At 38.9% G+C, this 55,838-nt stretch overlaps 1 protein-coding gene across 1 annotated transcript; it reads left to right on the plus strand.

Annotated features, from left to right (window-relative positions):
- The first annotated feature begins 654 nt into the window (after nucleotides 1–654).
- LOC127648606 (GTP-binding protein REM 2-like) lies at nucleotides 655–41,606 on the plus strand. The gene is made up of 5 exons (XM_052133276.1): nucleotides 655–899; nucleotides 2,168–2,489; nucleotides 3,092–3,165; nucleotides 29,496–29,673; nucleotides 40,828–41,606. Exons 1-5 carry the CDS (start codon nucleotides 888–890, stop codon nucleotides 41,160–41,162), a joined length of 921 nt encoding a protein of 306 aa, XP_051989236.1. The 5' UTR covers nucleotides 655–887; the 3' UTR covers nucleotides 41,163–41,606.
- The last annotated feature ends 14,232 nt before the right edge of the window (nucleotides 41,607–55,838 follow it).

Consider the following 55,838-nt stretch of genomic DNA (forward strand, 5'->3'; position numbering starts at 1 on the left):
TACAAGTCGTAATCTGTTTTTTAATATTGGTTTTGTAAATGATTAATGAAATTCCATTGATACATATTTAATCCATGATCAATGGAAACATGCAAATTCTTCACACTGTAACTGTAATCAATGTTCAAACCAAATATACGCCCTTGAATATGGAAAGAACGAATGCTACACGGATAAAGATCAATTGGTCTATTCAGAAAATATTAAAAGAGCCCTCCAGAAAATGCTTTTCATTCTTCCTATGAAATAAAGGATAATTGATGTAGTTGCAATAAAACTAAACGACCACTTAATAATTGATGAAGCACTCGACAACTTCAGTTTTACTGGAGAGAGAGAAATACATTCTTCAAATATGCGCTTAATACGACCTGGAGAGAAAGAGATCTGCGAGTCCTTATGAGGTAAAACAAAGTACTTTTCAAGGACGAAGCAAATTAACACTTTTCCTCGATATGCGTGGGTGAGAGAGAGAGAGAAAGGACCAGACAGATTGAGAGCATTCAGGTAAAGGACTTGGGCGAATGGGCGTGGCTACAGCACAGGGGCGTGGCAACACGCTTTCCTATGAAAATCCACTCACTACAGAGACTTAAAGGGACGCACAGGTGTACTGTGGCACATGAGTCACGCAGCGCTGCCGTTCACAAAGAAGAGATTAAATGTTTACAGTTAAGTCAACGTGAGAAAAAAGGCCGGATTTCGCGCCATTACGGTCAAATACACATCGGTAGCGTGTCTTTTTTTGTCAGACTACTGCCATGTGATGGCATATGAGTCGAGTGTAATGTAACAGTCCCCACCGACGCTTGAGTGCCGCCTTTGACGCTCATTGACATGACATGGACGGCGGAGTGTCTCACTGATAACAGATGAACTGAGGAACGATGTCGGACCAGGTAAGAGCGGGATACATCTTCACCGCATGTGTGTGTGTGTGTGTGTGTGAGTCCTTTTCACTTCACAGGTTTGGGATGTACGCCGGTGTAGCACACGCCCTCTTCTCCTGCACCCTTTGTGTCACTTTCTTTCTTTAGGAGTGATTGTGTGTTCTGAAAACATTCCTGAACTGAAATGATAATTGATATCCAATGTTCAATGTAAACATTAAAAGATAGCAGTAGTGATCATTTGACTAATTATACATTATAATGAGGTATCAATTTATCATTTTGTAGTTGATTATTAAGCATTTTAATTAATGGTTATTAGTCATAATTATAATTATTGCATGCGTTATTTACGTTAAATAACGTTTTAACGCTAACGTTACACCCTTTGTGACACTTTAGGAGTGATTGTTTTTTTTTATAAAACGTTCCTGTACAGAAATCTCTAATAAAAATACCTTCAATTTAAATTTATTTTCCTCGTAATGCTAAACATAGAAAAAAGAAGTAGTGATTATTTATAATAATTGATACCAATTCATAATGTTTGCAATTTCTCATTTTTGGTGTGTTTGATAAATTAATGATTATTATTCATAATTATAGTAATTTCATACAGTAGTATTTTAATATGCATGAGTTAATTTTGACTATGTTATGACAAGTAACTGTTAAGAGCTGACCTTGGGTTACAACATCACCCTTGGCATAATAATGCACATCATATTGCCTTTCCCACAATAAAGTCTTTAAATATATTTTCAGTATAATTGGTCTTTATGTGTCTTGCATGTCTTGACACCAGATCAGGGGAACAAGATCTCCAGCACACATGCAGTGCTGCGCCGATATTAATTGCTGTATTAATATTGATGGTAGTTGCCCTTACGAGCAAACACAGTAAACACTTCAAGAGCCCTCTTGGTGATTTTGGTTAAAAAGAGATAGGTGGATGAAGCCTAACAGCCTTGAGACTGCGGCAAATCTGTCTGTTGGAATGTTTATGCACATTTTATATAGGGTGAATGCTTGTTTGTGTGAAAGGGTTCATATTGTGGGCAAGGATGCACAGTGTTTATTACTGTTTTGACCTACTTTGATTTAAAGTACAGTACACAACCCTTGAATTCCCAAATGATCAAAACTCTTCACCTTCCTATACATTATTAATCCAGACATACTACTGACTGTAATTGGTTTTGAGTGTCATTTTTATTGGGTAAACATTTTTGCCTCTGATCTGATCATATATTATTATTTGTCTTTGGATTTCACAGGGTTATGGCTTAACTCTCTCGGCAGCTCAGGGGCTTCGCAGGGGCAGCACCCCCCTACCAATAAAGCATCAGCTAAGGCGAGAAGAGGCAGTGTCTGAGGATTATGATTGGACGCCGGGGCTTGACGAGCCTGCAACTCCACAAATCAGCATCAGCAATGTCCAAGATTCACCCACCCCAAAACCTCCACAGCAAAAGTACCACGGACCCCTCCGGATAGTACTCCTGGGCCAAAACGGAGTGGGCAAATCCTCTCTGGCACTTTGTCTTGCCGGAATGTCTGATGGATCACTCTCTATAGACTCAGAAAATCAAGCAACCGGTAAAGATATTTGTATAGCTTCTTTATTGTGTGCTCAGAATGAAGCTTCGGTTGGATGCCAAGGACTGTACTATTTTTAGATTTGCTTGGGATGAAACACACTTATCACCTCGCATACACCCGAGATCACTAGTGTTAAGGCTCTCAGGTTTTGATTGGAAAAAGCAGAGTCGGTGCCGTGAAGGCATCCATCTTATTTCAGGTCTTTCATCATCGTGTGTCTTAATGAGGTGGGAGAGAACAAGCTCCTTCTCTCAGTACAGAGGCTGAGAGCATGTTTACACAAACAGAGCATGTCATTTACTAGGGGGTAAAGTGCCAATCCTGGAATTCTTTTTCTTTCTCTCTCCCCTTTTCCTTACCTGAGTTGTGTGCACTTGTGCATCGATTCTGCACATTCAACGAAATTATTGTTACATGGCATCTCAAATCCAATTTTGAACTTGCCTTTCAACACTTCTTTTGTAATATTTTCCACAGTCAGTTATTATACATTTGAACTCAGTGAAATTGCTAGTTGCTGCTTAACTGCAGAACTAAAATTAGAAGCTCAATGAACGCTGATGATCAATTTTTTTAATAATTATTTGTGTGTGTTTTAGATGAGGGTTACCAGCGACGAGTGACCGTGGATGATGAGGACAGCACAGTTTTAGTGTATGACAATTGGAAACAGGTGGGTGAAACACACTCATGCATAAAAGCAAATTTACATTTGTTTAACCTTAGGGAGAAAAACAAAACTTTTTTTAAAGGGGTAGTTCACCCAAAACAATGACAATTCTTTCATAATTTACACAGTCATGTCTTTGAAATACTATGTTCTGTGAAACACAATAGGAGATATACTATAAAACTATATATAGTTTTCCACCCAAAAAGAATTTTCACCCATCATTTACTTGCCCTCATGCCATCCCAGATGACTTCCTTCTGCTGAACACATATTCTTCTAAAAATCTTCATATCTCGGCTCTGTAGGTCCATATTTTAAAGGTCCAAAAGCATTTAAAGGTAGCATTAACATAATCCATAAGACTCCAGTGTCTTCAGAAGAGAAAGTTGTGGGTGAGAAACCGATTGATATTTAAGTCCTATGCTGAGTTTGGAACTGCATATTAACATACTGTTACTATTTAGTACATAGACAGATATGGCAGAAGTATTACAAGTTGTATGGGTAGTATGCAATTCCGAATTCAGCCGTACTATCAAGCTCCAATTTCACACTCTTCTTCTTTTGTTTTTGGCGATTCACTGTCTTCTTGCATATCGCCACCTAATGGGCAGGGAGGAGAATTTATAGTAAAAAAGGACTTCAATATTGAACTGTTTTTCACCCACACCTATCATATTGCTTCTGAAGATATAGATTTAACCACTGGAGTCCTTTATGCTGCCTTTATGTGCTTTTTAGAGCTATAAAATGTTGGTACCCATTCACTTCACATTGTGAGGACCTACAGCGTTTTAATATTCTTCTGCAAATCTTCGTTTGTGTTCAACAGAAGAAAGAATATTACCTTTAAGCAGAATGTTAGGGACTGACATCAACATTCTTCAAAATTGTTTCTCGTGTTCCATGGAAGAAAATACATCAAAACGGTTGGGTGAATTTTTAGTTTTGGGTAAAAGAAGTCATTTTTATTTGTATAGTGATTTTCACAGGAGCAACTTTACAGAAAATGATGCTGTATAATGATGTCTGATGTCTTACAGTCCTCCATTGACCAGTTTAAATGAAAAACGTGATTGAAAATCAAAGTGGGACTTAGCGGTCAATAATTATTTTTACATTATTCACACAACAGAGCCCCCTCAGTAAATAATTTACATATTCCAAATTATTTTCTTGTGACATTATGAAACTTCAGAGAAGTGTTTCTAAAATATGAATTTACAGGTATTTTACAGGTGTGTCAGTGAGATGTAGAAGTATTCTAAAACTTAAAAAGAGGGCTGCTCCTGAGATTAACTATCCAAATTTTAGCCACCTAGCTTGCTGAAAGTTAGAGCATATACTTGTATCCCTAATCATAACAGTGGTCAAATTCTGCAACCTTGAAAGCCCATGCAGCATTGCAACACTTTCCCATAAGCCTTAGACACCAATTTGAAATGGAATAGTAACCGAGGCTGTCATTTCTCCTAATATCTCCTATCGTGTTCTATAGAAGGAATAAATCATGACAGAATTTGTATTTTTGAGTGAAATATCCATTTAAAGGGGCGACAAAATAAGAAATGCATTATCATCAATGCTTTGATCTCTGAGGGTTAAACCAGGCTTTCATTATTTTGTCTGTGTTGTACTTTGTGGCTTTCAGAATTTATTAAAATGTCTTCTATTGCTTTACTACCAGCATACATTTTAGTTCATTAGTGTACAGTTCTGATAAATGGGGAGGCACAGTCACAAATCATAATGTGAGTGGTTGAGGCAGAGAGAAGGATAGAGGTTAACAGAGACATAAAAGAGGGGATGCAGAGAAAGATAAAAAGACTGTGTTTTGCTCTTGGCCCTCCAGCAGAGGTTTGTCTGTTGTTTGTCATTTCTGTTTCCTTTTACTTTAGGGGGAAATTGTTTCAGTTTCCTGTAATTTGTCCAATTTATGCTGAGTGCATCTTCTAGTATTTAGTAACCTTTCAAAAGCATTTTATGTGTATCCTCCAGTGTTTGGTGTTATGCGATAAGAGTAACGATGCAATATTTTTTATTTTAGACCATAATATATATTTTTCTAAATAATTGTATCCCCTTTTCTCCCAATTGGAATGCCCAATTCCCACTACTTAGTAGGTCCTTGTGGCGGGGTTACTCACTGCAATCCAGGTGATGGAGGACAAGTCTCAGTTGCCTCAGTTTCTGAGACCGTCAATCCGCGCATCTCTGTGCATGGCACCGCGGAGACTCAAAGCATGCGGAGACTCATGCTACTCTCCATGATCCTTGCAAAAATTACCATTACCATCAGGAGTAAAAGTGTGCAAAATTTGAGGATGGGCATTGTGGTTCTAGAGAGTATGAGACATTCTTACTAGCGATGGGCAGAGCACAACAAGTCTTCTTTTAGGTCCACCCAGAGATTTGTTTTAAAAATGGCAAAATATTGCTGGTAAAGGAATGTAAATCTGAACGCTTCAGTGGAATCCAGTTGTTCTCATCATTTGCTGTGGTGGAGTTGTTTTTGTGCACTTGAGCTTAAATGAGCAGACTGTAACTGGGAGGATGGTATGAGAAAAGCTGACTCTGGATCAGCAGCTGCAAGCAACATTCTACATCGATTGTGTACATGGAGAAAATGTCATTTATAAGAAACACGTCTACAATTTTAAGAAATTTAGTAAACAAGTTATTTGATTCATAGCATTAAAAACGATTCCATTCAAGTTGTCAATATGCACGTTTGTAGTTGTGTGCGATCAACCAGTGTCGTCTTTATATGCCGTGGATCAGCTCAAAACAAGTGTACAATGAGATGACTTAAGTGGAAAATATAAATGTATTCATCTGACTTATTCCTTGAACATGTTAGACTGGTATTCCCCACTGAATTGTATCCTGACTTCTGAAAAACAAATCAAGTTGACTTTGGCATTCTCGATGGGCACTACACATGATGACTTATATGATGCAGGTTCAAGTGTTGAGCTTTGTTGCATTTGGTAAGACAGTGGTGATTTTTCATTTCATTTTGGCTGTCAATGAAAGTCAGAAGTGCAGACAGTTGCCAGTAAAGTATGCCTTGTTGTATGGTTGAGTTGGCAGCAGTTCATCCTCTGTGAAGTTCATTGTAATAGATTGAAGTGATGCAGACAGTGATATTCGAAGTGCCACTCACTGTCTGGTTGGCATAGTAATGTGTTTTGTTAACTCTTCCTGACCTATAACAGCGAAGGTTGACTAAAGTTGCTAGTAGGGACACCTTAAAGCATTAAGTGATTTAAGTGACCTATTTTTCACCAAATATGGATCAAAACTAAGTATAACCGCTGCTCAGCCTCTGAAATATATCATAGCTACAAGTGTGGCAGGAGAATATTTACTATTTGAATCTCCCAGCATGCCAAAATCACAACATGGTCACTGCTGAAATCTTCGCTGTCCATTTTTTATCACATTTAGCAAACTTCTAAGTTATAAGTATTTGACTTGTAGGGATATGTGGAACAAAATGTACTTGTTTAGTGCAGATAATGGCAACATTCTTAAAAAATTTGATGCTTTTTTGCTGAAATGTAACCGTCGGTCTCAGTGGTCATTAATTATTTTTACATTATTCACACAACAGAGCCCCCTCAATAAATAATTTACCTATTCCAAATCATTTTCATGTGACATAAATAAACTTCAGAGAAGTGTTTCTAAAATATGAATTTACAGGTGTGTCAGTGAGATGTAGAAGTATTATAAAACTTAAAAAGAGGGCTGCTCTGAGATTAACATATTCAAATTTTAGCCACCTAGCTTGCTGAAAGTCAAAGGATATACTTGTATGCATGATCATAACAGTGGTGAAATTTTGCAACTTTGAAAGTCCTGGCAGCATTGCAAATTTGCAACACTTTTCCAAAATTCACCCAAAAAGAAATATGTATAAACCTCATAATTATAACCACAGCTTTAGAAACCATTTTCATGGCATCTTTTTTTTTTTTTCCTTTCATTGAAATGGAATGGTAACTGAGGCTGCCATTCCTCCTCATATCTCCTATCGTGTTCTATAGAAGGAATAAATCATGACAGAATTTGTATTTTTGAGTGATATATCCATTTAAAGGGGCGACAAAATAAGAAATGCATTATCATCAATGCTTTGATCTCTGAGGGTTAAACCAGGCTTTCATTATTTTGTCTGTGTTGTACTTTGTGGCTTTCAGAATTTAATAAAATGTCTTCTAATGGCTTTACTACCAGCATACATTTTAGTTCATTAGTGTACAGTTCTGATAAATGGGGAGGCACAGTCACAAATCATAATGTGAGTGGTTGAGGCAGAGAGAAGGATAGAGGTTAACAGAGACATAAAAGAGGGGATGCAGAGAAAGATAAAAAGACTGTGTTTTGCTCTTGGCCCTCCAGCAGAGGTTTGTCTGTTGTTTGTCATTTCTGTTTCCTTTTACTTTAGGGGGAAATTGTTTTCAGTTTCCAGTAACTTGTGAGTGCATTTGAGAGTGCATCTTCTTGTATTTAGTAACCTTTCAAAAGCATTTTATGCGTATCCTCCAGTGTTTGAGTTTACGCGATAAAAGTAACGTGTGTTACATAATCAGATTACTTTTTAGATTAACGAGTAAAGTAATGTAATATCTTTTTATTTTTATTTTTTAGAATTTTTTATTTTTGTCTTATCACATGGCTTGCTGTGCATGACACCAGGGAGACTCGCAGCATGTGGAGGCTTATCTTACTCCGCGAGCCACTCGCAACTTACCACGTGCCCCATTGAGAGCGAAAACCCCTAATCACGATCATAAGGCGGTAACCCCATGTGACTCTACCCTCCCTAGCAACCAGGCCAATTTGGTTTCTAAGGAGACCTGGCTGGAGTCACTCAGCACGCCCTGGAGTTATGTTTTAAAATAAGTAACGTGTTGCTTTTGTACACCTCTCCTTTCACCATATTGTGATAAATTGGGAGTAAAAGTGTGAAAACTGAGGCGGCACGTGATGGGTATTGTAGTTGTAGAGAGTATGAGCCATTCTTACTAGCGATGGGCAGAGCACAACAAGTCTTCTTTTAGCCCACCCTGAGATTTGTTTTAAAAATGGCAAAATATTGCTGGTAAAGGAATGCAAATCTGAACACTTTTCCAGTTGTTCTCATCATTTGCAGTGGTGGATAATTTTTTTTGTGCACTGGAGCTTAAATGAGCAGAATGTAACTGGGAGAATGGTATGAGAAAAGCTGACTCTGGATCAGCAGCTGCAAGCAACATTCTACATCGATTGTGTACATGGATAATATGTATTAATTTCATAAAATATTAGAAATTTTTGTTATACAGTAAACAAGTTATTTGATTCATATCATATTTTTTTTTTTTTATGTTTGCAGTTGTGTTCGATCAACCAGTGTCATCTTTATATGCCGTGGATCAGCTCAAAACAAGCGTACACTGAGATGACTTAAGTGGAAAATATGAATGTATTAATCTGACTTATTCCTTGAACATTTTAGACTGGTATTCCCCACTGAATTGTATCATGACTTCTGAAAAACATCTTAAATTGACTCTGGCATTGTCGATGGGCACCACATATGATAACATGTATGATGCAGGTTCAAGTGTTGAGCTTTGGTAAGACAGTGGTTATCATTATTCATTTTGGCTGCCATATAGATAGAAAAAGAAATCATGCGTATTCCAGTTATTGAGTCTTTCCTATAAATATGATGTAAAGACTTACTGATTGTAGACTTGTAAATATCTGTTTGTTGTTTTGACATGAGTATTGTACAGTAGCTAGCATGACCTGTAATATCTCTACATATACAATATCTCTTCTTGAAGGGGGGGCAGGGGGCAACCAATAATCCTCTCAGCAGACCGAACTGTCCTTTGTAGTCTTCTGATGTCTGATTTCGTAGCTGAACCAAACCAGACAGTTATTGAAGTGCAGAGGACAGACTCAATGACTGCTGAATAGAACTGTTTCAGCAGCACTGGTGGCAGGTTGAACTTCCTCAGCTGGCGAAGGAAGTACAACCTCTGCTGGGCCTTTTTCACAATGTAGTCGATGTGTATCTCCCACTGCAGGTCCTGTGAGATGGTAGTGCCCAGGAACCTGATTGACTCCACTGCTGCCACAGGGCTATTTAGAATGGTGAGGGGGGACAATGTTGGGGTGTTCCTCCTAAAGTCCACAATCATCTCCACTGTTTTGAGTGTGTTCAGCTCCAGGTTGTTTTGACTGCACCAGAAAGCCAGCCGTTCAACCTCCTTTCTATATGCAGACTCATCGTCATCTCGGATGAGACCGATGACAGTGGTGTCGTCTGCAAACTTCAGGAGCCTGACAGAGGGGTCCTTGGTGGTGCAGTCATTGGTGTACAGCAGTGGCGGCTGCTGGTCTTTCAAAGAGGGGAAGCTCATTTTCGGCCTACATTATAAACTTATTTAAAAGTAAATTCTGCCCTACGTTCCTTTTCGAGAAAATGCACTGTGACTCTGTCGTACCAACTAGGTGTCTTTTCCAGTGACTTGACCAGTGTCTTCTCAATGGCCAGCAGAGCTAGGCTGCTTAAACAACCTTGGCCCATTGTGTTACTTGGCCCTTGTTGGATGATTCACTACTCTCATCATGTCCCCTAAATGACAGCTCCTGTCGGCCAAGCAAGGATGTTACATCAATAAGGCGGTTTAGGAAGGCCCTGTTTTGTTTGACTGTTTCATTATGTTTAGTCACTTGAATGCGAGCACCTTCATTGATTGCATGCTCAACCCTGATCCTGCCCATGCAACTTAATCTTGCACATGCACTCACATGTTCATTGCTCTTTTCATGTCTTTTATATGCCCTGTCAAAGTTAGACAGATCTCCAAACCCCACTTTTGACCAAACAACACATCCGTGAGATGGTTTCATCAAGAGGCATGGCCAGCAGTACATTTTATTTGTCACAGCACTTCCAGTCAGCCAGCTAACTTTGTCATACCAGGAGAGCTGAAAAGACCTGTTATTTTTCCCTATTTTTTGCACTAAATCAATCTTAGGTGTTGATCTGCCCTGCTGTTTAATTCTAATTTTTTCCTCGTAAGGAAGACTTTCAAATGGCTTCGCCAAAATCAGGTCGACAATATTAGCACCGTCTGCCATCGTGCGCAGTTTCACCCATACGACGCTAGCCTAGCCTACTGTATGAATGAATGAATGAACGAACGAATGCTCTAAAACAAAATATATTAAACTTGGTAAAACTGAAACAAGGAATGTGGTGTATAATTGTGTAAAATGTATTATGCAAATTGACTAGCAATATCGCCAAACAAATATAAAGAAATAGGTTGCAGCAGTTTGTCTTTCGACTACACTTGAGAAATCCACGATGGGACTGAGCGCAAAATAGCTTCAGTGACTTCTTATAGTACAGATTCGCTGTCAATCAAAAGGAGATGCAGTCTTTCGACAGATCCTCCAATCATCACGTGAAGCCCGAGTCCGGGCCAGCCCACTCCTCATTCACCCCCAGAGACGCTGAGCGTCCGTGGGCGGGACATAATCGCAGCATTTATCCAATGACCGTCTATTTTCAGAGCACTGAAAAAAACTGTTCAGAGCAGCCCCATTGAAGTCAATGGATGCTCGGCTTCAACAGGGAAATGCACTGATGCTAAGGGAATGTATGAGAAGTAAATCGAGTCAGCCGACCTGCTATATGTAATGTAGCTGATTCTGAACGAACTTGTCTTCGAGATAAACGTGTTCTAACGCATTTTTAGTCAATAAATTGTTTACACAATAGTACATATTTGACCATTATTTTTTTGACATTATAGGGGAAGCTGAGCTTCCCTTGCAGTCTTAAAGAAATCCCCACTGGTGTACAGGGAGAAGAGAAGTGGGGAGAGTACACATCCCTGGGGGGCACCAGTGCTGATGGTACAGGTGGTGGAAGTGAATTTTCTCTGCCTCACAAGCTGCTGCCTGTCCGTCAGAAAGCTGGTAATCCACTGACTGGTAGAGGTGGGAACAGGGAGTTGGTTTAACTTAGTCCGGAGTATATCTGGTATGATTGTGTTGAAAGCCGAGCTGAAGTCCACAAAAAGGATCCTTACGTATGTCCCCGGTCTGTCCAGATGTTGCAGGATATGATGCAAACCCATGTTGACTGCATCATCCACAGACCTGTTTGCTCGATAAGCAAATTGAAGGCGGTCCAGAAAGGGTCCAGTGATGTCCTTCAGGTGGGCCAACACCAGTCTCTCAAATGACTTCATGACCACAGATGTCAGGGCAACAGGTCTGTAGTCATTAAGTCCTGTGATTTTAGGTTTCTTAGGGACGGGGATAATAACTGAGCGTTGGAAGCAGCATGGGACTTCACACTGCTCCAGTGATCTATTGAAGATCTGATTGAAGATTGGGGCCAGTTGGTTAGCACAGGAACGAAGGCAAGCTGGTGAGATGCCATCTGGTCCTGGAGCCTTCCTTGTCCTTTGCTTCCGAAAGACACGGCACACATCGTCCTCACAGATCTTGAGTGCAGGTAGTGTAGCAGGAGGGGGGAGGAGGGGGGTTGCAGGAGGTGTTAATGGTTGTGTGAAATGAAGGTCAGAGTGCATGTGGGGTGTGAAATCGGGCCTTTCAAATCTGGAGTAAAACACATTCAGGTCGTCAGCCAGTCGTTGGTCCGCCACAGGGTTGGGGGTAGGAGTCCTGTAATTAGTAAGTTGTTTCAGGCCACTCCACACTGATGCAGGGTCATTAGCTGAAAACTTGCTTTTCAGCTTCTCAGAGTAGCTTCTTTTAGCCACTCTGATTTCCTTATTCAGTGTGTTCCTGGCCTGATTATACAAGACTCTATCCCCACCCCTGTAAGCCTCCTCTTTGGCATGACGAAGCTGTCTGAGTTTCCCTGTGAACCATGGTTTATCATTGTTGAATGACAAAAATGGCAGTAGGGATGCACATATCCTCACAGAAACTGATGTATGATGTAACAGTATCTGTGAGCTCGTCCAGGTCTGTAGCTGCAGCTTCAAAAACACTCCAATCAGTGCAGTCAAAGCAGGCTTGTAGTTCCAGCTCTGCTTCAATAGTCCATCTCCTTATAGTCCTTACAACTGGCTTTGTTGATTTTAATTTCTGCCTGTAGGTCGGGAGACGATGAACCAGACAGTGATCAGAGAGACCCAAAGCTGCACGTGGGACAGAGCATTATGCATCCTTTAATGTTGTATAGCAGTGATCCAATATATTCCTGTCTCTGGTGGGGCATGTAATGTGCTGTCTGTATTTGGGCAGTTCGCGTGTGAGATTTGTTTTGTTAAAGTCCCCAAGAATAATAATGACTGAGTCCGGGTATTGTTGTTCTGTGTCTGAGATTTGATCAGCCAGCTGTTGCAGCGCTAAGTTCCCAGACGCGTTAGGAGGAATGTAAACACTCACCAGAATAAACGAAGAAAACTCCCGCGGTGAGTAGAATGGCTTACAGTTAATAAAGAGCGCTTCCAGATTAGGACAGCACATCCTCTTTAGTGTTGTTACATCTGTACACCAACTTTCGTTGATGTAAAAGCATGTTCCACCGCCTCTCATTTTCCCGTTAACTCAGCGATGCGATCCGCTCTGAACAGCTGGAAGCCCGGCAGATGTAATGCGCTGTCGGAATGGCTTCACTCAGCCAGGTTTCAGTGAAGCACAGTGCAGCAGAGTTTGAAAAGTCCTTATTAGTATGTGTGAGGAGATGTAGTTCGTCCGTTTTGTTGGGAAGAGAGCGGAGATTTGCGAGATGAATGCTCGGCAGCGCTGTGCGAACGCCAGCTGACGGAGTTTAACCAGCGCGCCAGCTCGTCTCCCTTGCCTGCGTCTCGTAGCGCATCTAAACAACACAGCAGCGCCTCCAACTAAAATGTCCAGCAAAACGTCCCAATATTGAAAAACCGGGAAAAGATGATCTGGTATGTGCTGCCGAATGTTCAGCAGTTCGTCCTTGGTAAAACTGATTGGTAAAAGATTGCTAAACACAGGACAAACTAACAAAAACAACAAAAGAATTGAAGAGCTACACACCGAGGTGGCCATCTGCGGCGCCATGTTGTATTATGTACATGAGGTCGGCAAGTTGTGTAGCATTGGGTAGTCCAGGTAGGGAGATCAAACGGCACATCTTGGAGAACCTGTCGATAACCACCAGGATCTCAGTCCGACCGTCAGAAGGAGGCAAGTCGGTTATGAAGTCCATGGCGATATGGGACCACGGCCGATCGGGTATGGGCAACGGCTGGAGGAGTCCAGCGGGAAGGTTGCGAGGAGTCTTGGACTGGGCACAGATGGGACAGGAAAGGACATAGTCATGGATGTCGTCCTTAAGAGAGGGCCACCAAAACTTCTTCGAGAGCAGCTCTGTAGAACGGGTGATGCCAGGATGGCCGGAACAAAGGGAAGTATGTACCCATTGCATAAGCTGAGGGCGAATCACTGCAGGCACATACATCTTGTTGGGGGGAGTTTGAGGAGGTGCGGCGGGTTCATTACCTTGAGCTTGTAGGATGGCCTCCGTCAATTCCCAACTCACGGGGGCTACTAGGCACGAAGCAGGGAGAATGGTATCTGGCTCCGAAGGTTTAGTCCCATAACTGAAGAGTCTGGAGAGTGCATCAGCCTTGGTGTTCTTAGAGCCTGGGCGAAAGGTTACTGAAAAGTCAAAACGAGTGAAGAACATGGCCCATCTGGCTTGTCTGGGGTTTAACCGTTTGGCTGAACGAATGTACTCTAGGTTCTTATGGTCGGTAAAGACAACGAAAGGGAACTTCGAACCCTCCAACCAGTGACGCCATTCTTCCAAGGCTAGTTTAATAGCTAGCAACTCCCTGTTCCCGACGTCATAGTTTTGCTCTGGGGAGGACAGTTTATGGGAGTAGAAGGCACAAGGGTATAGTCTAGCGGGAGCCCCGTGCCGCTGCGAGAGTACTGCTCCCACACCTATCTCAGAGGCATCCACCTCCACAACGAAAGGGAGAGTAGGATCGGGTTGTTTGAGAACTGGGGAACTGGTAAACGAGTCTTTCAAAGCTTGGAAGGCTTGTTGGGAAGGAGTGGTCCATGTAAAGGACTTGGGTTTGCCTCGTGTGAGAGCAGTAAGAGGTGCAGCAATCTTCCCGAAGTTCCGAATGAAGCGCCTGTAGTAATTGGCGAAACCTAGGAAACGCTGGAGCTCTTTCAACATCTTAGGCTCTGGCCAGGACTGGACTGCAGCCACCTTGTTGGTTTCCATCCTCATCGCTCCTGCGGACAAGACATACCCCAAAAAGGAGACAGAGGAACGATGAAAGGCACACTTCTCCACTTTAGCGAACAAATCGTGTTCTTTGAGTCTCTGTAACACCCTGGAAACATGGTCTGTGTGTTCAGATAGTGTAGAAGAGTAAATCAGCAAATCATCAATGTAAATGATGAGGAATTGGTTTAACATGTCTCGAAAGATTTCGTTCATGAAGGACTGGAATATCGAAGGAGAGTTAGCGAGGCCGTAAGGCATAACCAAGTATTCGTAGTGCCCCCTAGTGGTGATGAAGGCAGTTTTCCACTCGTCTCCCTTTCTAATGCGCACAAGGTTGTATGCACTCCTTAGGTCAAGCTTGGTAAATATTTGGGCTTTGCTGACTTGTTCAAGGGCTGGCTGGATAAGAGGCAAGGGATAGGTGAACTTTACAGTTACATTATTCAAGGCACGGTAATCGATACAAGGGCGAAGTCCACCATCTTTCTTGTCCACGAAGAAGAAGCCCGATGCTACTGGGGAGACAGATGGTCGGATTATGCCAAGGTTGAGCGCCTCGTCGATGTAGTCTTCCATGGCCTTAGTTTCAGGCAGCGTTAAGGGGTATACTCTGCTCTTAGGGAGCGGGGACCCCGGAAGTAGATCGATGGCGCAATCCACACTACGGTGTGGAGGGAGGCTAACCTGGGTCTTTTCGAACACATCAGCATAAGCAATATACTCAGAGGGAATGGAGTCCGGAGACTTCATTTCGGGGCTCTCTACAGAGGTTGAGAAAACAGGTAGGTGAATACAATGAGACAGACAGTGGTTATTCCAGCACAACAGCTCCCCCGTGCGCCAGGAAATATGGGGGTCATGAAGAGATAGCCAGGGGTGGCCCAAAACTACTGGGTCTCTTGGTGAACGAACTACGAAAAACTGAATGATCTCCTTGTGGAACAAGCCTACTTGAAGGGATAACGGCACAGTTCTGTGGGTAATAAATCCAGAGCCGAGAGGGGCTCCATCCAAAGAATTGACCTTGAGGGGTGGTTCAACCAGACTAAGAGGGATACCAAGCCTTTGGGCCAAGCTATCGTCCAAAAAATTCCCTGCTGCCCCAGAATCTACTAGGGCTGGGGCAGAAAAGGAGACATTGTCACGTGTCAAAACTACAGGGAGGCAGACTTGTTTCTGGGTAATGCTAAGAATGACGGATGTTCTAACCTGGCTTCTGGAGGGAGAAGGCTGAGGACAGACTAGGCATGAAGCGATGCGATGCCCCGGCTTTCCACAGTACAGACAGAGGCGCTGCGTCAGGCGTCTAGCTCGCTCTCCAGGCGTTAACGGAGTGCGACCAAGCTGCATGGGTTCAGGACTGGCAGAGCTTTCCAGAGGTGGGGGGTTAGAAGAGTCTGAAACCACAGCGTTCCTGGTGAACGGAAGAACTTCTAAAAGCGCGATCTCGTAGGAGATTATCCACTGTAATGGAGAGTTGGATATAATTCTCCAAAGACAATGATTCTCCCTGGCAGGCCAGCTCCATTTGCAATTGAGGACTCAAACCCAGGCGATAGACAGTCAGAAGAGCGGGGTCGCTCCACCCGCTACCCGCGGCAAGGGTGCGGAATTCCAGGGCATAATCGGCTGCAGTGCGTGACACCTGCTTAAGGAATACGAGGCGGCTGCCCACATCTCTTCCAGCTGCAGGATGATCAAATACAACGGCTATCTGGTGACAAAATTGATCATAGGAAGCTAGAAGGGAGCTATTTGCTGTCCACAATGCGGTGGCCCATTGTCGTGCTCTACCGGTAAGTAGCGAAATCAAAAAATGAACCCTCTCACTGTCGGAGTGCAAATGGGGGTGATATTTCAAGTAAAAACTGCACTGCATCAAAAAGCCCTGGCAATTGTCCGAAGACCCATCAAACCTCTCAGGAGGTTGAAAACTTGCGGCGCTCGGCAATACGTTGGGAGTATCAGCGGGTTCAGGGACCGGTACAGGTGGGACAGGATTCAATAGATCAGAAAGAACACGTACCGTTTGTAGGATTTCTTGGATCTGCTGTCCCTGGGTGGTTAACGCTTGTTCATGTCTCCCAACAGTAGATCCTTGAGAAGAAATTGCCGCACAAATCCGCTCTAGTGAGCCTTGAAGGTTTTCCGCTGAATCCATGATGAATTAGGGTTGGTTATTCTGTGACGAACACTGGACAAGATGGATTCAATTGCAGAAAACAGCTTTATTAGCAGACAGGCAAAAGTACAAAGGGGCAAATCCAGAGAAGCGTAGTTAAGAGGAGAGCGTGAAGTCGAAGCCAGGAGATCAGTTAAACAAAACAAAAAAAAACATGAGAATCAACAAACTGGGAAAGACTTGCGAAACACCAGAGTTGGCAAAGCAGAGAGAGTGACAAAACAATAACCAACAAACGTGAGGAGAAAGGGCAGGGTATAAGTAGAGAAAATAAACAGTGCAGGTGAAACTAATATTCGGGTGATTGGGAACGAGTGTGAGAGCTGGAAGGGGCGGAGTGGACTTGGGAACTGGAGTTCGTTACACATATCTCTTGTATTTTTATTGAATGCATAGAAGTGTGGCAGTGAGAAAAAAGTTAAGCAAAAGTAACTTAACACTTAACTTTCCATAAAAGAGTAATTTTTTTTTAAAATTTAGATACTTTTTTACTGAGTAAAATTACAATATTGTAAAGTTATTTTTAAAAGTAATGTTACTCAACACTTGTATCCTCTATAAAATAAGCCTGGTCCAATTCTTTCTTGTTATTTCCCAGTGAGTTATGGCTTCTGTTTTTAGACTGTGCAGGACTTTAGAGTACTGATAATCTAAGACCATATGGATCAATACAATGTGGCATCATTATGCAATTTAATTATGGTTACACTTGTATATTGTGGGATTTGAGTAATGTATAATGTCAGCAAGATGACCAATCTAGATATGTTATTAAGTTGAGAGAAGTTTTCTATTTGTCATGCCTTTTTACTCCCAAGCATTGTTTCTCAGGGTCTTTGTTTATTTTGTTGTTGTTTTTTAAGTCAATTTAGTCACATCTGTACTGGCATATACCTGAAAGTCTTGGCTTCTGAAAAAGCTATTGATCATTTCCAATGTAATTGCCCAGGGAAAAAAAAGACACAATTCACTGAACACGAGTTGACCTTTTTGGTTGAGTAACTTGTCACACTTTGGACTTTTTAAATGGCCCATTATAGGCTATTTAATAGATTTTCAGATCAATTTAAACAGCGAAACAATTAATAAAGAGCAAAACAATTAATAAAGCACAAAACATTGCATGACACAACAAAAATGTAAAGTGACGTATACAAATATTAAAACATTGTTTTGACCAACAGATATTGTTATTAATTAACCTTTAAAATGCATTTGACCTCCCTGAAAATGTAACAACTTGCCCCAACTTGACATTTATGACAGATACCCTTATCCTGAGAACACGGTTCAAACTTTCTGTTAAAATCTACCTTCATTTTATAGTTGTTCTTTGCCTTTTTGCCAGTGTGTTTTTATTGCATTCACTTGTTTAGCCAAGAGCAATTACAAAAATATGGTCTTATATGCTATTCAAAGTGTAGTTTGGAGTTCAGTATATGTTTCTAATATACAACAGCACTACAAATATTTGAATCCAACATACCAAATGTAGAGAAAACAAACATTTGTGCAATTGATCTATGAATCAAAACCTTATACTTTATTGAGATTTAGCCCTTGTGACAACAAAGAAAATATGCTGTGTTCTAATTTGGAGAAAAGAGACTCTTGTGAGCAGTGTCATCTCTTCCCAAGCATCTGTGCAATTCAATTATTTGCATCCATCTTCATCTGGGATGGGAAATCACATTTGATGCTTTTCTGCTAGTTCTGACCTCACTTATTCATATATTGACCACATTTTCATCATTCACTTTTGACTTTCAAGGGAAGAAATCCTTATTAGATAACCCCTTAACATCGTTTTATGTTATATACAATACATTTATATCCTTCACACCCTTGCCTGACAGACCAAAGCATATAGTGTGGGTGTATCATTCACTCAATGTTCTCTTAATACTCTTAAAATGTGATGATAAATCTTGCCTGGAACATACTGATGTATATCACAGTGATCACATGGACACATTTTTGAGTTTTTGTATGAATCATACATGCACAGAATGTGTCTTTTTTTTTTTTTTTTTTTTTTTTGTCACAGTTCACTAGATATCTTACAAACACATGTGCCTGTGATTTTTTTTGCATTTAGATATTTAACATACCACATGTGTGTTATGTTGTTTCTTGTGAATATTACAATTTATGTGACTGATCTGTTGTTGTTGTAAAATCCTGTTCTTCATCATTATCTTCGTCACTTAAATGTAATTTTTAGATATTTTCAAAGTAACACATTTCAATATGGTTGTATGTTATAAGTAGTTTTCATATTAGTTAACAGCAAACTTATTGTGAACAAAATCCACCACTGCAATATACATTTATATTTATTTCTTATGTCACCTACATAAAACGCATCAATCACAATGCAATTTTGCATCTCTGTTACATTAATACTTGGTTTTAAACCAGACAAAGACACTGATAAGAATACGATTTTGCAGTGCATTGTTGGATGTTTTGCACTGCAAATTATGTTTGTCTCATTAGATTTTTCCAAAATCAGATGCTGCTTGATTCACTCCCCTCTCTTTCTCTTTGTGTGGGCAAGCATGAATGTCAATAGCGATACTGCTATCATAGAATGATTGAGTTTTGGACTAATTCCAGGGCAGAGAGAGCAATGACTGGAAGTACTCCAGACTCACCCTATTCCATCACCAACATCTCTCTCTCTCTTGCCATTTTGCCATTTTTCTCTCTCATACCATTTCTGTTCCTTCCTGTACAACCATCCGGCCCTCTCCATTGGTGGCACACCATATCACGTGACCTCTGACCTCAGCAACTGCGTTACATTCCCTACCCGCTTTGCCCATTCCAGGTTGCCATGGTTACCAGTGGTTACTGCAAACAAAAGGATCCCAGATAAACTGTGCAATGATTATTTTTAATTTTACAGATACAGAGCTGCTCTTCTAGCAGCATGGATCACTGATTTTAATGTGTGGACTGATGTGTATATAGAAAGCGGTTTGTCTCGGATGTAGTTACTGTACTTTATAATTAATTTTAAAGGTTTTATTTTAGCAGTGGTTAGGGCTGCACACTTGGTTGAATCAATCCTTATGGTGCAATTATCAAACTACAAAAGGCTGTGATTTAATTAAATGAAAATGTAGTTGCATTTGTGTACTTCAAAGTGAATTAGTGGTTCTCTGTTTAGTCTATTGTCAGCTATACAGTATGAAAATGTGGCTCATGATAAGCTGTTTTTGCACTTAATTTGTTAAAAGGGTCTGAGTTTGGCTTGTATGTGAACACTCCCAAAAAAAGGGGTTTGCAAAGCAGTACACAGTTTCCCACAATTACACTTGCAATTAATCTACGCACAAACATGACATTTCAAACAGAATTCTCAGTTATTGCAGTGGTTACCTGTAAAAACTGAGGTTCAAATGTGTGTGTGCTTTGTGTCACTGCATGTTGATATACATGTAGAAGACTTCACAGAGCTTCCTCAGAATGCCTGATAAGTATTTTTTTTTAATTTGTTTAATTGTATTTTTTTTTATTCAGATTTACCTATTGGATAGTTATTTCCTTTTTAAAACCACTGTTATCCGGCAAAGTTACATAGTTTTAGTGCATCAGTTGATTGACAGATGAGTAGGTGGTGCTTCGCTGCTGTTCAAACAGATGAGTGTTTACACTACAAGACCAATGTGGTTGAAGTGGACATCTCAACATTTTGGACCCTGTTTACACCAGTATTTAGCATGGTCCTGTCTCGGATTGATCACCTACATGCATCTTAATACAATGTGCAAACCAGGCTTAGAGGAGTTTAGAGGAAGCTAGCAAAATGGATAAAAGCTCAGTTTGATGGATGGGAATGCATACAATTTTTTTCGAGGATGATGAAAAAATCATGTCACTTTGAAATCAAGCGATTTGCCTACACCTGTGTTGCCTATGATGGTATTACTTTCAATGTTGTCCTCTCAATGGATTCGCAGTTTCTCTGACATAGCATAAATTCTGGTGTGTAGGCACCCTACCACATGACTCAAATGCTTGAGGCTTTACTCCAAATTGAGTTCTTGCTTGACTGTTTGTAGTTTTCACACACCCTACTGAACATAAGAGTTGCTGATCTGATGTAATTTTATGCCTTTTTGTGGTTTGAACTTTGATATCCAAGCAGCAGAAATATTAGATTTTGAAAATGTATCATATTGCAGTTAAAATTGAAGTCCCAATTTGTGTCAAAATAATTGCAATTAGGAATGCCATGATGTACGTTTTTGATGCCTGATCTCAATAATATACTCTAAAAAGTATAAGGATGGGCAAGGAGGAACTTATAACAACATAAAAAAAAGGACACGGGCATCCATGCAACATGGCCACGTGCGTCTCTCTCTCCCGAACCGGCATCTCCGGCTGCCCTTTATCTCGCTCTCCCACTGATCAGCTGATTCAGTGCCAGCCATGCACCATCACGGCCCAGCCACGCCCTCCTCCTCATCACATATACTTGGCTATTTGTTCGTTAATATTTGTAACATATATAAAAAATTTAGGTCAAGCACCACACAAAATATTTAAATCTATTTTATTTTTGCCACGTGTAAACAAGACATTTCACGGTTTTTAACTGTATATTCTGAATTCTTATGGTTAAATTAACTGACATTTTTAAATACGGTTAATAGTGAAACTGTTTAATCACGACATCCCTAATTGAATTATGATGATCATTTTTGGACCGCACTGTGCACACTTAGTAGTGGTGATGGAGTCCTCTAAGCATGTTATCTTTGTGTATCTGTAGGACAATTTTATCATAACCAATTAATGGTAAAAGGCTTAGGTTTCGGTGAATGTCAGCACTTTCGGGAAACTAGGTAAGCATAATCTGCTCCGAGGGATGCAGTAAATTTACTGTGACTGCAGTCAGTACTGCAGACCTTGCTATCAACTTATTGCATTCACAATGGGGGGGGAGGGGGGGACTTAGTGAGAGAGAGTGTGTGTGTGTGTGTGTGTGTGTGTGTGTGTGTGTGTGTGTGTGTGTGTGTGTGTGTGTGTGTGTGTGTGTGTGTGTGTGTGTGTGTGTGTGAGCGTGTATTTATCACTTTGTGGGGACCAAATGTCCCCATAAGGATAGTAAAACCCAAAATCTTTGACCTTGTGGGGACATTTTGTCAGTCCCCATGAGGAAAACAGCTTATAAATCATACTAAATTATGTTTTTTGAAAATGTAAAAATGCAGAAAGTTTTCTGTGAGGGTTAGGTTTAGGGGTAGGGTTAGGTTTAGGGGATAGAATATAAAGTTTGTACAGTATAAAAACCATTATGTCTATGGAAAGTCCCCATAAAACATGGAAACACAACGTGTGTGTGTGTGTGTGTGTGTGTGTGTGTGTGTGTGTATATTATATAACTTTCGAATGGGACCATCTGTTTTTTTTATTATTATTATTATCAGCAGACTGGGTGGATTCTGAATTATTATTATTATTATTATTATTATTATTATTATTTTTTTTTAAACCAATTGTGGTGCAGAAATTAGAATGCATAAAATGCTAAAGAGGTATCCAGTTATCTATTACTTTCATAAACTTTAACATAATCTTAACCTTTCCAGTGCAGACTTAAAACTCTAGACTGTATGAAATAATTTTAACACAATGCTGTATCCGTAGTAGCCACAAAGTATGCCAGTTTATTTTAGATTTGTAGCTGCTAAGCTGACCTTCTACTCTCACTGAGACCATTGGATATGATACTTATTCACCCAAACTAACACAACAACCCAGTCAGGGCATTCATTCACATGCAAACGGATACATGCTCGCAAATGAATAAACATGCAATCCAGCCCAAGACTAGGCTGCCTTGGTTAGCTGGGTGACTTAAAGTTATTTTGACGGGGGGGAATTGTTTGTTTTTTTTGTTTAATTCATTCTCTTTCCAAAAACTGCTGACACATGGTCAACTACGTCCTTATGCATGCTTGGGACGTATTCTGTCTCCTGTCCTGTCATTAGTCAGCTCTTAGAATTACATCATGCCTTGCTACTCTCCTTTCCATGCTTGAGCGTGAGTGAGTTACAAGCATAAAGTATGTCAGTCAATGCAATGATGCCATGGTCCGGTTCGACAGATTAACTGGAAATGTTATCTTAATTTGAAGGTGTAACTTTTTAGTAAGCTATTTGTACATTTATTTCCCTATAACAGCAAACCTACTGTAAATGTGCACAATGATTCACAGGTAGAGATTTTTCTTATTTATTTGTTTTTTGATTGGTTGAAAAAGTGTGGACCGCTGAGCCTAGGGCTGTCACAGAGATTGGTGTGATATGTCATAAGACATATTTCAGTGATATATGTCAGGTTGTTGGGACATTTTACATGTGGTATTCCAAAAAATAAATAAATATATTTAAAAAAGATTTGCACACAAAATTGAATCAAAATTGCAACAGAAGCATATTTATTTCATATATTAAGAGTTCAGTGGATCAGATTACCATTTTAAATGTTTATAGTTGCATATTGCAAAGTCGCATTCTATTTAAAAAATACAAGGCAGTGTAAAGCATACAGTGTGCAGTATACTGTATGCTAGTATTCCATTCCAAACATCCACACTAATATGCTGTTGTTTGAAAACTCTTATTTACAGTTTCCTAAACTCATAATTTTCTAAAGAATGCAGTTATGAAGAGCGTTTTTGAAAGTCTCCCATATCAGATGCGAAATAGCAAAAATAAAAATAGCAGATGTAAATAGCAAAAATCTAAGTTTTTCCAAACTAAAACATATTAGTGTGGACGTGGACATAGCCTGGATCTCCTAGCTAGCCATTAACACTGTGGAACTTTCTCCCAGTTACTGTCTGATGCTCTTGAACCAATAGATTGGGCTACTTTGCTTGGCTATAATTGATGATGCTAAGTGGCTAATGTTTTCCAGGATTCCGGCATGCTGTGGAGATGAGGCGTGGAAGGGGCAATTGTGTGCGAAATCGGACGAGGTGGTTTGGATTGTTTTTTTGTAGATGTGTTAAGAATACGTCTATATATCTCAGTCTGACAGAGTTTGTAGAGTACTGCTGGGAGCCATATGGTTAAGTGTGGAATGATTCTAAAGTCATTATTGTAAAGTACCATAGGGACATTTTTGTTTGTTGTTGGTGTGCTTGGCAGAGAAAGCAGGCTTTTATTTTTGTGGAGGTATGTGATTTGATTATAGTAGTTTAATTGGCTGTGTAATTGCTAAGAAAGCACTTTTGGATTGGATGGATTGTGGTGCTGTCCACGAAAATGGTACGAAGCAAACTTTTTTTTCCATTTTCAACAAATGGACTGACTGGCTATCAACCTCGGGATGTCAAACTAAATAGTTTATGCTATTTCCAATTAATTTCATAGTAGTTTTGCAACTCTCTTACCAACATTCAAAACCATTTAAAACCTGTTATTTTTGTAATTTTCTAGAAAAACGTTGATTTATGTATGAAATTTAATTAAATGGAAGAAATACAAATAAATAAACGACTAAAAAAATTGCCTAAAAGCTATCGTTAGGGTATGACTAGTTTGGGACAAAATATTGATTGATAAACACATTCTTCCTTTATAAATTCAAATATATATTTTTTTAATTGTCAAGGGACACCAAAGTGTACTGTATTCATGGAAAGTGCCATGCGTTTGTGTGTGGGTTTTCTGGCAGAGTGCGTATATTTGTGTGTATTTGTGGTTTTGAGAGGAGGCAATGTGGACAAATGGTCTTTGGTGACTGTCTGCAGGGGTGTGGCACATCACTCGGTGCAAAGAAACAAACTCGAAACACTGTTAAGTCCCAGCATCCAATTATCAGACTCAACCTCTCCCCGCTACAGAGCAACAAATTAAAGTCTTGTATCCGCAATGCAAGCGCCTCTTCCCCCTTGACTCCCTCTCATGTTCATCCATTATTTTTTCATTTTTCTTTCTCCTGTATTGACTCATGGTCAGGCCCTGGCCTACTGTAATTTCGATGCAATCTGTCTTCCTATGCCAGGCTGGTTGTTATAGCGGGAAGGAAGTGGGTTTGTATAAAATGACCCAATGGAGAGAGAGAGAGGAACAGTGTCTGGAGAATGAGCTCCGGGTGAAAGATTAGTTAGGGGATATTTATTTTAATGGCATGTTGTGCCCAGATTGTAATCTGCTTTATGACCTCCCATAAACTCATTTTATTCTGAACCAAAACCTTAAATGCAGCAACAAGAACCACAGTGAGGAACAAATTCAAGGGTTTAAAGATGCATTGTGTAGTTTCTGCACCACTAGTTGCACCAAACAGAATTGCAAATATAAATCTTTGTTTCAAACGCTTTCTATCTTAAATTGATTGGACAAACAAATTCTCGCAATTGATTGAGCCAGTGCTGATATGTCAGGACACTCAAAAGGTTTGTCTTTTCAGGGGAAACAACCTACGAATGACCTACATGTCTCTGCACATTAAGCTGGGATATATGAAAGTATTTTAACATTGGAAAAATGCCACACAACAGCTTTAAAAAATTTTAAGTGCAAGGGTAATTTAATATTTCACTTGGGCTGTTGTGATATTCTGGTGAAAGAATGGTCAAAATAGATTTTTCAAATTACATTTTGTTAATTTGAATTAGTCTTTAAAACAATTATGTCAATACAACATTAATCTCTTTCACAAACACAAGCATTTCATAACATTAAATGTGCCTGCTTGTAAAAAGCACCATGCTGTGTGGAAGAACATTTTAGTTGGATTAGCTTGCATAGTTATCTTTTTTTCATTTTAGAAACCCACTTTAATAGCATAAATATGTAATGACATATATAGACAATGTCTTTTAATGAGAGTGCCGGATTTAATAATCTAAATCTGCACAGAGGGGTCCAAAAAGCTGGCAGGCATATTTGCTGACTGCATGGTAGGGATTTGCGTGTCTGCGTGTGTGTGTGTGTGTTTTGTGACAATAATAAATGGAGTTTGTTTGATACATATGCGTGCATGTATTGCATTATCACTGGAGGGTATTAATTTGAATATGCATACCTGCTTGTGTGTATGCAGGGCCATTACGGGAATTGTTTTCTGTGTGCATATCTGGCCCTGAATGGGCGGGCAGTGACAGATGGCCTTAACAGCAGTGGGAGGACTTGATGCTGTTAGTCAGATACCAATGTACATGCTCTTCTCATTTCTCTGATGAAAAGACCTTTTACTTTGTCAGTCCAGCCCCAGAGACCCTTCCATTACATAGAGCATTATCGACGTGTTATGCTGTCTCACCGCTGTGCTGCTTAGACGTTTCCACTCCAGGAAGAAGAGGTCTTCCTGTCAGTGTACACCCCAAATGCCCTTCCTGTGTGGGGCGGTGGCAGGTGGCTGGGCCCTCCCTCCCCTCTCACCTCCAGCTCAGTAGACTCTCATCACTCCAAAGACTGAGGAAGAATTAACAAAGAATCAATTTTGCCTCTTATAGCACTTTTTATTTTCAACCACTGTCTGCGTTTTTGTTACTTCTAATTCACTAAGGAACTATGCCAATCTGGTAACAATGCAAACACATGACATAACATAACATATGTTAAATATAATGTAATATTTACTTAGTTTTCTCCATTAATCATCATCCACATAATCAGAACTGTCTATCACAGTGTAATATCTCTGTGAAAGGCTCACCAGATTTATGTGAAAATAATGACAATTGGCACAAAATAATTGTCTAAAATTGCTTTTTAATGTGTGAAAAGTATAGAGGTGTCAGATATCAGTGAAGGCATTTTGCTGTTGGATTGGCTGCAAATGTGTTGCTCAAAGTAAAAATAGTGTTTTGTCAGTATTTAGTTTGCTGAGAAAAACATTTTAACCGAGACTATTTAGTAGAGACGGGCCAGTTCTATTAAAATGTTTGAAAGAAATGGGAACGCCCAGCTGTCAACAGATGTAGAAAGGAACTCCTGCCTTACAGGTAAAAGAGCTATTCTCCTTTTAGAAATGGACCTCACATGCCCATGGCTGTTAGCTATACAAGCCAGGCAAATTTGCAGGTTTTGTTATTTTATTTTATTTGTTGCGTAATCTAACACTTATCGTTCTTTTACTGGTCAGCTTAAGAACTGGCTAATTGATAATCAGATATGTGCACATTAGACTACTGACTGCCTACTGAGAATTGTGGCATGCTAGCAGATTGTCTTGTGTAAGACTTTGAAATCTCTCAGTATGTTTTAGCCTATGTTTGTGTGCTGATGTTGCTTGTTACTTATTGTTGTATGTTGTATCTGTCTTATCACTATTTTTCTATGTTGTTATTATTTGTGGACTGTAAAAGTCATTTTATGTTTTTTATATCTTGATTTTAGGTTGCCTTCATAATAACTGGCCAGGGACAACAGATGACAATTAGCCTGTTGAGCTAACTCTGGCTCATTTACAGTTATTTTACTGTTAATTAATGAGCACTGTCCCTGTAAAATAAACAAATAAATAAAATAAAATAAAATCTGAGGTTAAGAAGCACAAATTAGGAATCCAGTGTTGTCAGATTTTACTGCCAATATGAAATATGTTCTTTGATCGTAATCTTGACCAACCTTTTTTGAGATTTCAGTGTTCCTCCATCCAAGAAGTTAGGAGCTGCACTTTCATGAGCATTTCAAAGATGTCCGCCAGTGGACTGACTTGCTAGAAAGTCTTTGACTGGCAATGGCTCTGTTTATGATATATATTTTTTTTCTCCCCAATTTGGAATGCCCAATTCCCTATGCGCTCCAAGTCCTCTTGGTGGCATAGTGACTCAATCCGGGTGGCGGAGGACGAATCTCAGTTGCCTCCATGTCTGAGACCATGGCGCATGTGGAGGCTTCACGCTACCCTCTGTGGCATCTACGCACAACTCTCCATGCACCCCACCGAGAGCGAGAACCACATTATTGTGACCACAAGGAGGTTACACCATGTGACTACCCTCCCTAGCAACTGGGCCAATTTGATTGCTTAGGAGACCTGGCTGGAGTCCCTCAGCACGCCCTGGATTCGAACTCCCAACTCCAGGGTTGGTAGTCGGGCTCTGTTATGATATTAAGATAAAATGCCTTAAAGATGCTGTAAGTGATTTTAGCCATTCTAGAATTTTAACAAGATGAGCCTTTTGGATTAGCCATGCCCCTTTTTCCAAAACGCTGCACTCCAACGATACCAAATGAGCTTTATTGAGACTGATACAAGCAGAAACAGTTGTCAAAAACAACAGTAGCAAAATGGCACCCTCAACTGACAACTGTTATGAGCAACATTGCATAAAAATGGCATTATGCCTCAGTAATTCGCTGCAACTATAACACAATGAGAACACGCAAAATGTCTAGAGCTTTCACAAAGACAGGTGAGATATCTTGGGACACTTGGGAGTAGTAAAATGTTTTGTATAACTTTCCATGAAAAAAAAAATCACTTAAAGCACCTTTAACAGCTGGACTCCGTGATTGTGGCTGAATATTTACAGTTACTTTTTGCTTTTCTTAGAATATATAGCTATTGAATGTATTGCCGTGTACTAGTGGGCTATCAGACATCCTTGTATAACAATACTTTAGCCATTTAATACTCAAGTAGTGTAACATTGTACCATTTTATATTTATGTAAAGTTGTTTTGTGATATAAAATATATGTACACATTACTATATTACAGCCTTTTCTGTTGAAACATAATTTTATGTAAAACTGCTTAGAAATTATGTGTTGTGAAAATACAAATAAAAATGACTGAATGTTTTTTATTGTTGTAGTCTGATTTTTTTCAATAATTAGAATTTAATGCCTGATTGAACCGGATTGCTGGTGGTTTGTGCGTATGATTTTGTTTTTGTGCAGAAATACCATGCACAAAAGTGCTGCAACTGTTTAGTGAATTTGTCCTCATGTGTTTCTGGGCTTGTGTGAATCTCATGCTCTGGGGCTGAGTGCGGTTGGCTCGGCTGCAATGTGACTTTTTTTTACACAGCTCTCCAGAGGGCTGGAATTCGCCTTCAGGGATTGGGATGTAGGACACAGGCTTTCTCTCTCTTTTGATCTATCTATTTATCTGTTCCTCTTTCTCTTTAGGAGATACAATGAAAAAAAGGGTAAGGGATAAAAGCATTGTCTTTCTTCTCTCGGTTCATTAAAGATTGAGTGACAGGGGCTCAAGTCATATCCATCATGAATAGAGGGCTCGACTCCTGTGTGACCGTACTTTTACTCTCTCAGCTTTCAAGTGTTTGAAGTGATGTGCAATGACGTTCTCTGGGGTAAATGGTTGTGACAGACTGAGGCATCTGCTCCAAATGGCCGTTTTGAACCCACCTGAGCTCTGTTGCATCAACGACAGAGGACAAACTGTGAGCAGGAACAAACACAAAGCCATCATCCATCAAATCCTGCTAATCCTCTTTTTCACGGACCCAAATAATCCAGAGCTCCACACTAACAAGCTATCCTTCTCTTATTACTGTAGTGACCTGCTTGACTACATAATCCTCTAATACTCATAAAATGGATAGTTCTGACTCTAAATTTTGATTGGATGAGCCATGTTCGAAGCCATTGTAAAATGAACATACCGCACATTCTATATAAATTTAAAAGCAATAATCCACTCAAGACCATGATTTACAGTGATTTTACCATGGTAAAGGAGGTTTTAGGCAATCCGCTTTGCGTTGTGGCTAGGAATACACAATACCTGTGGTAAAATCACTAACTCATTGCTTCTCGTGGCTTATTGATTTAGCAAACAGTCTATACATCAACCATTATATTACCGCATGACGTTGAATGACCTTGAACTCTGATGTAATTGGTCTGTATGTGATTTGATTGACAGGACCTGTCCACCCTGCAATGCGAGGTGTGCATCCTGGTGTTCTCGTTGACGGACAGGCGTAGTTTCCACCGGATTGCCCAGCTCCGCTTGCTGATGAGGGAGTCTCTGCCCCACACCCCAATCATCCTAGTGGGCAACAAGAGTGACCTTGTGCGTTCCCGCGAAATCAGCATTGAGGGTAGGCCTGTTTTCTATGTAATTGAGCTACAGATATCATAATTTAACTAGATTTGTTTGTTGTCTGAGGATGCATTAAATTTATTGAAATAATAAAAATTGTAAAGGCATTTACAATGTTACAATTGACTATTTATTTTCAAATAAATGCTGTATTCTTCAAACTTTGTTCATCCAAGAATCCTCTACTTCCAGCAAGGCAACTGTTTGGCATATACTGATAAATAAAGCTGCTGGTTTAGGACCTGTGAGAGGAGTCTTTTTCTCAAATTAGAGACTTTGATGTACTTGTCTTTTTGTTGTTGTGTATCTGCGTTGTCCGTCTCTCTCTCTCTCTCTCTCTCTCTCTCTCCTCTCTCTCACAGTTAGGTCAAGTTTGTTGTATTCTTTCAAACATAAGTGCATGGAATAGACTTCAAATCTCAAAAGAACAATAATTGATGAATTTGACTGAAATTTGATTTGCAAGTCTAAAGTAACAAAAGAAAAATGCAATACCTCAGCTGGAAGAAGACACTATGTTGCGATTTCCACATTTCATTATGTAGCACAACCATTTTAACCGTTCTAACAAAAAGAAAATGTTAATTTAGTAATAACACATTAAATGTTTTAAGGATTATGTGACACATAATTTTCTTTAGAAGACTAGAGTAATGACTGCTGAAAATAGGGCTTTGCCATCATCATGAATGTTTTTTTTTTTTATAAATTTAAAGCGTATAATTTATTTCAGATTATAGAGATTATATCTCTGTAATCTGTAACCATATTACAATTGAGAAATGAAAATGATTCATCAAAACTAAACATTCTGAACATATTCTTTTTTCTTAAATAATAGCCAAATTACTGGTGCTTCATTTTAATGAATGGGCATTTGCTGTCTGTCACACTGAACCATGACCCCAGGTGTGTGTGTGTGTGTCAATACTGCAGAACAGAAATTCTCGTAGAAGAATATACAAAGAGCTGAGCATTATTATTTGTGCGTTAAATTACACACACACACTTATGTATTTGTGTATGGTATTCTGAGCAAAGAAACATGTATATTTGTGCATTCTTCTGGTGCGTTGATTTGTAAATTGAGTGTATGTGGATCTGTTGTGTACATGTGTGAGAATCCATCGGTTGCCCATGGATTCTTGTGTGTATCTGTCGATCTGTTACGTGAATGTGTTCTGGCCACTCACGATGGTCAACACAACCATAGACGCAGAAGGCCTCATGCTTTATGTGCTAAACCTGTAAAGCTTTCATCATTTAGTGGAGAAAAGATATATATATAAAAGAAATAACCTTTATTCCCATAACAAATAAAGGCAATTTTATTGGGAACGCCGTTCCTCCACGAAATTCACTCTGGGAACTCCGTTCCCCCATGCTGGTTGTATGTATGTTCTTAGTCACTTATTGAATCTAAATAGATGAACAACTTGCATTATTTCAATGGTATGCCTAAATGACTTGTCATATCATCCTGTTCATGTGTTACACTTGCTATAGTTTACTTCAATGTTGTTTCTACATCAGCTAGCATTGTCAAATGCAAATCAAATCAATCACTGGAACAACAGCACCACCTTGAGTAAGAAATAACAAGAATAAGATGAATGGGCCTGGGTAGCTTAGCAAGTAAATATGCTGACTACCACCCCTGGAGTCACGAGTTTGAATCCAGGGGTGCTGAGTGACTCCAACCAGGTCTCCTAAGCAACCAAATTGGCCCGGTTACTAGGGAGGGTAGAGTCACTAGGGGTAACCTCCTCGTGGTTGCTATAATGTGGTTCTCTCTCTCAGTGTGATGCTTGGCAAATTGTGCGTGGATGCCGCAGAGAACAGCGTGAAGCCTCCACTTGTGCTATGTCTTCGCAGTAACGCACTCGACAAGCCATGTGATAAGAGGCACAGATTGAAGGTCACCGACGTGGAGGCAACTGAGATTGGTCCAGATTGAGGCGAGTCACTACGCCACCAAGAGGACTTGGAGCACGTTGGGAATTGGGCATTCCGAATTGGAGTGAAAAAAAGAATATATGTATGCGTACATGTATACTCAATATGCATGTACACATACTCACAACTCTCAGAGCGCGTGTCTAGTGAAACAAAGGACTCCTAGGTTGAAAGTCCTACCTGTCAATCAACTGCTGCGCTATAACAAGATTTTTTAACTTTGCAGTGTGCGGCTTTAAAGTATATTCACATGGACAAGACCACACGGAGGCCTTTCTCAGCAAATATTGATACATGCAATTCAATGAATTAGTCATTAGTCATAACATTTTGACAGCCCTAATAAATGTATAACAAATTAAATTGATAGAAATCAATTCACGATGTTTGTAAATAAAATCATTTTATATAATATGGACAGCAGGCATTAAGTGGCCAGAGCTTTCTGGTGGTTATAAATAAAAATGTGGCATCCGTCAACTGAAGGTGCATCACGATGCATCAGTGTTGACAACTCTGGTGATTATAATGGGAGCATCTAGTTTTTTTATGTCCAGCGTTAATACCGTGTAATATTTTGAATGCTGAATATTCTTAGTGTATCCAAAATACACTAAGGCTGAAATTCTCTAAGTTTGGAACAAAAAAAATTGTGGAGAAGAACAATAAGTAACCATATGAGCAATTTCAATACAGTGCTGGTTTTCAAGCAGTGTAACAAATACTTTTAAAGTACAAAACCAATAAATCAACAGGTGTCTTATTCAAACAATGTCCATTTGGTCTCTCCCACTAGTGAGTCATCTATATTCAACCCTTGCTACTGTGATTCAGCGTATGTCTTAATGCATCTATCTCCATCTGGCCTTATTTATAAAAGGGCTCTGTAAATTCTTGGTTTGAAAATATCACTCAGCTTATCACCATGGACAGGTGCTGCTAGGAGATATCCATTGGTAAGTGGATATATTGTCCATTTAGGGGCTGATATAAGAAAAGAATACAGATTCGCCTGACTTGAGTTTCCTCAGCAGTGCAGCCACAATTTTGTCTCTGTAACACTCATTTAGGAGATAGATGTATATTTGAAAGGCAAATTAGCCCTTAATGAGATTTGTATCCTGGGGGATATAGACATTTGAGAGGCTGGAGGAGAATCACATGGTCTTGAAAAATGTCTCTGTGAACAATTGTTCAGATATGGGCAAATTCGCTAATAACTCTGCACACAGGTGTGTTCATGTTGACTGATTTTGACTGACTGAACACCTAATGATGACGTGGACCAATGGCAGTAAGATGGTGTTTAGCAGCCAATAATATTTTTTTCTAAAAGTTCGCTCAAGGGAGCTGTTACGAAACACTGAAACGAATGCAAAAAGGTATTTTTTGCCAGATTTTGTTCTAAATGATGTCACACCCTGTTCTTTCTTCAATTTCTATAAAGTATATTGTGGCCTTTATTGTAAAGTGTTATCATAATTTAGGTTCCCACACATTTCAGGGTTAAATTATAATTCATAAAATCTGCATTGAAATGACATTTTAAGTTGATGCATTTGGCAGATGCTTTTAGGTCGAAACAAATAAATAAATACAAAATTCTATTTTGTTTGTGTATCCTCAGGCCCTGTGCTGTACAAAAGTCATACCATATGGTGTAAATAAGATGCTAAAACTGGTCATCTGCTACATCCTTAGTCAAGCTACATCTGCCTCTCTCTCTCTCTCATCTGTTTGCTTGGCATGTTTAAGGCATTTTTAATGTTTGCTCTGTATTCTCTCTCACCCACAATGTGCTGGTGCTACTATCTTTGTGTGTGTTTTTGTATTTGTATGCCAATGATGCTATATACTCATTCACTCCCTCACACCTTTCATCCTCTAATTCTCTCCTTCGCCTGTGTGGTGAAGTGAACACCCTATGCCATGTGTTTGCAGGACTGCGATAAGGAGGATAAGGAGAGGGACAGTAAGCTTAGTGTCTTTTAATCAGTAAGAAATTGGTGTGCAGGTGCTTTGTGTATTAGAGCTGATAACAGTGCATTTCCAGTCTTGGGGTAAGTAGGACATTACTTATGCTCTTTTCTTTTGGAGAAATTGTTAAGGTGACGTGTGTAATTTTGTGTAATGTGTAATGTTAGAATGCTTTCACCTATCCTTATTTATTATAGAGAAAGCTAAAAGTAAGCCATTATAAGGTTGATTTCCTTAAACTGTAAATATACTGTGGCTTTGTTTCCTTTTTACTGGTGCTTTTGTTTGTTTGAGCATCCTGAACAGCCTGACAGAGCAACATTGGCTCAACCAATGGAGTGAGTTTTGGGGTGGGATTGGTCTGTTTTACTGGCCAATGGAGGATGGGGGAGTGTTTGAGGAAACTTGTTTGTAAATGGTCATTATTTTGCAATTCCATTTGGTGCCACTAGTGTACCATAAATTGTACATTTCACCTTAAAGGCTAGCATAAATGGGACAGTTTTTAGAAAATTAGACTACAGTTAGTTCTGGTCCTTGAATTTGATTGGATGAGAGGTGTTTCAAGAGTGCTGATAAAGACATTCTATATCAGAGTAATGAGAGATTTTAATGCCAAGAGACAAATGACCATCTTTTGTTTTATGAGTGCTGTTGGGTGAGAGAGAGTATCTGTGTTGTCTGTCAGTAAATTAATTTACTCATTCATAACATATATGTAACACAGCCCTTTGTAGGTGTAGAAAGGAGGAAGCAGGAGTCTGCTTAAACAGTAAAACTTTATTCATTCTAAACAATTATACTCTGTTTGGACTTTTCAGCCGTAGCACACACACAGGTTCAGTTCTCTTTCTCTGAGCTTCTCGTCTCCCCTTTATCTCCACAATGCTGCTCACTGAAACACAGAACAGCTGTTAGAGAAATTATAATTAACCGGTGTGATTCCTTCCCATTCATTCCTCCTCGCTTTCCATTCACAAGCCAGTGCTCGGCCACGCCCCATCACCACAATTTGCATTCTCTCTCATGATGCCTTGACATGCTATTGGAATTATCATACAAGTTTACTTGGAAGATACACATAAATGCCCCCTCAAGTAATAACAACAACTGGGGAAATGGGGAAAATTGATAACTGAATTTGCGAGTTGTGAGGAGACAAACTTTTAACATGGTGGAGGAGAGTACGGTTTCGGTGTTTGTGTCAAAATAAGAGTTCCCCAAGAAATATGGTCCTTCATGTTTTCTTTCTGCCAAAAAAATACTCAAACATGTCATACTTGATATTGACACTTTATAAGGAGGATAATTCCAATAGCTGCATCAATCCATGATTGCTCGAGTGTAGTTAAACTAACCGCATCATCATTACTGATCACAACAGCAACAGATGCAGGTAATCACACATGCTAAGTCAATCTCTCTCTCTCTCACACACACACGCACGCGCGCACACACACACACACACACACACACACACACACACACACACACACACATCCTTGTTACTTCAATGACTTGTTAGAAACAGCCCAAGCAATCATTACTAGTTCTAAAGTGATGCTTTTGAATTTTCTAACAGAGGCTTGGGCGCATCTTTTGAACTATCAGTAGCAGATCCTGATCCGTGGTGTTCAAAAGTAGTTCCACACACAAGGGTTTTTGGGATGCTTCTTAGTTTTTCCATTTATTATTTATTTACTTTACTTATTTATTTTGAACTTGAATAAAAGCAATATCACACTGGGGCAGAAGCTCCGTTTCAGATTAACTACTGTCATGGCGGAGAAACCGTTTGAAAAGAATCTTGCAAACTAGCAACTACTTGCTAACTAACCTATAAACTAACAAGAATATTAATTAATATCAGTTTGTTTATATGAAGCTACCTACTCTAAATAATAACATATTTGTTTTTATGACACAGTCATTTGAAGGTAACTATCACTCCCTTGAGTACTGGAGCTAAAAGTGCATGTTTAACAGAAACTTGTGTTTTTCACTGTCTGCAGCAAGGAGTAAACTAGCATAGAGTAATGTCACATGGCTTGACAATACTTTTCCTCATGATTCTATATTGATACTTTAGATCCAAAAAAAAATCTTTTTTTATGAATTCCTATAAATTCCAACATTTCAACAATCAAGCAGGTCATCTCAATAAGCACAAACTCCGATGTGCAGTTTAATTAAGTTATGAAATTGTGATGCCTTGAAATATGTTGAATTGTGACATGTATTGTGATACGCATTCAGGAGATTGGCGATACTCAGCGCAAGCATCCAGACTGTGTACTTCTGTGGCTATATGCACCAGGAAAGCAATTGCTTTTTACACAAAAAAAAATGAAGTCATTACCATTACTTAATTGAATTGTAGAACATTTTTAAAAGTAATTTAATGTCTTTCATTTCGATTAAGTCAGTTTCATTGAGCCAAAATAATTTAGTTGGATTAGGCCAAGTTAATGTACTATAGTAGTTTAAACTCAACTTCATTAAGTGATTTGAATAAACTCCATTTAATAAGTTTTCTTATGTTGGACCATCTTAATTTATTTTAATATCTTAATTTAGCATCACATGAAAATGAAAGCCCATCCTAAACATAAGCACATGCGCCAGTCTTCATCACAATCATAACCACCAAAACATTCTTTTTAAATACTAATTTTATCAGAATATTAATCATCAACAATTTTTCATATTCTCATCAAGCTCAAAAATGCTTAAAACAACATTTAATAAAAAACACTTTTTCTTCCTATCCAGTCCCATGCAGAGCATGCTGGGAAGTGGAAATCCCCTGTCTAGTTTCATCAATGCTACATTACAGTAACACCGAAAAAAAGTATTAATGTATTCCCAACTCAAATGCATTAAGTAAACTTCCATTTTACAAATTAAATGGATAGAATGCAATACATTTAAGTTGTGACAAAATATTCTGGAATTGTGTTGCATTATTTCATTTTAATCAAGTAAATTGATCAAGCTATTAAATAGCTTAATTATTAATTATAATTATTAAATAAAAAGTTATTTTAATGTTATACCAAAAACCTTAGTCGGTCCATTTGAGGATAAATTAAAACACCTAGACTGGAATGATGTTCTGCAGTCTGATGATACAGAAAAGGCATCTAATATTATGATGGCCAGCGTTAGTGAGACTAAAAATGAGTTTTTCAAAAAAGTATTACATTCACGTAAAATATATAATCTGCCATGGTTAAATGAGAATCTTTGGAAGTTAATGAAGCAAAGAGACTTAGCACTGAAGGCAACTCTTAAATCCGGACTACCACATGACAGGAGAAAATTCCAAGAATTGCGAAATAAAGTGGTAAAAGAACTAAGGCAGGCTAAAGCTGATTACTTTATTAAATTAATCAATGACTCTAAGGGAAATAGTAAATTAATTTGGGAAAATATTAATAACATTATAAAGGAGGAGCGTAAATTAGTTCAAAATTGGGTAATAAACGAACAATCAAAATTGATAGAAGATAAAGGAAAAATAGCTATGATCTTTAATTCATTCTTTGTAGATTCAGTACAGTGTATGGCCAAGAATTTTGGTCTAAGACCAAAAGTACTTGAATCGGCAAATGATGACTTCCCTGTTTTCACAATCAAAAATGTCTCAGAATACACAGTAATGAAAACACTTGATTGTTTGAAAGGGTCCAAGTCTAAGGATGTTTTTGATTTTGATGCAAAATTCTTAAAAAATTATAAATTAATACTATGTAAACTCATTTGATAAACTTGTCAATAACAAAATCTTTTTGAGGGATTTTCCCTCATCCTGGAAGGCTGCAGTAGTGACCCCAATTTTAAAAACAGGTGATAGAACAATCAAATCAAATTATAGACCCATTAGTATACTTCCAATCATTTCTAAAATTACAGAAAAGGTTGTTTGTGATCAGCTAGTCTCTCATCTAAATGAAGGTGAATTTACTTTGCACCCGATGCAGTTTGGCTTCCGAAAGCATCACTCGACAGAAACAGCAAATTGTTTTTTTGTGGAACAAATCAAAAGTCTAATTGATAAAGGCGGTGTCGTCGGAGCTGTGTTTTTAGATTTTTAGAAGGCATTTGATACCGTTAATCACAACGTTTTACTATCGAAACTTTCTAAATTTAATTTATCCATTAATACCATGACCTGGATGGAATCCTATTTGAAAAACAGAAAACAGTGTACAAGAGTGGGTGATAAGTGCTCCTCATTTGCAAACTGTATTTCAGGGGTCCCTCAAGGGTCTATTTTAGGACCTCTTTTATTCTGTATATATATAAATAATCTCCCAGAAGCATGTCCAGATGTTAACATCCAAATGTATGCTGATGACACTGTGATTTTTACCCACGCAAGATCTAAAGAACACGCTGCAGCCAAACTGACAGCTTCGATGAGTAAGGTGTCGGATTGGCTGGCAAATTCATGTTTGACACTTAATCTAAGTAAAACAGTTTGCATGTATTTTACAGCGAGGAATATTAATTCAGTTAATCCTGATATTTTAATTAACGGTGAAGTCATTACTTCTGTGACACATGTTAAATATTTAGGCATCATAATTGACACAAATTTGACCTTCAAAAAACAAGTTAGTAAGGTCATCAAGACTGTTAAATTTAATCTAAAAAATTTTAAGAGTATCAGACATAATTTGTCATTGTCTGCTGCAAAACTTTTTGTACACACAATGATTTTCCCCCATTTCTCTTACTGTATAACAACCTGGTCACAGGCAGGAGTGACTACGCTCAGGCCTATGTATTCACTTTACAAACAAATTTTAAAAGTACTAGACAAAAAACCTAAGGATTATCATCATTGTAACATCCTGAAAAAATATAATCTTCTAAATTTTGATAATTTCTTATTTTGTTCGGACGCATGTCTAATGTTTAAAGTTATTCATGATCTTGCACCTCCTCCTCTTAGAGGATGCATAGTATTCTCTGGCAGTGGCAGTGCCAGTAGAACTAGAGCATCAACTAGAGGTGATTTGGTACCGCATTTTAGAAAAACAACCTTTGGTCAATCCGCATTCTCTGTTAAAGTAGTGGGGAAGTGGAATTCAATACCCACAAACATTAGAAACTCAGGTTTCGCAGTATTTAAAGCCAGCCTTAAAGTTTGGCTAAAATCAGCGCAAGAGTGTCACCATTAATGATTGTATTGTATTTTCTGTATAATGTATTTGGTGTATACATCAAACCATTTTTATCAAATTTGAATTGAGGGATAATATGTATTTTGTAAATGTATGTAGTGTATTTGTTGTTTAGTGGTTGCTTTGTGTCTTTTGTTATGGTTTTGTCTACCTGTCCAGGGACAACAGATGCAAATTAGCTGTTAGCTAACTCTGGTACAATTGTTTAAATTGTGCGCTGTCCCTGTCAAATAAACAGAAGAATAATAGAATAAAAAGCTCCAAAAATCTTTTTTTTTAGTGTAGATGAACGTGAATGCTAACATGCGAATGAATAGCTTTTGCCAGGTATTTTAGACCACATTGGTGTGATGGAGAGAAAGAAAGATGGATATAGGGTGAAAAAGGAAAGAATGAGGGAGCAAGGAACTTGTGTAAGAAGGGCAGAGGTGAGTTATCCGGGCACAGCTGTTCTCAGCATATTTTTCTGCCAGGATGCTGCAGTTAGATTGGTCATCGATATGGAAATATTCTGTCTGTCTCTCTCACTCTACCACCCGACACAAAAACACACTCACTGTTTACACAGCTTGGTGTAGATGGGTTGTATTTACATTAAGTATTTGCGAGTCAGCTATTTGATACTGACATTCAAGCCTTGGATAAACAGGCACGCACAAAAGCCCTGAATGCATTAATGCTGTGAGGTCATATGAGCTAAATCGGTGAAATGGAGACACCCAGCCTCATGCTGGGAGAAGATGAGTCTATAGCCATAAACATAATTTATAAGGTTGAGAGGACTCATACTTTGATGCTACACACTTTCCATAAATCTCCCCTCTGCTGTGGCAAAGTGAATGAGTTCCCCATTTTTTATGATAACAGGGCACACCATTTTTAAGTGTTCATATCCAGCATCTTGTTATTTTGTTTGTTGTGTGTGTGAAGCCACTCATGGTGTTAGTTAAGTTTTATTTCACACGCAAAAAAAATTAATTAATTAAAAATTAATCAGTTTTATGTGACCATTTTCCTCTCTCTCTCTGACCCTTAAAATTAAATATGCTGCATTAGCTACTGTACCTTTTAAAACGCATGTATAAATGAGCTCTGTAGCGATTGGCTTTCCTCTTTGTATGTGAAATGAGTAACAATGCTTATTTATGGGTTGCAGGTTTGCTGTAGGGTCCAATATAGTTAGCATTACCCCATCTTTCAATATTTGTCTTTTTGCAAATTACATTGTAAGAAATTCACAAAACAATTCTTGCTGAAATTGCTACATAAACTGTAAAGGTTGAACTGCAATGATCAGTGACCTTGGTAAAACTAAACTTTAGACACTTATTTCCAAGGCTGTTATCCTTTTAAAGGCAATGCAGAGGCACATATACCCCAGAGCCAGCAAAAGAAAACCATTTGGCATGTTTATTGTTAATTATTTACCAACTGGAATAATTTCTAGTACCCACTTTTTCAACCATCTTGGTTCTGGAAGTATTTTTCCCATTTTTTTTTTTCTCCATAGTGATTTCATAAAATCCTTCATAAAATTGTTCTAAGTCATGAACCAAACCAGCCAGGTCTGAGGTGAATCACAACTTTACAAACTTTGATTGAAAGTAAATTGGACAAAAAGACAAAGGTACAAAACTGTTCTTAACACCTTTCATGAGGAACAAACCACAATGACTTATTGAGAATAACATTAACTAATTAAAAACTGTAGAAAAATACAAAACTATTCTGAACAAGCCATTTTTATTTCTGAACAAGCCATTGATGCGGTTTACTTTCCATAAAAGGTCTAGGTGGATTGGGGATGTTTTTTAATTCGATGTGATTAAATTCAAGCCTGTCCATTCACCTCTAAACACATCCACACACATGCATTTAATCCCACTCAATTCATTCTGTTATCAAAAGATAATTCGTTTTTATATGACAAGACATTGTCCATCTGTGTCAGTATCACTCAATCTCTCTCTCTGTCTCTCTCTGTCTCTCTCTCTCTCTCTCTCTCTCTCTCTTTTACTCTGTTTCAGAGGCTCACTCCAGCGCAATGATGTTTGGCTGCTTGTATCTGGAACTCTCCGTCTCTCTGGACCACCGCACTAATGATCTACTGGAGGCGGCTGTGAGAGCGGCCCGTGGCCACAGCCTAGGGCCCGGCTGGACGGAGGGGTCCCCCGCAGCAGCTCGAAGAGAGAGCATGACCAGCAGAGCCAAACGCTTCTTGTCTGGGCTGGTTCCTCGCTCCCACCTTGGCAGAGACAGAGAAAGGGATGGAGGAAGAGACCGAGACCTCAGTAGACACAGAGGAAGTAGAATGCTCAGGCAGAAATCACGTTCCTGTCATGACCTCAGTGCTCTAATGTAACAAAAAGGACTGATTCCCCGTTCACACTGACAGCGATTTTATTGTTGGAGATAGTGGCACTGTTGGTCGCTACCAAGCGTTCCTGCCGCTGGATGCCCTAATGTTATTGGTGGGCTGCGCAACTGGGTATAACATTTTTTTAGAGTAATGTTATGTATTGCCAGTAAAAATAAGATGGCATTCTATTTTGACAAAATGTTTTCTTGCTGCTAATATTAACATTCAGGTGGACAAAACATTTGTATATAAATTGCCGCAGTGCATAATACATTAAATTGTAAACGAGATTATCATTGTACGTATAAAACACACATTTTCGGTTTCACATGCATTTTATTTTTATATCACTGTATGTGGGTTGTCACAAATCATATAGGATTATTCCATTTCAAAAATGCTAATTTTTAAAATTACAAAATGTAGATTTTGCTTCTATTTCTTCTGAAGAAAGATAGAACATGGATCAATATAGTAATCCATAATTTTGTAGAGTGGGTTCAAAAAGAAATTTTCGGCTATGATAAACTACATTAAAAATAAAAAAATAAAAAAAGGCAGGGGTTGACAATTTTTTGTTCTTTTTATTTCTTGGGCAGAATAATGTATTACTCAGTAAATATTGCGTGTACATATACATGACATTTTATAATTTGGCATTGATCATTATTTATCTGTTTCTTTCAGCAGTAATAAGTGGGCCCAGGACCTCTGGTTTAGTTGACATAGAATGACCCCATAAACAGTTAAATAATTCACTGTAACATTAACTACTTCTCCATCTTGCCTTTTTATCAGCTACAGCATCTCACAAGTGACAGAATCATATGAGCTCCACTGTCCTCACTCCTGTTGGTCATCACTATATTGCATCTTTACCATTTGAATAATGTTTTTACACACATTTATCAAATTTGTCGAGTCACTGGACATGGTCACATCGCATTGCGAATGGTCACAGTCACTTATGTTGTTTAAAATTAAGAACTCTAGTAAAACAAATTCCTCCTGATCACTTTTGCTCCAAATCGCTGTCAGTGTGAACACTCAAATGGACGAGAGTGAGAGATGGTTGAGAGTGGGCTGGAAATAGAGTTTGAAAAAGAGAGATGTGGAAGGAGGAGAAGAGGGTAGAGGAGCCAAGGAGAGATAAAATAGAAAATGTTATATATGATTGACAGGTGCGGAGATGAGAGACAGTGTTGACGCACCACTTCACAGAGGTGATAATCCTCCAGTGATATTACCTAAACTAGTATGTGTGAAATTAGTTGTTTATACCAGTCTCTCAGTCATTGAATGTGACCGTGGTGCAGAGAAGCCAGCAGTGTAAAATTATACACTGCTTCTAAAAGAAAATGACCTTTAAGGTAGTAATAGTTCTCTAAACAAAGACAGTCACAAAAATATAGCACTGGATCTCAGTATAATGAGTAGATCATGCTGGCTGTGTTAGGCTGTTAGTGCTGATAGAGTAGCTCCTGTAGTTGAAGCATGCTGACACGGCAAGGATACAGAACTGTAGTATAAGTTCTGTAGTAAAAAAAGGCCCCCAGGCACTGAAAAAGATACTGTAGTTATTGCATGGATTTTCTTTTAGCTTTTCTCTCCCAACTCCCATTCAAAATCTCTCCGTTTATCACATAGAAAATAGTATAAACTTACAGTTTCCTAACCATCACCAAACAAATCACTAAAGTATTAAACAAACTTTGATTTTAAGCTAAAAAGTATTTGAAATTCTGACGAAACAACACAGGTACAAGACTGTGTATGTAACCTCTTTAATGAGGCAATGAACAACAATCCCAAACAAACTACAAAAAAAAATTAAGCACTCCAAATGATGTAATCGAATTAAAAACAATGGAAATATATAAATGTACTGATATAAATTGGTTGATTATAAGTATAGAATCAATATATTTACCGAATATTTCAAAAGTTGTTTGAGAGTGTAGGAAGTCATTCACAGTGCGTTATGGACATGGCTGTTGCTGGTTTCTGTTGCTGTGGTTTGTTTGCTGCAAAGTTTGCTATTAAACATGATTTTTTTTTAAATGCTCTTGAAATAACAGACTGATAGCCTCAACAGAAGAATATACCATCAATTAAACTCAGAGCTCACGGTAGGTTTGTCTTTAAAGGTTATCATTAATATTAAATTCCTCTTTAGAAATGCGAATAGGATTTTTACTTCCAGAACGCACTGTTGTGCTCTTTATACAGCTATGAGGAGCTGGATATTGAACCACTGAGATTTCACTGTAGGCGGTCTACTCCGTGTGGCACAACTGATATGGAAACCAACAGACAAAATATGTTGTTGCACTTGGTTGGGACACTACGTCAAGCACCAGTTGCAGACATGATGGCCAGTGTGAGCTGAATTAATGACAGATTTCTCTTTCACACAAAATTGGTCTTTATGTACAATGTTTAATGATACAGAACAGTTTTATTTATTGGCAAATTTTGACCAAAAGATTGATGCAACATTTGTTGACCTCCAACAGATCGTTCATCATGCAAGCTGTTACTGCGGAGACATATGTCACCCAAGAAAATTTGCCTTGAGACTAATAGCAAAGCTTTGTGGAACATATGGGCCTCATCAACAGAAATGTGGAGGAGGGATAATGGTATTTAAAGCAGTTTTTGTTGTTGTTCTAGTATAAACAACCGGCCATTTGCGGTAATTATGAATCGTACCTGCCAGGCCCTTGTTTAAAAGCGGAATTAGCACTTGCTAAAATAGTTTGCATTTGCAGTTCCGTAGCATGATGATTGAGGGAGGAATTCATCAGATTGAAGTGAAAAGGTGGTGTACGGTCTGATTTGAAGTGCTTCAGAAAATGCATTTAAAAAACAAATACTCTTGGTTAATGGTTGGAATTAATTGACCTGTCATAGATTTTGAAAACAAGAGAACAATATTCAAAGAAAACAAGCAATGTTTGTGATTGAGTACTGCTGAATTCCTCCCTCCATCATCTTTATTATTTGATTATTTGAATTTTTAAACCGCATCGCCATTAGTTAACCTGGCTGGAAGTCTGTATACTCATTAACTGAGGTGAACTCGCAAGCAAAACCACATTTACTAATTGATTGTTTTGCGATGTAAGGGGCCATTTGTTGCTGGTGCTACAGCAGTTATAATGATAAATTGCAATACAACAATAAAATGTTGTAGTTATTATTCTCACTGATATTAACATAAATTAAAACCCTTAATTACACACACTCGTAATTAAACTCGACCAAATCAGTGGAGAAATACACAGACCTGCTATTTAATGAGCATAAAATGAGAAAGAAGGCAATATTAGGCAATCAGTGTTGGCAGGGAAAGCATACTGGTCTGTAGAGAGAGCTTTGATAGAGTCCCTTGAGTCACACAGAGCTAACTCTAGAGATTATCTCAAACTGAGAGTTGTCAAATTGCCGTTGAACTAATTTGACACTTCTGCCTAATAAAAGCAAGCCATGTTAACACAATACTGTCTGACAAGTGAACAAACAATCAAACTTATTTTCCTTTATACGGGTTGATTGTAATATATAGTATTTGATTTAGCTGCATGCAGTAGCTAAATGCAAGTCTCAGAGATCGAAAAAGGCACTTTTAATTAACTTAATGCCATAAAGCCTTGGGTTCATGTTAGAAATGTACTTCAAATGACTTTTCACCTCAATTGGCTTGTTGCCAAATAAAAGAACAGATGTTAGGACAAGTAATACTGAGAATGTCCCAGTTTTTCATGTAGTTTTAAAGCATTTCATGTATTTTTCTCATAGCCTTGTTATCATGAGGCTTTAACTGTGATTTTACAAAGTACAATGTGTTTCATGGATCAACATCTTTGTTAGTCCTGGTTGAATAACATTCCTATCAGCAACCAATCAAATATAAGGGTTTGGGGCTTGAACAACATGCATACCAACCTACCATTTCCATCTGATATCAGGGGTTTACTAATGGTTAGGTTCAGGTATTAACCAGGACTTAGGTCTCAAAAATTGAAATATTTTGGTACCAAAAAGTGCCCCCATAGAGACTTTTACTGTGTGTGTGTGTGTGTGTGTGTGTGTATATATATATATAAAAATTTTGAATATTCTACTCTAGGATGAATGTACAGTGGTAAGAAAAATTCTGTGCACCCTTTTGAATTTGAAGTCACAAGTGTAGACAAACATGATGGTGCTTGAGCTAACAAGTTTTGGGTCATTGTCCTGCTGCATCACCCAACCTCTACTGATCTTCAGCTGGCGCACAACCACACTGACATCATGTAGGATATCGTGGTAAACTTCAGAATTAATTTATCAATTGGTCCAAGCCTCCAACATACTTCACCATTGGGATGATATTCCCTATACTCATGTTGGTATACGGTGCCCTTTTTACATAATATGTATTGCTGCATGTTCTTTAGTGCTGCATGTTCAAACATTTCAACCTTAGATTCATCAGTCCACAAAATTTCAGGTGCACAGCAATGTTTTTGTTGGAAAGCAGTGGCTTTCTCAACGGTGTCCTACCATGGACACCATGCCTGTTTAATGTTTTCCATATAGTAGACTCATAAACAGAGATGTTAACTAGTTCCAATGATTCAAGTCTTTAGCTGTCACTCTAGGGTTCTTTTTTACTTCACTGAGACATCTTGGCTGGACGGACACTTCTAGGGAGAGTAGAGACAGTAATAAATCATCTCTCTGTTTATTGACAATTTGTATTGTCAGATTAATATCTAAGCTCTTTGAGATAACTTTGTTACCTTTTCCAGTTTTATACAAAACAACAATTATTGATTGTAGGCCTTCTGAGATCTCTTTTTTTTTTGCAATACATGGTCCTTCGCTTCAGCAGATGCTTCTTGTGAATAGCTAACTCAAAATGTTAGCTCTAACCCACACCTCCAATCTCATTTCATTAATTGGATGCCAGGTTTGCAGACTTTTAGTTTTTGTTGACATTAACCTAGGCATTAACTAACATTTTCCACAGCATTGTGTGTTAATGTTTAATTGGATGTGTTCAATAAAGACATGAAAGATTATAATTGTTTGTGTTGTTAGCTTAAGCACACTATTTTGTCTATACTTGTGAATTTGAAGACATCAAATTTTTGGCTAAATCATGCAGAAAACCAGCAAATTCCAAAGGGTTACAATACTTTTTTGCCACAGTAACTAAAAACAAAAATGTTAGCCGAATTAATTTGTTTAAATTGTTCATAAATCCATGCTTAAGTCAATTGGTGCATTGAATTAAATGCTGCAATTTACATATCGTACATATATAAAAGTGGGTAGTAGTGGCGTTTTGTCTGTTTCTTTGAGAAGAATGTTGATCCAGGAATATGTCCTACTTCGCAAAATCACGGCCACCTTATAATGAGGGTTACCTCAAATTATATATCTTCAGAAATATTGTTGATTTTGAAAGAGTAAAATGGTGCCAAGTAAGCATATTTTGAAACAAAGGTACATAATGAGCCATAAAAGGAGACACAGAGCCCACCAAACTGATCAGGTTTGTTTTGTAATTTCACCTGCTCACATTTTAAACCCATCACCACATGATCTCATGGAATCCACTGTATATACCATACAGGACTAAACATTTCTGTGGGGGCAGGCCACACAGGCTTTTGCATCAACTATGAAAAAGCAACGTTCTGGAAACGTTCAGAGGTCAAACATGGCAGCACAGTTTACTTGTTACTCATTATTAATGAATGTTATCCACTCTTGTCTTTGAAAATGAGAGATTAAAGACAATTTGTTACAATAACTATGGCTCGTTTGAAGCTTTTCCTTGTGATTGTGATTACGTCTAATCATATATGCAAATAAACCAGCTATGTGAGAAAAAAAACATTGGTGTAGCCTGTAGTGAAGCCCCATGAGTTATATTTTTATAACATATATTTGTATTTGAAAGTGTTTCATGGCTTCACTTTAAAAAAAAAACAGATGGTTGAAAATGGGACATGAGGTAAGAAAGAAAGGGGATGACTAATGTTAGTTGCCTAGCGACTGTTGTCAGGGAGACAGAGTGTGACTCCCCTGCAGACTTAGAATTTCTTACTATGTTTATTTGTTCAGCAAGGAAATAAATAGCTGTAGTGACATCAGAGTCTGCAAACATTCTGATCAACAAACGAGAACACACACACACACACACGCAAAGATGTGATTGGTTAAAAAAAGATTATAAAAAGAATGGGGAGAGAAATGGCGAGAATTAAGAGCGGATTGAGTGTGTGGTTGATGAACTCATCAGTGGCATTTCTGAAAGATGAACAGTGAATAGTCATTATCATAAGCATATATGTTTCAGACTATTTATAGAGCAATACTTTTTAAAAGTTGTCCACCCCCAAACACTTGCTTCCTATGCAACTTAGAATCAAATGCCAAGTGATTTTACCCTTTTCCCATCCTCTTTAAGAGATGACATCAGTAGAATCCAGAAAACTGTATGGACAAACTTGGTCTTGGTCGGTGACATTTGCATCTAAATCTATGAAATGTTAGGCTGCCTCTACAGATTGATTCTGAAAAGCATGAGGTGCACTGAAGAAGTGCACTGGACATGCAAGGAAATGAACATTTTAAAGAAATAAGGACTGCAGAAGTATTGTTCACAGAAGTATGTTTTTAATGACAGAACTCAACATTAGAACAAATCTATTTTACTTTTAACATAATGAATTGCTATCATTTTCATGATTTTACAGAGGTTCTGCAACACTGGGTTTTAGCCACCTTTTTAGCAGCCTCCTATAATTCACATTCTTACGTTCTGTCTAAAAGCACAGACTGCCATCTAGTGAGTGAAAACCGGTACAAAGTGTCATTTAAACAAACTCAAGAGGGCCCAGAAGCTCCTAAATCTTGATTACTCAAAAGTGCTGGGAGTAGATTCAATAGCAAATCAAAAGCTTTCCAAATGCTCACTAATGCAAAGTTATGTATATTAACAAAACAAGCTTCATCAATTGAGTTACAACTCCTTTCACTTAAATATAACCAAATACTTTAGAACATCTCAAAAATAAACATTATAGTAATAATTCATTTTAATCTCCCCTGCCATGTAGTCTCTGATGGTTTTTGAGTTGATCGCTCCTGATGTATCCTTTCCCACATTCCGAGCACTGATAAGGCCTCTCCTCAGAATGGATTTTCACGTGTCTACTGAGAGTCACTTTCCGTGCAAACGCCTTCCCACAATGTGAGCAAACGTGCTCCTTCTGTCCTGAATGTTGAAGTTGGTGAGTAACCAGTTTCCCTTCTGTGTTAAATCCATCCCCACATTCCCAGCAGACATATGGCTTTACGTCTGTGTGCGCAATCTTCTGGTGCTTGAGCAGGTAGGACATGGAGCTAAAGCTCTTGTCGCACTCCGCACAGCTGTACATTTTCTTCCCAGAGTGAAGCTGCATGTGCAGCTTTAAGCAACTTGCTGAGCTCAGGCTTTTTCCACACTCTGAACACTTGTGGACTTTAATCCCGGTGTGAATGTTTTGATGCCTTTTGAAGGTGTCTTGGCGAGTGAATGTTTTGCCACAGGTGGTGCAGTGCAACACATTCTTACTGGAATGAATTATTTGGTGGCTCCTGAGCGTAGAGGAGGACTTGAAGGCCAAACCGCACTGAGAACAGCTAAACAGTCTTTCATCGGAATGGACCACCTCGTGGCTTTTAAGGCTTGCAAGCCTAGCAAAGCTCCTGCCACACTTCTTGCAGTGGAATGGTTTTTCTTCAGAGTGAGTGGCCTCGTGAGACCTCATACTGCTCCTGAAGCGAAACCTCTTATCACACTTGGAGCACTTATGGGATTTTTCCTCAGAATGTATCGCCATGTGTCTGGTACGATCACCTGATGAAGGAAACCTTTTCCCACAGAGCTTGCAGTTGTAAGGCTTCTCTCCTGTGTGAAGGCGCTCATGCACTTTAAGGCTATTGGGATGCTTGAAGGACTTGCTGCAGTGTGTGCATTTGTAAGGGGTGTCAGAGCAATGAATCTTCATGTGCGATGTGAGGTGGCTCATCCGTTTGAAGTTGCTCACGCAGTGTGGGCAATAAAATGGACGTTTATCCTGGTGAATGAGCTGATGTTTGTTAAGTTCTTGCTTCCTCAAAAAACTCTTCCCACACACAGAGCAGCTGAATGGCTTGTTCCCTAAATGACTATACAGGTGAACATCCAGCTGGCACTTAATGATGAACTTCTTGTCACACTGTGAGCACGGAAAGGGCCTTTCTCCGGTATGGGTCGCCCTGTGGACTCTCATAGCTGCCGCAGTGTTGAAAAGCTTCTCACAATGATCACACTGGTGGGGCAGGGTTCCTACATGCAACCGTAGGTGAGTTCTTAGGGTACTCCTTCGAGAAAAGCTTTTCCCACATTGAGAGCAAGAGAATGGCTTTTCCCCTGTGTGGCTCCTTAGGTGGCACTTCAAACCACTCTCTCTGCTGAAATTTTTCTTGCAATAAGGGCAGCTGAACAGCCTCTCACCTGTGTGTAGTCGTACATGCAAGGATAGCTCATACTTCCCAGCGTAACTCTTTCCACAAGTGGAACATTGGTGCAGCTTCTTTAAGGAGTGTGTCTTCTTATGGGCTTTGAGGTCAAACTTACTTTTAAAGCTTTTGCCACATTTTGGACACAAGTTGGACCTTAATGTAGTCGTGGGTGGTGTTTTCTCTCTAGATTCACTGGACTCCAATAACATGGAACTGGGTGCAGGAACTGTGTCAAGTAGCATCATGTCTGTATCTACCTCCTCGTCCCGAGAGGCACTAAATCATGTATAAAACGAAAGCTTTGAGAAGATGCAACGGAAGCCGACTCGATGACAGCTATACTGAGCCAGCATAACAGATTTAAAGGCTGACTGTTGCTGATTTCACATTTCTTTTTTATAAAACATTTATTTTATTTATGTACAAAAACAAAAATAGATTCGATTCCAGAAGAAAATGGTACACTTACCTAGTTTCACAAGATGGATCAATCTTAAAAAAAAAAAAAAACATATGAGCATGTTTAGAATAGGTGCTCTCTGCTAGAAAGACCTGCACAAATATGTTTGACCAGCCTAACATTGTAAACTGTGAAACATATTACCTTTAGACAGGTGAGCTCCATTTTATGCCGATGTTTGATGTCTTCTATGTTTTTTTCCACTGATTCATATTTGAGCTCCATAACCATCTGGACCATAGTACTAATCTCCTCCTCTCTCTTGATGGTGGACAAAGTGCTCATTCCATCTGATAAGTCGGGATCCATTGGCTTCTGTAACTATTAATTTTATCATGGATGGACTGATGCTTGAAACATGGCACTAATCAAATGTTTGGTATTTAGATAGCAACCCTGCTGGTCTCCTAGCATTGTGTGTTTATTTGATTTTTAAAGGGCTTTGGGCACTTTCAGATGGTCAGGCTGGGAGACCAGCTGGCATTCCAGCTAAACCATATGAACACCAGCTTGGCAAGGCTGGGATACCATCTTAAACCTGCTAAGCCCAATTTATACAAGTAAGGACCAGCAAACCATCTTAGGCTGAACTTTTATTTCAGCAGGGAAGCTACTGATTGCAATATTTTTCTACTTAGTACTATTTTGTCATAAAAATACCACTAAACAAATCAACAATCTTGAATTAACTAAATTACATTGCCTTTTAAATAACTAGACTCTAAAATGAATACCAGGACCACAGCAGATACCTTAGTCCCAGTAATCGTTTTAAGATAATGCAAAAACTGCTCACTGACAATGTGGTTCACTTACCATTTCACCTTCTGCATTCTCCACACAGAATGGTTTGAAATTGCTCCCATCTGACGATTCACCCATAGAGGCAACGTTAGATGTACCTAAATTATAAAGAAGCACAGAACACTGTGTCTCCCTAAAACAAACAGGACATTCCAGGGACTTGTTGAACTCCCAGTAGCTTTGCAGACAGCTTTTGCACAAACTGTGGCAACATCTTAGAACAACAGAGTCTTTTAAAAAAGAAGTGCAGAGATAGCAGACCAGATCTGCCACAGGAAAGGGTGAACTGGCAGCCATATTGTCACAGCTCTCAACAGGGTGAACAATTACATGATGCATGGGGATAACAGATTGTCAACCATGATTTAGCTTCAGACACTCTACTTTATATACTGTAGTTTATCAAGAAGTTCATAAGGTTTGTCACAACTGACAGCCTAAGCTTTTCTGTGATCTTACCAGAAACCATGCTACTTCTGTTTTCTTCCTCTATTTAACTTCCCTGTGAATTGATTGAAAATGGATAGTGATTTCTCATGAGGAGCACTGGCGCCATCTAATGGACAGGATGATGCCCACAGCTTCATGAAACACTACAGTGAAACCAAAAAGGTAGAACTGAATTTAGCTCAATTATCATACTTGTTTGATATTTTGGCTTATTGAGAAACATAACATTAAAGCTGATATTTTTAACCAAAATACTTTAACAAACATATTTGGGGATCGGGGCTGCATAGTGGCTCAGTGGGTAGCAATGTTGCCTCAGAGCAAGAAGAGCCCTGTTTGAGTCCTGGCTCACACAGGGCCTGTCTTTGTGGAGTTTCCATGTTCTGCCCGTGTTCATCCAGGTGCAGTTTCCCCCCCATTGTCCAAAAAACATGCAGGTAAATTGAACTGGAAACTCTGAATTGCCTGTTGTTGAGAGTGAGAATATGTATGTCTGTGTGTGTTAGCCCTTGTGATGGACTGGCCACCTGTCCAAGGTGTTTCCCTGCCTTTCGCCTGAGACAGCTATGTTAGGCACCAGCCCTACATATGACAAGAGCCTATAGAGGATGGATTTTAGGATGTGGAAAAATGTTCCAATAACAGCAGGAAAAATAATATTACAGATCATAATGGTGCTTGAAAATAATTTTCTCTTTAGTAAAGACAAAAATGCTTGAAGAAATTGTATGAAATTGTGCCAGAATAACAACATAGATAAGAACTGAGGGAAAAGATTGATGTTCCTTTGCTCTATAACCATGGTTTTCAAACTGGGGGGCAGGCCTCCCAAGTGGGAGACAATAGCATTTCAGCGGATAATGATAAATAAATTCACAGAGTAAAATCAAAAGATCAATCTATACAATACAAAATTAGATTTTTCCACAAAAACATTCTACAAAATAAAAATGTGGAATGTTCTTTTTAGAAGAATATCTCAGCTCCGTAGGTTCATACAATGCATGTGAAGATATTTGAAGGTCCAAAAAGCACATAAAGCAGTATAAAAGTAATTCATACTTTTCTGCATATCGCGGCACCATTTTGTGGTCCATTCTGCATAACATGGCGGCTCATTTTAGCTTATCGCGGCCGACCCACCGGCCCGCTCAGTTCTCCCGATGGCCAGTCCGCACCTGATCGGCCGTAAAGTGCGTCAGCCCACCGGTATGCCAGATTACCAGTCCAGCCCTGGTGTATAATGCATTGCCGAATAAGTCTGTCAGACTGGATTTAAGGTCACTGATAAGCACTGATGGATTGTTCCAATGCCTGAAATATGAATTTTATAATATAACACTAGAGGACAATACCTGATAAAACTTCAAATAAGCAGCCATTTACTGTTTGTAGTGGAAGAAAAAGTTTTTGACATTTAGCATAGTTGTCGTATTTATTATTTGCTTGGCTATTGTTCAGACCTATACATTATTGAATGTATATAAAACAAAAAATGACAATTTTAATATTCAAGGGGAGGCTTACTGTTTTAAGAGTTTGAAAACCCCTGCTCTGTAACATCTATAACAGCAGTGTGTATAATCTGTGTACTGTATATTGTAGAAAATTATAAAAATATTTGATGGCGAGTTACATTTTATAATATGCTTATATTAAATCTGTACAGAATCATTTTGAGGGAAAATATCTCATGGTTAAACATTATCATAATTGCTACACACTGTGAGATTTAATATCATTTTAAGTGGACATGCACAAATTTTAGTTGACCTGTAGAGTAAGTAGTTAATAAATGTAATAGGACAGCATTAACTAATTTCTATTCAAAGAGCACCTACTTTAAAGCTACTTTTTTTTTGTTAGAAATGAATACAATTTCATTAATGAGCAAGTACACTAACAATCTGTCTTCCGAACCATGTTTTTGCCTTACCCGATTCACTATGATAAGCCTAGAATAATTATTTATATTTTAGAACTGTCTGGACGGATTTGGCAGGAAATTGCATTTTTACGTCATGTCCATAAAGAAAAGAAGATCCAGCTATTACAGTGCATGTTTATGAGCGGTGATATGTGTGGTAGTAATTTGAAGCTGAACGCTTGTAGCCACAACAAATGAACGACATTGGCCATGGGTCATTAGGAAATATAAAGAACACACAACAGGCACATGGTCTGGTAACACAACTGTCTACTTTACTCATCTTCTCTTATTCAGGTGGTCAGGTATAGGGGTGCCATCTACAGGTAAGAGACACTATACATCACATCTTCCTTTGAATGTTTGTAGTTCAACTCAAATGTCTATATATAAGACTCTCAGATAAACACAAAATCTCAGATATTACTTTGCCTAACTTAAAGTCCTTCAAGAAGAACAATGCTTGGGTGGTCTAATCGCTCTAAAAGAGCATGTCATCTTCACAGTTTTTCTGTAAAATCTTTGGGTGACGAAACTACTTTTACTGGAGATGCAACAGGTGTCTGCACTTGTTTTGCATGCACATCGGAAACGCAGTCAGTTATATGTGGATCCATTGGGTCCTGAATGTGTGATGCCAGGAAACTCATCTCTCTGGTCTTAAGCAGGTGTCTCTGATTTCTCCTGTAAACTCCACCATTTGTTGTTCGTATCAGGTAAGATCTTGTCTTGTCATAACTTTTCATCACTACTGCAGGTTACCATGTGTTCTCAACTTATTCCTCCTCACTTAAAGTAGTTAGGTCTCTTTTTCCACAAACTTAGTAATATTTTTACTTCCACTGTCTGTCTTTTAGACCTTTCCGAACATCCATGAGGAGTTGCAGTTTTAACAACTGACCCGTGGTTGCAGCTTAGCTTTCAGTCTTTGACACACGAGGAGCTGTGCTGGGGACAATTTCACTCCTCCCAGTGGTGTTTCTGTATTCAAGAAGAGCAATGTAAGGATCTCCTTGACTTTCTTGCACTCTCTTCAGCAGGTTTTTAATAGTCTGTACTGCTCTTTCACTCTGTCCATTTACTTGAGGGTATCTTGGACTTGAAGTTGAATGCTTGAACTCCCAGCTGTCTCTAAATTTACGAAAGTGAGTGCTCGCAAACTGTGGGCCATTATCTGAGAAGACTTCATCAGGAATCCCGTGTCTTGCAAACATAGACTAACTAAGTAGTTATCATGTGTTGACTTGTTGCCTGTGTCAAATTTGCGATTTCAGGGAGCTCTGAGAAATAATCAACACAGAGCAAGTAATCTGCTTGATTGAAGTGAAAGAGTTCAACTCCTTCCCTTGCCCACGATTGAAGTGAAAGAGGTTAACTCCTACCCTTACCCACGCTCTGTCTGGTATGTCATGGCTGACAAGAGGTTCTTTAGTGTTATTTCTTTTGAAAGTATTGCACACAGAACACTTTAACACCATGTCTTAAATTTGTTTTCTCGTGCCAAAACAAGACATCTCTTGCCCTCACTTTGCACTTGACAACTTCCAGATGGCTTTCATGGTTCCTCTCCAACATTTCTGCTTGCAGGCTTAGTGGAGCTACAAGTCTTGTGTTTCTGAACAGTAGTCATTCTGAGCAGGTAATTTCTTCTCTGAATGTCCAGTATTTTCTTATTGCAGCTGGAACATTTCTTATCAATGTTGGCCAACCAGTCAGAAACTACACTCATAACCATCTGCAGCTCTTCGTCTACTGCTTTATCTTTTTTTGAAGGTATTCAGTTTCTCTTCAGTGACTGGAAGGTAAGCTGACAGTAAATGCACTTCAAAGTCATTGTCCATTAATTGTTCTGTTTCTTCCCCCAGGTAGGCTCTACTAAGTGTATCACCTATTTTTAAACCTTTACCTGGTTTGTAGGTTACAAGCAGGTCATAAGGCAGAAGTTTCATCAACATCCGCTGATGTCGCTTTTTAAAGCTTTTTGAACACTGTCTCTAGTGGCTTGTGATCGGATTCAACTTTTACTGGTTTGCCGTAGCGTTATTGACTGAATTTATCGTACCCATACACTATGGCTAATAACTCTTTTTCAATGTGTGCATACCTTTTCTGGCAGTCGGTCAGTGGTCTTGAGCCGTATGCAATCGGGTGACCTTCTTGCATAATGACAGCACCTAAACCCTCTGAACTTGCATCAACAGAGAGAGTCAATTCTTTGTTGACATCCAAAAGTTGAGAACTGGGGCACTGATTATTTGTGACTTCTGTGTTTCACAGCATTTCTGCTGTGGAGTTTCCCAGTGCCATGCTACAATACTTTTTGAGTTTCCTTGGTGGCGCACTGATTTTGCAAGGTATTGGATACCTAAAAATCGCATCAGGACAATTGTGGCTCAGGCATCTCCACAATTGCTTTGTTTTTATCTTGGTCTGGCTTCAAAACATCTCCAATCAGTCCACGTCCTATGTAATTCATTTCTTACATTCTGAC

This window comes from Xyrauchen texanus, chromosome 9, assembly GCF_025860055.1.
Source record: "Xyrauchen texanus isolate HMW12.3.18 chromosome 9, RBS_HiC_50CHRs, whole genome shotgun sequence".
NCBI lineage: Eukaryota > Metazoa > Chordata > Actinopteri > Cypriniformes > Catostomidae > Xyrauchen > Xyrauchen texanus.

What these genes read in the sequence shown, in the direction of transcription:
- LOC127648606 (XM_052133276.1), top strand. An exon ending in TGTATGACAATTGGAAACAG is followed by an intron (nt 3,166 to 29,495) that starts GTGGGTGAAACA and finishes TTTGATTGACAG; the next exon opens with GACCTGTCCACCCTGCAATG. An exon ending in CCGCGAAATCAGCATTGAGG is followed by an intron (nt 29,674 to 40,827) that starts GTAGGCCTGTTT and finishes ACTCTGTTTCAG; the next exon opens with AGGCTCACTCCAGCGCAATG.